This window comes from Schistocerca cancellata, chromosome 4 (assembly GCF_023864275.1).
Source record: "Schistocerca cancellata isolate TAMUIC-IGC-003103 chromosome 4, iqSchCanc2.1, whole genome shotgun sequence".
Classification (NCBI taxonomy): domain Eukaryota; kingdom Metazoa; phylum Arthropoda; class Insecta; order Orthoptera; family Acrididae; genus Schistocerca; species Schistocerca cancellata.
Window position 1 is genome coordinate 587,402,846 of NC_064629.1, and position 60,948 is coordinate 587,463,793.

General features: G+C 40.4%; 1 protein-coding gene across 1 annotated transcript; it reads left to right on the forward strand.

Annotated features, from left to right (window-relative positions):
• Positions 1 to 25,361: 25,361 nt before the first annotated feature.
• On the forward strand, positions 25,362 to 51,357 carry LOC126183284 (tubulin alpha-1 chain-like). Its single transcript, XM_049925114.1, has 4 exons — positions 25,362 to 25,517; positions 40,209 to 40,428; positions 45,562 to 45,863; positions 50,392 to 51,357. Exons 1-4 carry the CDS (start codon positions 25,515 to 25,517, stop codon positions 51,211 to 51,213), a joined length of 1,347 nt encoding a protein of 448 aa, XP_049781071.1. The 5' UTR covers positions 25,362 to 25,514; the 3' UTR covers positions 51,214 to 51,357.
• The last annotated feature ends 9,591 nt before the right edge of the window (positions 51,358 to 60,948 follow it).

Genomic DNA, 60,948 nt, shown 5'->3' on the forward strand with positions numbered 1-60,948 from the left:
GAAGCTTTCGAAATGTGATGCTACAGAAGAATGCTGAAGATTAGATGGGTAGATCACATAACTAATGAGGAGGTATTGAATAGAATTGGGGAGAAGAGGAGCTTGTGCCACAACTTGACTAGAAGAAGAGATCGGTTGGTAGGACATGTTCTGAGACATCGAGGGATCACCAATTTAGTATTGGAGGGCAGCGTGGAGGGTAAAAATCTAAGAGGGAGATCAAGAAATGAATACACTAAGCAGATTCAGAAGGATGTAGGCTGCAGTAGGTACTGGGAGATGAAGAAGCTTGCACAGGATAGAGAAGCATGGAGAACTGCATCAAACCAGTCTCAGGACTGAAGACAACAACAACAACAACAGTTGTAATAGGAAAATGTGCTACTAGTACATATTATGTAGGTATGTGCGAATAATATTTTATATTGCCTATGAAAGGAGATTAAAATAGATTGGCCCAAGAGCTAAAAAAGAAGAAAAACTGAACGATTTCATCCCAGAATTTTTAGGACACTTTCAGCTTTAAACACTGGTGTCCAAAACTAAAGCAAGAAACGGATATTTCCCCATCCTATGTCTTACTCACAATATAGTCAAACAAACTGTCAACGATCGTTTTCTGCATGCAAGACGGCATTCCGGTTAACGGGCAACCACGCCAACGATGACGTCAAGGAACCTATTAAACGGGTTAGAGTTTCGGATATCTCCTGTACGTGTACCTCTGGCATGTCTTCACAGAAGGGAACGTCTAGAATGGAGTCGTCAAAATGCCACCTGGATGGTCGAACAGTGGCCAACGTTCTTTTCACGGATGCGTCCCAAATTGATCTGGAGAGTGATTCACAGCAGATTCGCATCTGGAAGGAACGTGTACACGATTTCGGGACCCAAACATTGTGGAGAGAGACCAATATCGAGGAGGATCCCTAATGATGTTGGCAGGGATTATGTTAGCCACTCGGAAAACTTGTATGGGTGACTCGGCATAGTGTAACTGCTGTCACGTATCAAAAAAATGTTCAAATGTGTGTCAAACTTTATGGGACTTAACTGCTAAGGTCATCAGTCCCTAAGCTTACACACTACTTAACCTAAACTATCCTAAGGACAAACACACACACCCATGCCCGAGGTAGACTCGAACCTCCACCGGGACCAGCCGCATAGTTCATGAATGCAGCGCCAGAGACCGCTCGGTTAATCCCACGCGGCGTGTCACGTATCGTGACGATATCTTGGGGTCTCATGTGCCGTTGTTGCGAGGTGCTGTTGGCCCAGACTTTGTATTGATGAATCTCATAGAGCACAGGTGGCTGATGTTTTTTTTGGGAACGGACGTTATTACATGAATAGCGTGGTCTGCTCGCTCTCCCGATTTGAATCCCATAATCCACGTCTGGGATGCACTAGGGAGATGGGCTGCATCGCGTCATCTACCAACTACTCTGCTAGACTTGCGAACAGCTCTGCGGGAATAATGGGTGTTGTCGCCTCGACGTAAGATTGATGACATCATCCAGAGCAAGCCCCATCGTTGTCAGAATGTTTTATGGCAAAATATACGCAACCTAGCAAAATATCCATCTGTTGCTTTAATTTTGGACACCACTGTATAATCCAGAGGAGATGATTCGCATCGTCGTATACTCTATGTGAACAAAAGTTTCCAGAAACCCCTATGTAATGCAGAATTGACCACTAGATGTTACAAGAGGCGAACCCGCCAGTATAAAAAGAGGAAGAGGGTATTATGTTGCCAGTAGAGAAGCAGTAAGAGCAGAATGGATAGTTCAGGGTGTTGTGTCCTGCTTACTCGTCGAATATGGGATGCCTTTCTCGGATCGCTAGACAACAATTCAAGCAAATTGAATTAATAGATTTTTATTACAAAAGAAAATGATTACAATATTTAACTTTGGGGAAAACAGATGTGTCGCAAGCAATGGTCGACAGACAAATAATAAGTCTCTTCAGTATATATAATTCGTAATACTGTGAAATTATACAGTTCCTAAGTGGCCCCTGTACAGCTCGTAGAACGGCTAGTCTAGTGGCCGCTTCTGTCTCGTTGTCGTCCTGGTGAGGCGCATGTCAGCGTGCTATTGGCTGACTATTCTTCACAGCCCTTTCTGCTGTACCGTTCTTGGCCGGCGTGCCGGCGCTTGACGTTACACCGGAACACAGGGGTGCTCAGTGACGTCAGTGCTAGGTGACGCTATATGTGCTGTAAAGATTGACGCCACTGGAGAGTGGATGGTTGGAAACTAACGATTTGGAATGGTGGGTCACGCTATGCTCTGTGGCAATCTGATGCAGAACGTGCATAATATGTACACTACGTGATCAAATGTATCTGGACACCCCAAAAATCACACGATTTTTATATTGCGTGCATTGTGCTGCCACCTACTGACAGGTACTCCATATCAGCGACATCAGTAGTCATTAGACATCGTGAGAGAGCAGAATGATGCGCTCTGCGGAACTCACGGACTTCGAACGTAGTCAGGTGATTGGGTACCACTTGTGTCATACGTATGTGCGCGAGATTTACACATTCCCAAACATCCATAGGTCCAATGTTTCCCGTGTGATAGTGAAGTGGAAACGTGAAGGGACACGTACAGCACAAAAGCGTACAGGCCGACCTCGTCTGTTGACTGACAGAGACTGCCGACCGTTGAACAATGTAGTAATGTGTAATAGGCAGACGTCTATCCAGACCATCACACAGGAATAGGAATTCCAAACTGCTTCAGGATCCATTGGAAGTGCTATGACAGTTACGAGGGAGGTGAGAAAACTTGGATTTCATGGTCGAGCGGCTGCTCATAAGCCACACATCACGCCGGTAAATGCCAAACGACGCCCCGCTTGGTGTAAGGAGCGTAAACATTGGAAGTTTGAACAATGGGAAAACGTTGGGAGGAGTGACGAATCACGGTACACAATTTAGCTATCCGATGGCAGGTTGTGGGTATGGCGAATGCCCAGTGAACGTCATTTGCCAGCGTGTGTAGGGCCAACAGTAAAATTCGGAGGCGGTGGTGTTATGGTGTGGTCGTGTTTTTCATGGAGGGGGCTTGCACCCCTTGTTATTTTGCATGGCACTATCACAACACAGGCCTACATTGACGTTGTAAGCACCTTCTCGCTTCTAACGGTTGAAGAGCGATTCAGGGGTGGCGATTGCATCTTTCAACACGATCGAGCACCTGTTCATAATGCACGGCCTGTGGCGAAGTGGTTACACGACAATAACATCCCTGAAATGGACTGGCCTGCGCAGAGTCCTGACCTGAATCCTACAGAACATCTATGGGATGTTTTGGAACGCCGACTTCGTGTCAGGCTTCACCGACCGACATCGATACCTCTCCTCAGTGCAGCGCTCCATGAAGAATGGGCTGCCATTCCCCAAGAAACCTTCCAGCACCTGACTGAACGTATGCCTGCGAGAATGGAAGCTGTCATCAAGGCTAAGGGTGGGCCAACACCATATTGAATTCCAGCATTACCGATGGAGGGCGCCACGAATTTTGTAAGTCATTTTCAGCCAGGTGCCCGGATACTATTAATCACATAGTGTAGTTCCAACAGTGATGTATCTAGGAGGTGGTGTTACAGTATGGGGATGTTTTCCGTGGTCGGGGCTGATTGTGCTTAAGGAAGGGCTAAATGCCAAAAGACATGAACACGTTTCACAGCACTGTGTACTGTGTACAACTGAGGAACAATTCAGCGGCATGACTATTTGTATAAACGTGATAACACACCCCAGCAGTACATGTGAGGCAATTGTTTGCGGTTAATAACATTCCTGTAATAGAGTGGCCTGTCCAGAGTTCCAACCAGACCCCCCACTGAACACCTTTGGGATGAGTTACAATACGGACTTCGCTCCAGGCCCAAGAATTTGACATCACTACCTTCTCTGGTTTCAGAACTTGAGGATTAATGGGCTGCCATTTTCCACAGACCTTGAGAAACCTCATTGGAAGCATCACCATCAGAGTTGAAGCTGTCATAAAGACAAAGGGTGGTCACACATCATATTAATATCCACTTTTAGATGTCCATATAGTTTTGATCAGGCAGTGTACAGATCTTATCTGCAGGTGAAAATTGCTCCAAATGTCAATACATTCAACTGATTGACTCTCTAATTTATCTGCAAATATATGCTCACGCAACCAAATATTTTAGTCGTATGATATTAACCCTTTGTCTCGATATTTGTCAACACAGAAAGCTCCTTTTACTACACTCGTGTGCAAAACTGAAAGATGGTGTGTCACTGCCAAGTAATATAGCTGGGTGAAACTTCCACCATGCATAGAAAGAACTGCTACACTGTAGTACTGGCACTGCTCTAAAAAAGTCAAGCTGAAGCTACCTCTGTACTGGAAAATGTGTTTAAACCTGTGGTTCAACCACTACAGAGATTACAACAGGTATTGCGAAAGATGATAGACCAAGACAAGGAAGATGAAACCAAAGAAAACACTGTATTTATGAAAGCAGCCAGATAGAGATACTGGAAGAGACGGAGAAGACGAAGAAGAAAAAGAAGAGGAAGAAGCATAAAATTAAGAATATGACAAGGAAAATGATGATATAAACGAAGACGAGATACGAAAGACAATTATAGCAGAGATTAAATTTTTGTTAAACTAAAAGACAAAACGTGTTATTTTGTATAAGACATCAAATAGGAGGCAAAAGCAAGAGTGTGAATGATTGGTGATTCACCGACAGATAGACGGAGATGACTGAATAATTCGCAATGGAAGATACCAGGAGTGACATAAAGATATCCTTTGTTTAAAATATAAACTACGAATAAAAGTTACACAACATAAAACTTAAAAATTATAGTAAAATTCTCAGTGCTTCCAATGCTCTCCCCTACAGACAAGTAAATTTTGAGTGATACTGTAAATATACACATATCTTTAAGTCTGCATTACATAAAATTAGTGGATCATTACTGAGAGATGATGACATACGTATCAACATGGGAGAGAACACAATTTCAGATCTGTATTCAGCTGTACCTAATGTTGGATCCAGAAAAATCAGGCCAAGTATAGTCAGAAGAGAACTTGCAATCCTAGAAGCACGCATTTCAACTTACCAACACATCTGATCAAATCAGATTTATTCAGGGTGGACCAATTCTGAACGGAGAAGAAACAGTTGAAGAAGAAGGAGAAGAGTACAGACCCATATGAAGGAGAGGAAAAAGCCGAAGTCAAAGAAAACAATGTATTTATGAATTCAGAAGTTGGAGACATTACAGAAGAAAAAGAAGAGAATGATTACAGTGAAGAATAAGAAGAAGAAGAGCAGACGAGTACACTGAGTAAAATGACGTTCATAATTGGAAGATGGTCTCCAACAAATCGCCAGCATGTGTCGGTTTTGTTCACTGGAATGATCGAACAGTTAGTTTTCTTGCTAGCTTTGAATGCGGTAGGCAATAATTCAAATGATAACGAAATATTATCTACTATAAGAGGAACTTCGAGATGTATCGATTACTAATTGAAGTTTACAGCGACTGTCAAAAAGAGCAAATTGAATGTCTCACGGGATGAGAAGTTGCACATTAGACCATTCTGTCAGTAGAGAAACATCCACAAAAGAAGCGTATTTCAAACTGGAAAAATTTAGAATTATTGCCTGTAATTATTGTATGGTATTTCACATACCGACAAGCACACTTCGGATGTTGCGAACAGATGGCGAGAAATCGTATTCAGTTTGAAAGAAAAAAATAATATATAGCAGAATTATAGTGATAGTATTACAAGGTTGTCGTCACAGATAGTGATAATATGGAAAAATATGAAATGTAAAAATCATTAAATGTAAAAACATTGCACAATTTCCTCTTTGTAGCTAGAGGATATCTAACAGACTTTGCATGACGATGTTTGTATATGTCTTAGGTTGGGGTTTGCTTGTACTGAGTGCAGTCATGCAAATGTTCATCTAACTTTCTTTTGAATATAATCTTTTTTATATCTAGAGTATTTTTGTGTTGCGTATCTGAGTGTGAAAATATGTGAATAAAGTAAAACAGTAAACTTAAAAATATTGTACAGTTTAAGCTCTGAATATCCCTTGTTGCAATTAGAGTATGATTAGAGTATGCACCTAACATTTCTTTGGTATGTAATCTGTTTCTGATAAAATTTTATAGATAGGATATTTTTGCTTGGCACAAAATTGGCGCGAGCGCGCGCGCGCGCGCGTGTGTCTGGGTGTGCTTAAGTCATTTGAATAAATAATCGAATGCTTTTGAAGATGCCTCAAAAGTGAAATTCAGGTATGTACTTCTGGATCAACAGACGTTGATGACGACTGACAGCTGTCCGAAGTTAATTCAAGATGAATTCGCTGAATGTGAATATCTAGGCAACAGCCGTGCTAGGTATAGAATACTACCTATTAGTAAAATAAAAAATTTGTGCCGGACTCGGACTCGATCCAGCCGAAATGCTTAAGGAGATCGTTTGCAATAAGCGGGAAATGCTGGTTCAAGTCCTGGGCCTACAAAAACAGCGGCAGCTGCTGTGTAAGATCACATGAGCATGCGAACACCCAAACTTTTGACACCTTGCGGAATTATTGGTTATTTTTCTTTGAATGCTGTTAAATGTAATACAGATGCAGTAATCTGAAACACATGGCACTTAAATCTGCCGCACTATGCCGTGTTGCAATGCCTCTAGACTCCATGAAACTTGGCATCAGGGGCGCGAGCACACAGTTAGTTGTGCATGTTTTAAGGAGCTTCTGCCTAGGCGCGACTGGTATGAAGTAATTGCCTTATGGGTCAAATACATGCGGATCAGATAAACAATGTGCACGGGTTGTGACGTGCACGACTAGGCCATACCAGTCAACCACACGTCTATGTCAATTCCACTAGATGGTAGCACACTCCATTCGCTTGGCAGTTAGCGTAAATCACGTTAGGTGTTCGCACACTCTTCAGATATGCCGATTCACTTGACATATAGTAAAATTAAATCGGGCTCAGTATATGTTATAGTTACACCGACAGAAAAATATGTTTTGTGGGCTACTGAATTAGTTGTAGTATATTAAGTTTTGAATTTTATCATCAGGACAAGTTAGCCGCAAAGGAACTAGCCCCCCCCCCCCCCAGAACAGATTTGTTGACTGAGTGTGTTACAAAATCAAATAAACGTGACTATAAACGAACATTTAACAAAGAAGTGTATTGTATCCATAACAGGAGAGTGCACCAGTTTAGTTGGTTTCATTGACTTGTAGTCAGGTGACTATGTTGGCAGAAATTAAGGCGTTACTGCCTGAATTTAATCATTTCCATACATGGCAGTTTTGTTGTAGTTGTTTGGGCACTGTGTGGGTGAAAGTACGGCCAGGAAACAGTGAATCGACTTTCGTGTGCAGTGTCAAAATGAACTCGATTTTAAGAGCTAACAGAAAACTAAATTACCAGGACAAGTTAGCCGCAAAGGAACTAGCCCCCCCCCCCCCCAGAACAGATTTGTTGACTGAGTGTGTTACAAAATCAAATAAACGTGACTATAAACGAACATTTAACAAAGAAGTGTACAATAATCATAAGTGGTTGTGTGTGTGCAACATAAGACAGGCACTCTGTTGTTTCCCATATCTGATTTTCACCCGGAAATTAATTCGTGTACTAGCAATGGTGTTAATACCCGAACTCTCAATTCCTAGCAAAGCGAAAATCAGTACTCAGCTTGACAGCGTATATAGAGTCTTTCAGGAATTATAACGAGCAAGTGGACAGGAATAACATTTCCTCTCCAGGTTAATAGACTGTATAGAATTTTATGGGGCATTTGATTTAGCTTTACGTGGAGACGATGAAAGGGAAGATTCAGAAAACGAAGGAGTGTTTCGTGGACTTGTAAATTTAGTAAGTTCAAAATGTTCAAATGTGTGTGAAATCTTATGGGACTTAACTGCTATGGTCATCAGTCCCGAAGCTTACACACTACTTAACCTAAATTATCCTAAGGACAAACACACACTCCCATGCCCGATGGAGGACTCGGACCTCCGCCGGGACCAACCGCACAGTCCATGACTGCATTTAGTAAGTGCTATTGACGTTTCAATGTAGGAACACTTAGAAACTGCAACTGTGTTTAAAGGTACATCCAAAACAGCTGAAAATAAACTTCTGGATTGTATGCTAAGTATACGCAGAGAAATAATGACACAATAAATTTTAAGTGCGCATTATTTAGCTATAATGGCGGACGAAACAACAGATATGTCTGCCATGCAACAATTGGTGATTGCGTATAGATACGAACTTCATGGCTCTGTTGTGAAGAGATCTTGAGGCTTCATTAATCCTGACGCACAGGGTACTAGACGACAGTTAAGGCGAGAAATTCTTCATTGCAAACGCATGCAGATGAACAGAAGGAAACGGTGATTGCACAAATGTTATGATGGTGCTGCTGCTATGAGTTGAGACATTAACGGTGATCAGGCAAGTATTAAGCAAGTATATCCTAGGGCTTGTCATGTTCACAGCTATGCTCGTCAATTTAATTTAGTCCTGCAAAAGCTGCATCTGTAAAGAAATCTAGTTGAATATTTAGATCTAATATCTCCGGCTTTTCAACTTTTTTCTCCTGGTCGTCACACAGAACAAGTGTGCTGGACAGAAGTGCGCAGACTGGAGTACCACGGATAGCAGCTACAAGATGGGTGTTTAACATTTGGACAGTTAACACAGTTAAGGAGAACAAGAAAAATCTGATTGCGAGTTTAGAAGAAATTATCGTCTCTGATCGTGCAGATGACAAAACCGGACGAGAAAACTACCGCCTCCTCTCCAATATGAAAGACCCTGAGTTCTTATTTTGGCAAGAATTTTTTCATGCCACACGCAGACATACTCTTCACGTAATTGCAGGAATATGAAATACTGCCATTGAAGAACTTTCGTCATCTTGTGAAGAACAAAGTCGGAAGAAAAGAAAATCAGAAAATAAAGTAGCTGATGGAAGTTTGTGACGCCATTATAAGTCGTGGCGCTGCTGCAATGGTGCAGCTTCTATTAGACAACAGCTTAGATCTAGACACAATTCCGCAATTATGTGAACGAATGAGGATAATTATAACAAGTCCTCTTACAACAGTTGAACATGAATGTTGTTTCTCAACAATGAGAAGGATGAAAACCTATCTTCTAAACACAATGTCAGAGAACAGACTTGTGGCGTTGGTAATGCTTGCAATTGAGAAAAAGTTTGTGAATCATACTAAAGACTTCAATCATATAGTGAAAGAGACATTTGCGAGATTGAAAAAGAAAAAATTGGTTCAAATGGTTCTGAGCACTATGGGACCTAACATCTTAGGTCATCAGTCCCCTAGAACTTATAACTACTTAAATCTAACTAACCTAAGGACATCACACACATCCATGCCCGAGACAGAATTCGAAGCTGCGACCGTAGCAGTCCCGCGGTTCCGGACTGCAGCGCCTAGAACCGCACGGCCACCGCGGCCGGCGACAATAGGCAATGTCAGTCTATTTAGTTTTCTCTATTTTAAGTGTACCTATAGTGCAGAGTATCAATATTAAATTCTGTGTGGACTATTCGGAGGAACAGGCGATTTCAGAAGAAGAGATTATGCCTTTTTCCTGCTACAGAAACAGAGACTTGGTGAGTGATAAAACTTCAGTGATATTAATATTTGGCTGACGAGAAAGAGAGTAGTGAAAGCTTATACATTATTTAGTTAAACTCCACTTAATTATGCAGAAAACAACAAAGACAGAATGACTTGGTGCAGTGGGTAGCAAAATGGTTCAAATGGCTCTGAGCACTATGGTACTTAACATCTGAGGTCATCAGGCCCCTAGAACTTAGAACTACTTAAACCTAACTAACCTAAGGACATCACACACATCCATGCCCGAGGCAGGATTCGAAACTGCGACCGTAACGGCCGCGCGATTCCAGACTGAAGTGCCTAGAACCGCTCGGCCACAACTGCCGGCAGTGGGTAGCACATTGATCTCGCATTCGGGAGGACGACGGTTCAATCCCGCGTCCGGCTATCCTGATTTAGGCTTTCCGTGATTTCCCCCGCTAATGCCGGGACAGTTCCTTTGAAAGGTCACGGCCGACTTCCTACCCCGTCCTTCCCTAATCCGATGAGGCCGATGACCTCGCAGTTTGGTCTCCTCCCTCAAAAACAACCCAACCCAACAACAAAGTTTCACAAAGGCGAGTCTTTCTTTCGTCAGACAATTTATGCATATTATTATTATTGACATTGAATGCAGTTGTACAAATTGGTTTATAATCACAACTGTAATACAGCACATGCTGTTTCACACATACAGGTTGATCTGAGTCTAAAAGTTTGTGAACACCCAAAATGTATGCTCACGAGCCGCCACTGGCCACAAATTTGCATATGTCACTAATAGGCAGTGCATCTATACCTAAAACAGCCTATAGCTAGATATTCGCACTCAGCTAACTCATTTCGAGCTAAAATTCAGGTACCTTTCTCATGGTGGGGCTATACACTGTGATTACTAAAATATACTGTGCTATTACTGGCTGTTTCCCTTTAATGAATGCCATAACTTTTTTCTCTGACACCGCCATCTTGCGTTTTGAAGCATCTTAATTGTCTGTTTCAATTTTAATGGATGCTAAAAAATTTCCCCTCTTACATTTTTTGAAGTGCTATGAGTGGCTGAATAATTTAAAAACTTCTCACCAGCGCCATCTTGATATTTTTAAATTTCTCACCAACGTGACGTCATCGAAAGAGAGGTCTGATTTGTGACGTAATTCTGATGGCGTCATAGATAATGAGGTGCGGCTTTTGACGTCACAAATGTGAACAAATTAAAACTTTTAGCTTGTGAAGAAAGTGGTCTGGAAGCTCCGCAACTATACTACCGCCACTCAGATTCACCATGCCCCTTGGTGGTTGGATCTTCGTCTTTTTCGGTGGTTTCAGGAGCACGGTTCAAATCCGCATCCGGCCAGCGTGATTTACGTTTCCCCTGATTTCCGTTGATCACTCCAGGAAAATTCCACGATGGTTCCTTTGAAAAGGGCACGACAGATTTCCTTCTTCATCCTTTCATAATACGAGCATGTGCTCCATCTCTAATGACCTCGCTGTCGATGGGACGTTAAACTCTAATCTTCCATCTTTTTTTCGGTGGTGATGACTCCACGTGTTTCCACTGCTTGCTTTGCTCCTTCGATACGGGATCGTACTGATATACCCAGCACTAGCCCAGTGGTGATTAGGAAGCTAAATAAGTCATCTGGATTGGCCTGACACACTGCAACATTTTCGCTGATGCCTCAGTTCGGAGGGCTCTCTTTGAATGAGTGTGAGGAATCGTGGTATCCAACCAGTGACGACGTTTTTCAAGTTCAAAATGTCGTACACGATATTGACAACTGATCCAAAACTATTTTCACTTCTTATACTATCTCCTCGATTACGATGCGCCTATTTCGAGAGCAAGGGCTTCAGCTTCTCTTGCGATTTCCCGTTATTTCCAGAGATTTGACCTGTCACTTTGTTCTTCATCATTCAGGCTTGTCCGAGCACAATGGAAGCGTATGCGACACAAACAACGGTGTCATATCATGACGCATTGCTACCATACGCTTTCACCAACTCACCATGTATTGTTGCACTGTTTTCCCCTATCTGATTTAGAAAACGAATTGTTACGCGATACTCCACTTTACGCTTGTCTGCACCACTTTGTTTTGCTTCCTTTAGCGGTGTACTACGGTACTGTGGCATGGTAATTTCAATGTGCACCTGGAGTACAGACATAGACCTACGAACAAATAGACGAAATTAATTGCATAACTTTACCTTTTCGAAAAGACAAGTGAAACTTAATGCCTATCCTCGTATTAGGCGCTATAATATGAACTTTTTGAACCATGATTAAAGTGCATAGTAATGGGAAGGGAAAGAAGTCACACATTGCAACATAGGAAGATTTGGACGATTAAGCGTCCCCTCACTGTTGAGGTCACTAACGACGGAGCCCAAGTTCGGACTGGACGAGGATAGCGAAGGAAATTCAAATGGAACATGCAGACATTTGCCTGAGGAGATTTATGAAAAGTCTCGAAAACCTAAATCGGGATGACTGGAAAGGGATTTGAACTTCGTTCCTCCTGCATACTATGCCAGTGCGTTAACAATAGTATCTCCTCGCCAGGAAATTATCGTGAAGGAAGTAACAGCGGTGACTAAGCGACGCGTGGCCTTGGCATAACTACTCTCTAACCAGAAGCGAAGCGTTAATTTACATCTGAAACAGGAAACACATGTTAGTTCTCCGCTGTTATTAAGGGAAGGCAGCAGCTGTTGCCTGCAGTGGAAAATCATTTACTGCTCTGACGAAATCCTTCTCCTGTTCTCGTTACCAATATTTACATTCCTTACGCTCCTAAAGACAAAGAAATTTCTCGTTGTATACCAGGAGTAAAGTGAAGAAAAATCAGTTTTTTCAGTAATTGTTAGTGGTAGAGAAAAATAAACGAAAAGCATGCGATGTAATAATCGTTGACTGACAGACTGACAGTTTAAATTGCCCCCCCCCCCCCCCCAATTGAAAACCTTATATGTAACATATTCCTGTGGAATAGAGTGCAGAAGATTCTTAAAATCATTTAAGAGGATTCTCCAGTCGTAGAATTTGTTTCTGCTATTATGCTTGTATTTAAAGGCACCGTTAAACTGGTTTTGTATCTTTGCTCAATCAACTATTCGTAAATACACTGCGTAACACAACATCCTTTTCGAAACCCCGTATTTTCTCCCACTGCGACGCAGAAGATTGAAATTCTATTGAAAGCTGCTCATAATCTTCTTCTGTTATGGCGCAAGAGAACGGCGCCCCGCGATGTTACCCACGGGCTCGAAGACGCTTCAAATTGGAAGCTGTCGACACAAGCAAAGAACTGCCAGAGCTGAAGAAGTTCATTTAAGGTGTAAGATTGGTTAATGACATCAGTTGCCAGAGTGGCACCAAAATTTACCACAATTTTACCCAACGCTACCGTGGACGCGTCAGACGATGGGAAGGTCGTTATACCCGTTCTTACCCACATTTCACTCCTTTTTTCGACGACTCTGTGATGGAGGTCAGAGCGGCGACGCCCAGCATAGAAATCACGCGGTTTTCTTATGTGTGGCCGAGGACAACATTTCAGACACACCACGTCTCTGTACCAACACGAAAAGGCATCAGGGTGTGGCATAAAAGGCGCCAGTTAAAGCACAAAACGTGTAATACGGTAGAGCAGGACTCAAAATTCCCATTAAGCAATCCAGATTAAGGCTTTCTGTGGTTTCTCTAACGTGATTACGGCAAGTGCCAAGAGGGATTTCTCGAAGGGGACATGGTCAATTTCGTTTTCCATCTTTGACCTATCCGAACTGCACTCTGTCTCTGACGACTCCGCCGTCGACGGCATGTTAAGTATTGATCTTTCTGTCTTTGGTTTTCAAACATAAAGGAGCGTCAATGAAAAGAAGACAGATGAAAATGATTAAATAAACTGTTTATTACTTCAAAAGTAATAGCCATAACTGTTAATACATTTATCCCACTGTGGGACAAGAAGATCAATGTCTTATGGAAAAATGTTTGCTGTTACCTACGGAACTATGATTGTATCCCTAAGTGCACTTCTTCGTTCGAAGCAAATCGGTGGCCTCGAATGTCTCTCTTCAGGGCTCCAAAAATGTGGAAATCACATGGGGAGAAATCTGGACTGTATGGAAGATGTGTAAGGGCTTACCAGCGAAACTTCTGCAGTGTACTGGAAACAACGTTGGCAATATGTGGGTGGTCCTACATGTTGCAGAAGTTTCGGTGGAAAACCCTTGCACATTCTCCATACAGTCCCGATCTCTGCCCATGCGATTTCCGCTTTTTCTTGGAGACCGGAAGAAAGACACTCGTATTCGTCGATTTGCTTCGGATGTCGAGGTGCACGCCTAGGTACAGCTATGGTTCCGTAGGCTAGTAGTATGCTACACAGATTCAAGTGAGCGTTGTTGAACGTACATCTGGACGAGTTTGTTTCAGACACTGTTAGATCTATCGGTTGCATCTAGATTGCAAAGGGTCCTTAGAGTGCAAATCGTTGGTCGCATCCAGCTGAGCAGTGTCCACTCTTGAACTGCGTGAGATGTTCTCTCTTCAAAGAAAGAAAGTGTCTGAAGGCTTGTACTTGCGATAACTCGAGTAAGAGCGCAGGTAGTGTTAGTACTTGCTAGCCGTTACATTCATTTAGTCTCATAAACGGGCACTAGGTTCTGGAACTGTACAGTAATATCACCATGAGCGTATAAGTTCTGGAGATATCTTAGGGAAAACGCCAGTTTGTACACTCCTGGAAATTGAAATAAGAACACCGTGAATTCATTGTCCCAGGAAGGGGAAACTTTATTGACACATTCCTGGGGTCAGATACATCACATGATCACACTGACAGAACCACAGGCACATAGACACAGGCAACAGAGCATGCACAATGTCGGCACTAGTACAGTGTATATCCACCTTTCGCAGCAATGCAGGCTGCTATTCTCCCATGGAGACGATCGTAGAGATGCTGGATGTAGTCCTGTGGAACGGCTTGCCATGCCATTTCCACCTGGCGCCTCAGTTGGACCAGCGTTCGTGCTGGACGTGCAGACTGCGTGAGACGACGCTTCATCCAGTCCCAAACATGCTCAATGGGGGACAGATCCGGAGATCTTGCTGGCCAGGGTAGTTGACTTACACCTTCTAGAACACGTTGGGTGGCACGGGATACATGCGGACGTGCATTTGTCCTGTTGGAACAGCAGGTTCCCTTGCCGGTCTAGGAATGGTAGAACGATGGGTTCGATGACGGTTTGGATGTACCGTGCACTATTCAGTGTCCCCTCGACGATCACCAGTGGTGTACGGCCAGTGTAGGAGATCGCTCCCCACACCATGATGCCGGGTGTTGGCCCTGTGTGCCTCGGTCGTATGCAATCCTGATTGTGGCGCTCACCTGCACGGCGCCAAACACGCATACGACCATCATTGGCACCAAGGCAGAAGCGACTCTCATCGCTGAAGACGAAACGTCTCCATTCGGCCCTCCATTCACGCCTGTCGCGACACCACTGGAGGCGGGCTGCACGATGTTGGGGCGTGAGCGGAAGACGGCCTAACGGTGTGCGGGACCGTAGCCCAGCTTCATGGAGACGGTTGCGAATGGTCCTCGCCGATACCCCAGGAGCAACAGTGTCCCTAATTTGCTGGGAAGTGGCGGTGCGGTCCCCTACGGCACTGCGTAGGATCCTATGGTCTTGGCGTGCATCCGTGCGTCGCTGCGGTCGGGTCCCAGGTCGACGGGCACGTGCACCTTCCGCCGGCCACTGGCGACAACATCGATGTACTGTGGAGACCTCACGCCCCACGTGTTGAGCAATTCGGCGGTACGTCCACCCGGCCTCCCGCATGCCCACTATACGCCCTCGCTCAAAGTCCGTCAACTGCACATACGGTTCACGTCCACTCTGTCGCGGCATGCTACCAGTGTTAAAGACTTCGATGGAGCTCCGTGTGCCACGGCAAACTGGCTGACACTGACGGCGGCGGTGCACAAATGCTGCGCAGCTAGCGCCATTCGACGGCCAACACCGCGGTTCCTGGTGTGTCCGCTGTGCCGTGCGTGTGATCATTGCTTGTACAGCCCTCTCGCAGTGTCCGGAGCAAGTATGGTGGGTCTGACACACCGGTGTCAATGTGTTTTTTTTTCCATTTCCAGGAGTGTATATTTAACGTAGCTGGATCAGCTTTTGACTCTTCAGATAGTGCAAATGACGTTTGGTTCGATAGGTTTACTGTCGCTGTTTTGATCTTTTCCTTCCAGGTCTGTCTTTTTCCCATTTTTTTGTGTTTGTGTGTGGAGCAGGAGGAGAGTAGTTTTTTGCTTTGTATGTTGTATTATATTCTTATGTTTAGCTTCCTCAGCCTACCGATAAGAATTAATGAGCTTTATTCTGCTATTTTCTGATGATTTATTTTCTTATATGGAAGAGAAAAGTAAACTTTCCAGCATGTCTACAGCAGCTACAGTACTACGAGGCAAGCACCGGTGTTTTTGGCGATAGTAACCACTGATACATCCACTCGCACCATTACGACAGCCGTTTATCCAACATCAACTATGAAACGCATACTGTAGAATCTATATACACTCCTGGAAATTGAAATAAGAACACCGTGAATTCATTGTCCCAGGAAGGGGAAACTTTATTGACACATTCCTGGGGTCAGATACATCACATGATCACACTCACAGAACCACAGGCACATAGACACAGGCAACAGAGCATGCACAATGTCGGCACTAGTACAGTGTATATCCACCTTTCGCAGCAGTGCAGGCTGCTATTCTCCCATGGAGACGATCGTAGAGATGCTGGATGTAGTCCTGTGGAACGGCTTGCCATGCCATTTCCACCTGGCGCCTCAGTTGGACCAGCGTTCGTGCTGGACGTGCAGACCGCGTGAGACGACGCTACATCCAGTCCCAAACATGCTCAATGGGGGACAGATCCGGAGATCTTGCTGGCCAGGGTAGTTGACTTACACCTTCTAGAGCACGTTGGGTGGCACGGGATACATGCGGACGTGCATTGTCCTGTTGGAACAGCAAGTTCCCTTGCCGGTCTAGGAATGGTAGAACGATGGGTTCGATGACGGTTTGGATGTACCGTGCACTATTCAGTGTCCCCTCGACGATCACCAGTGGTGTACGGCCAGTGTAGGAGATCGCTCCCCACACCATGATGCCGGGTGTTGGCCCTGTGTGCCTCGGTCGTATGCAGTCCTGATTGTGGCGTTCACCTGCACGGCGCCAAACACTCATACGACCATCATTGGCACCAAGGCAGAAGCGACTCTCATCGCTGAAGACGACACGTCTCCATTCGTCCCTCCATTCACGCCTGTCGCGACACCACTGGAGGCGGGCAGCACGATGTTGGGGCGTGAGCGGAAGACGGCCTAACGGTGTGCGGGACCGTAGCCCAGCTTCATGGAGACGGTTGCGAATGGTCCTCGCCGATACCCCAGGAGCAACAGTGTCCCTAATTTGCTGGGAAGTGGCGGTGCGGTCCCCTACGGCACTGCGTAGGATCCTACGGTCTTGGCGTGCATCCGTGCGTCGCTGCGGTCCGGTCCCAGGTCGACGGGCACGTGCACCTTCCGCCGACCACTGGCGACAACATCGATGTACTGTGGAGACCTCACGCCCCACGTGTTGAGCAATTCGGCGGTACGTCCACCCGGCCTCCCGCATGCCCACTATACGCCCTCGCTCTAAGTCCGTCAGCTGCACATACGGTTCACGTCCACGCTGTCGCGGCATGCTACCAGTGTTAAAGACTGCGATGGAGCTCCGTATGCCACGGCAAACTGGCTGACACTGACGGCGGCGGTGCACAAATGCTGCGCAGCTAGCGCCATTCGACGGCCAACACCGCGGTTCCTGGTGTGTCCGCTGTGCCGTGCGTGTGATCATTGCTTGTACAGCCCTCTCGCAGTGTCCGGAGCAAGTATGGTGGGTCTGACACACCGGTGTCAATGTGTTCTTTTTTCCATTTCCAGGAGTGTACATCGGCGTGCAAAATTTAAGGGCGAAAGTAACTGCCAAGTAACATGGCTCGATGGAACTTGGACCATGCGTAGAACGAACTGTCACGGTAGAGTACAGAAGGTATCTGAAGAAATACGCAGTGAGACGAGCAGAATAGACACTTTTATTCACTTGTTTATTGAGCTTAAGCCACCGCGATTCATGATGGTCCCCTGGACATTCCAAAGGGCGGGGCATGGATCTTATGAGGGGCGTTTGAAAAGTCCGTGCAAAGTCCGAGAGATGGCACCACCGGCGCGTATCGAGGTCATTTTAAGTTAGTAGCATCTTTGGAAAGAACACACACCAAGTTTCAGCCATATTGGTGTCTTTCTTTGTGTTTGGCATTCGTGTAAATCAAGGAAGTCGAATGATTGTCAAAAAATGGACGAAAAAGAATTTCGTGTGGTGATTAAACATTACTTTATGAAAGGCAAAACGCCTTAGGAGACTAAAGAGGAGCTTGATAAACATTACGGTGACTCTGCACCTTCGATTAGAACAGTTTATATGTAGTTTCAAAATTTATGGAGTGGTCATATGGTCACAAGGCTTGCTGAACGTTTTGGACGCCATGTGGATGTTAAGACTCCAGAAATCACTGATAAAATCCATGATATGGTGATGGATAACAGAAGAGTTGAGGTGCGTGAGATTGCTCCTCTGCCTGTGCTGCTGATGCCGCTGCGCATGATGATTCATAAAAAATGAAGTAGGGGCCGAATACACCCCTGAAAACACGCAGGTGGGGAAGAAGTGCTGTGTCACAATAACGTTGACCAGTGAGTGTACCGCCTTCAAAGATCTGAACGCCAATGAGCCCACGCAACATTATGCTTTCCCACACCACAACACCTCGACCACCAAAACGATCATGTTCGACAATGCTCAATGCACCTTCATATGGCAAGAGGTGGGCGCACTAATGTACCCAGCAACATTGTCGAGCATCATCGTTTTGGTGGTACAGGTGTTACGGCATGGGGAGGTACAATGTTTCGCAAAGTGCTTCACTTTTGAGTGCAACTGTGCTGTACCCAGTGCACAGGTGTTTGAACAGCGTCGCTGTTAGGTGTAGTAATTTGTATCTGAAGCCGTTGCATGTTAAGATAAATGCTGTCTTTTTGTCCAGTGTACCACTTTTCTCCTTCATATTTTGCATAAACATTTGAAAATGAGAAAGCAAGATGGGTTCCACGATTGCTCAAACTTGACCAAAAACGGAATCGTGTGAAGTGCTGCAAGGATGGTTTGCAGCTGTTCAGGAAGAATCCGCAGGACGTTAAGCGTCGCTACGTCACTGTGGATGAAACATGGATACATTACTATACTCCTGAGACCAAAGAACAATCTAAACAATGGGTTACCGAGGGAGAATCTGCACCAAAAAAGGCGAAGACCATTTCTTCACCGAGCGAGGTGGCGCAGTGGTTAGCACACTGGACTCGCATTCGGGAGGACGACGGTTCAATCCCGCGTCCGGCCATCCTGATTTAGGTTTTCCGTGATTTCCCTAAAGCGCTCCAGACAAATGCCGGGATGGTTCCTTTGAAAGGGCACTGCCGGCTTCCTTCCCCGTCCTTCCTTAATCCGATGACCTCGCAGTTTGGTCTCTTCCCCCAAACAACCCAACCCCAACCATTTCTTCGGCCGGAAAGGTTATGGCGACTGTCTTTAGGGATTCGCTAGGCATAATCATCATCGACTATCTGAAAACGGGTAAAACTATTGCAGGTGCATATTATTCATCGTTATTGGACCGTTTGTACACCGAGCTGCAAGAAAAACGCAGCAAAAAAGTCATTTTCCGTCACGACAATGCACCAGCACACACCTCAGCAGTTGTGGTCGCAAAATTAATGGAAATAGTGATGTGTTGGCAAATTTGCCAACACCTTGTAGATAGAGGAGGCCTAAATGCACGCTATAATCTAACGCAGATGGGCGTGAAGTCTGGAACAGGATACGTAATTAATGCTATAAGAAAAGTACGTAGCTGATGTGATATTTAACTTTTATTTCCATCATTGTGGTACATCGCTCTTGACTATACAAATGAGACTCTCTCCAGATATGGTTAATGGCGCCTTGCTAGGTCGTAGTCATGGACTTAGCTGAAGGCTATTCTAACTGTCTCTCGACAAATGAGAGAAAGGCTTCGTCAGTGTAGTCGCTAGCAAAGTCGTCGTACAACTGGGGCGAGTGCTAGTCCGTCTCTCTAGACCTGCCATGTGGTGGCGCTAGGTCTGCGATTACTGACAGTGGCGACACGCGGGTCCAACATGTACTAATGGACCGCGGCCGATTTAAAGCTACCACCTAGCAAGTGTGGTGTCTGGCGGTGACACCACAAATAGGATTCCAACTCGTTTCACATCCCCCCTATTCTCCAGACCTGGCTCCCTCGGACTACTGTTTGTTCCCGAATTTGAAGAAATGGCTGGCAGGACAAAGATTTTATTCAAACGAGGAGGGGATTGCAGCAACTAATAGCTATTTTGCCGACTTGGACAATTCCTATTATTCAGAAGGGATCAACAAATTAGAACAGTGTTGGACGAAGTGTGTAAGTCTAAAAGGAGACTGTGTCGAAAAATGAAAAAGGTTTACTCCAAACACGTAAGTAGTTTTTATTTTTGCACGGACTTTTCAAACGCCCCTCGTAATACGCTGTGTTATCACCACGGACGGCAGTGCATTCTCTGAAACGTGCTTCCATGCTGGCCGCAAGGTCGGTAACAAGTTAATGTGGTGGTGCGTTCTATTCCTCCACCAGCGCGATTCGCAACCGCTGGATGGTCGTTGGTGCCTGTGGAAGTGCTGCAATACGTATGTTCAACACATCCCACACGTGCTCTATGGGGAGCAGAGAGGCCAGTCCATTCGCCGAATATGCTCTCGTTGCAAGAGCTCCTCTGCCTGTGCTGTTGATGCCGCTGCGCATGGTGATTCATAAAAAATGAAGTAGGGGCCGAATACACCCCTGAAAACACGCAGGTGGGGAAGAAGTGCTGTGTCACAATAACGTTGACCAGTGAGTGTACCGCCTTCAAAGATTTGAACGCCAATGCGCCCACACGACATTATGCTTTCCCACACCATAACACCTCGACCACCAAAACGATCGTGTTCGACAATGCTCAATGCACCTTCATATGACAAGAGGTGGGCGCACTAATGCACCCAGCAACATTGTCGAGCATCATCGTTTTGGGGGTACAGGTGTTACGGCATGGGGAGGTACAATGTTTCGCAAAGTGCTTCACTTCTGAGTGCAACTGTGCTGTACCCAGTGCACAGGCGTTTGAAAAGCGTCGCTGTTAGTTGTAGTAATTTGTATCTGAAGCCGTTGCATGTTAAGATAAATGCTGTCTTTTTGTCCAGTGTACCGCTTTTCTCCTTCATAATAACAACGTCTGTGACCACTCTTCCTGCAATTGCACGTTTATGTTCACGATGTTGCGGCACATCATAGTATCATTACAAAATCTGAGTATGTTACGAAGTTCTCGATTATTAAGGTAGTTATCCAATTTTTTTATTCCTACCGCTTTTCCTCCCTGTTGTACTGTGGCAGTGACCACCAGATTGCTGCCAATACGTGCCATTTGCACAGTTTTCAAGATACCTATTAATCCAGCTAATACTTTCTTGGTGCAAAAAAGGGAAATATCATAATTCCTTCTCATTTCCTAACAATGACGAACTGATTTTGATTCATTGGTACTTACGTACTGTGCTTTGGTTTCATCTTATTTGAGAGTTGATCAGGAAAACTCCCCTTCCAAAACACTCTCTAATTCTGTTTCGTGTTAACACTCTCCGGTGGTCCATCCAAACCGCTAGGATTATTAAAGCGTTGGTCGTTCTGTTCCATTAATTTATTTTCACCAGCAGCTAAGGATGTGCGTTTCGCCACAGGCAGATCCCAGTATACACAATAAAGCCAAATACAACCAGTCGCCGCAAAGGCTGCTGGCTAGCAACTGTTTCACATCAGCTGCCCAGTCCATGGACTCGCAGCTAAAGTTGAGCATGAGATGGTTTTTGTTCTAGAGTTTACACCTTCCTTGCTGTCTGAGTGTTAACGACAACTTCCCTGTTCTCTCTGACATAATACTCCACTGTCTTGACAATATGTGGTTGCTTAAGAGTTCCCAGAGCTTATGGCTAAGGGGATTGGAGGCACTAAACAGTCTCCAGTTGGGGCATCACAGGTTCGGCAAACCCGAACTCAGTCGTAGATGACAGCGATCCCTGAGCTGTCAGCTATTTGGCAGGATTCTGGAAGCACATGTAGCGTGAGCACGGTGAGAATTCTGTTTGATGAGCTTTTGAAGATATTGGTGTCACTTGAAACGTCCCCTTAGAAAAATTAGTGAATTACTGTGCAGTTAAACCCCTTACGTTATCTGATTTTCAAACAGCTGAGCAAAACTGAACGTACTCAGACATTTCTCTCTTTATTTATTCTGATCAACACTAAACTGGCACACAAAATTTTTAGCGCAGCGCAATCTGACTTTCTATAATTCCTACAAAAGAATGGCCCTGACTAACAATAACCAATACCTTTCATGAATCACTTACCTCACAAAAATCTTCGTCACTCGAACTACTGCAGTACAGCGAGCGCCAATACTGCCAGCTAAATAAAAGATTGTAACTACTGAAGGCACTAACTACTGATAGGCTTAGTTAGCAGATGAAAAATTTTGATAGAGAACAAACAATGTATTTACCTTAATAATATTCAATAGTCATCATATGTATATCAGTTCATGATATCCAATATTAAAAATTTACTCTTTCGATGGACATATGTCCAGATCGTCCGCTCTCAAAATTCTGCCACCTCTCTCCCCACATCTACCACAGCTGGCGGCTCACCTCCAACTGCGCAACGCTACGCGCTGTTCGCATCCAACTGCCCAACAATACAATAGCGAATATTCCAACAATGCCAACCAGTCACAGACTGCACACAACACAGCCAGTGATTTTCATACGGAGCGCTACGTGACGTTGCCAACATGAAAACCTAAACAGCCTACTTAGAAACTGTCTCTGAGAAGCGATAGTCGTCGACAGACTTCGTTATTTTCGTGTGTCGTGTGATCCCAAAGCGATACCTTGAAAATAGCAGAGAAAACGTCATATTCGCAATAATAAATTATCGCTTTACTCCAGTTGTCACCGTACACGTACCATCTGCTTACAATTTTATTTGCGATCTATTTTTAGTCTATATAGCAAATTACCCGCTTGCTCACAGAAAGGGGGCGGAGCGTGTATTCGTAAGAAGTAAAAATGGTGAAAACGTGTGGTTATGGCGCATATATCAGCATGATATGTAGTACCAAATCAATTTGTGAAATATTTCATACGAAACGGTCGACAAATCAGTTGTCTTTGATAAAGCGGATATGCTATCTATAATTTTCCGGTAATGAACAAACGTTATTGAACTAAGATTTTCAGCCTTTCTTGCGCATTTAATCTAGTTCAGTGTTTCGTCGCTACACATTCTTTACAATTCAAATCATCAGAACGTTCTTTTCAAGCGAGAGAATACGTATTTAGTGAAGAAAAATCCAATTTTTTGTTTATTTATGAGCTTCTCTATAATTAAATGGGTGTTATCTTTTGAATATTTTGTATTTCAGTTAAAGAACAATCATTGTATTTTGTGGGCATATGTATTTATAACCACTCTTATTCATTTACAGAAAGAAACTAAAGTCAAAGTAGCTATGTGTCCGAATAATTTTTCACACTGACCGTAACACGTTACTGACTCTATCTGTATTTTCCAAAAGAGCGTTTTGTCGGCCCTACATAAGCCTTGCACATGTATTTAAAAATGATATCTAACCACGATCACTATCTACTGTGATTTGCATTTTCTGTGACTTTCAAGTTTATTCTGTGGAGCTGGAGCGTTTACAAATATTCCACAAGTAATCAATCCTTTCACATCTTTTATCTCAACATGTGTCAGAGGAATAGTGATAGTTCGGATTGTTGTAAGGAAGTAGGGACAGGTCAAGTTTTCTTCGTAAAGTTTGTGTAAATCCGAAGCTTCCCATCATCTAAAAAATTGCGCAGGTGATGAGAAAAATGGGACTGCACATGGCAGAAATTCCAAATGAGAAGATCGGGCACGAATATCTGGAGGCAGTCTCAAGTCTCTCTCTAAGTTTCAGAGTTTAAAGCACTAGACTGGAAATACAAAGAGTATTTGTATTTCTGTGCTGATTAATGACGTAATTCATTTCCCTTCAAAAGATACAATATCTTCGACTGTCTCTTCGGTTTGGTCGGAACCAGGTGGTCCTCTCTTCAATACAGCATTAACGCTCTGACCATTAAGATTTAGAATTTCTATTGTATTTCTAGATCACTGAGGTAAATACCCCGTAGATCCTGCACACGCCAAGACCCATTTCCTCTCCTATCCTTGAAGAATCTCTAATACATCGAAGTCCGACAGACAGCTGTACCTTCCTCCCTTCTTCGACGTGTATAGAATTCTCGTGAACGACCAAAACCTATTACAACACTCATTCTTCATTCTCAGCTGAATTTATTAGATGATTTTTAAATTCAAGAAATATATGTAATGAACAGTTGAAATGTAATGACAAATATCCTTAGAAGCATCATTCGATCATGGGGAAATAATGAAATCGTTTTTCACCCTGCTAAAGACCTGTTTAGAATAAGAATGAGTATTTAGTGATCAAACTTTGCTTCTAAGTGCTCTGTAAATTCGGTTTTATGGTACAGGCATTTTAAATCCATTCTGAGAACTAACAGAGATTGGTGATTTGAAATATATGTAAATTAAAAAGAAAAGGTCTCTTACCTGATAAAAATATTTACTATCGATTTTTTTAGCTTAGCGTGACAACTCATTAGGTAAAACACAATACATTAAATGTCCAGCCGTTTAAGCAAATAAAAAAAGAAACTGGATGATCACAGGATCCAATGAGAAAGTAAGTTTCACACGAAAACCACAAATTCAAAAGCTGAGGCGACGTCAAACTGCGCTAGTATCATCTTGACACTCAAATGATAAAATTAATCTCAATATAAAAAAAAAGTGTGCTTCACTGGTTAAAACCTAAAGAAAACAAACAGAAATATTTCAATTGCTGTAAACAGTATTTTGGACTGCGTGCAGTATAAAAGCTAACAAAGAAGTGTGGAAATTGTCCTGACGTACGCAAGTTCTTAGGGAAACTTCCAACCGTAAGACAAGCTCATCTTATGTTTGTGAGACCTGTAGTAATTTGTATCCTGCTCAAAATTGTTCGTTCGTTAATACATTTGTGTGTGACAGGTTTGTAAGTGTACTGCAGATACTTCTGCCGGTGAAGTATCCCACAGTAACACTCCAAGAAAAGAACTGTAATTTCAGGAAAGAAGTCTGTTTGTGTGACTCTCCAGTACCTCCGTGACCTCTTTGCGAGAGTGCAGGGCAGTTTTCTGAATCGGCAGCCGTGTCCGCTGCAGTTGCCTCGACTTATACTTGTTCCATCTCTCCCCGACACAGAACTGAAATCCCGGTCCTCTCATTCTCCCGAAACGAGCCGCGTGTTGTCACAGTGTAGGAAGCTCCACCCTGAGGGCCATTTCTTGCGTGGCGCCCCAAAAATAAACCTTCTCCGGCCGTCTGCCAGCAGAGTCTTTAGTAGCGAAGACGCGAGTGTCTCGAATACCTGTTGCAGCGAGAGATCTTACGGAAATTGGACAAAAATGGTTGGTTTATGTACCTCATTCATTTCTTTTGAACGTAGTTGTAGTTTTACGTATGTTTTATCTCTCCTCATATTCGAAAGCTGTTGTTGTAAGTTAAAAGTTAAGAATGTGTGTGACCACGTGCATGAAACCTGTGGGGGCATGTATCTATACTCTCCTGAATGAAGTGTGAAAAGGCCATCTGATAGCAGTTATTTCAGAATATTATCTTAACACTTAAAAACTAAGCTGTGTAAAGGAACGAAGGAAACTGCACTATTACATTACGCCTGAGTGAGCTGGATAAATTCTGATTTAATAAGTAGACGTGATCATATAATTTATTAGTATTCATTTCCTTCTCCTTGTGTCGTCGAAGACTGTGAGTGCTTGTTAATACAAATTCATGAGATGATGTAATCTGCAACATGTGCACACTTGCCAATACGTTACAACTCTTTGGCATCTTCATAGAAAGTGACAATGATCCTATATTTACTGACTAATAAAGCCGCGCAACGAGCGTCAGATTCTTGAAGCTTTGAAAATGATGTCCAAATGAAAATTCATGAAATCTTAGAATATGGATGCCAACTTTTGCAAGCGCCTTTGTTTCGTTAATTGCGTTAATAGTGGTACCATTCCATAAGTACATACAATGATATTAAAGGTGTGCATTAGAAATAAATTTTGCTTCTTCTTCCGGTCAAGGAATATATTTACAAAATAATGCCTCTTTGAATGTTCTTGTGCTTTTTAGTACACCAAGATTGTTAGGCAGATCCTAAGAGAGGATCAACTCATAAAAATGACAGACTATTTTGATGATCAGTTCCATGTATCAATATCAATAGTGTCAAGGTTGCTCAGTAGAAAATTCATTGCAAGAGGATTTGTTTTATAGTAGATTAGCGACACATTTGCCAGAGTAGAAATATATAACATTCACAGAAACTGTATCGAAATCAGTTGTTTGGATTCGAGCCATGGTGTGACCCACAATGTTAACCTATCTCAGATACTGATAAGAATGGTAGCTATAAGTAAGCAGTGATAATGTAAAAATTAGGTAAACTGTTGATACGGGAAATAAAATCAAAGGAAACCTACATTTTAAGCTCAGATTTCATCTAATGAGAGGTAAGAGGCAGCATCCGTACATAAGTCAATCATCTGACCATAATATACACTTTCAGTTCAGTGAACTTTCATGCTGTTCGCCTGTTTAGCTGAGTGATAACATGCTTGCGTCCCATGTACTGGGACTGGGTTCGATACCGGGCTGGGTTGGAGATTTTTCTCCGCTTGGGGACTGGGTGTTGTGTTATCCTCATATTTCATCCTTATCATCGGCCGCAAGTCGTCCAAAGTGGCGCCGACTGAAATAAGACTTGCACTTTGCGGCCGCACCCAAATGGGACCTCCCGGCCAGCAGTGCTATACGACCATTTCATTTCCATCTGTCATGCTCTGTTAATTTTCATTAGGTCCCAGGTTTACAATTCAGTTTTTTCTGTCTTGTTTGACAATAGTCAGGAAGGCTGCAAATAGCGAATATAAGCGTAATGTGTTTATATACATAGTAAAATAACGTAAAACTTAAATATTGCAAATACTTGTCTGCGAACGTGCTCCAATATGAAAAAAAAAGTCACGAAACACTGTTTTACTTTTGCTATACGAGAAGTATGTCTTTCTCCTTCGAAATATTTAACTGAGTTACCTCCTACATACAACAATACTTACAGTAATTTAAATTTTTGTATCTTCACAGAAAGTGACAATGACGCTATATTTACTGGCTAATAAATTCGCACTACTCGCGTCGCGTTCTTGAAGCTCTGAAGAAGAAGATGTTCAACTGCAAATTCATGGAATCTCAGAATATGAACTGAATTCATAAAACCGTATCCTAATATTACTCTCCAGTTCTATTATTTATCCAGTTATCAGGGCGCAAATGGAAGACAGGGCCATTGTGTAAAAGATTCTGCAGTTTGTAGAGTAAGCAGCCAGTTATGTATCAATATCAAGGTCCAAATGATATACCTCGTCATTGTGACCACACTGTTCTGCTAAGAGCTATTGAGTTCTTGACTTAGCGGATTTGGATGCTCACCTTTCTGTATATATTCGCAATATGCTGACTCCAAAATGTTTCAAGTTTAGTTATTGTGTTCAGTTTTGGAGCTTATGAAATATATTTTTCTGTTGTTGACAGTTTTCACCATGTTCCTTAATAGGGTTTCCATAATTTGTGTGTAACTAACCTGGAAATTTCTCTTAAACTGACTAAAAATGGACGCAGTTTCGTAAGCAGAAACCAGGAGAAACGAGGACACATCTCTTAAGCTTATAAAATGACTTAATTAATAAAAATATTTTATCGGCTTTGTGATTACAACTGTCTGTAGCTGTACCACAATAACTAGCCTTTGAAAGATCATCGCTTTTTTTTTTTTAGGGTATCGCATGATAACACTGATTTCACAATTGCTGTTGATTTTATTCCGCCCAAAGTCACATTTTTTACTATTCGCAATCATTAAAACCCTTGGAGCTTAGCCTAGAAGTACAGTCCACTAATTTCAAAGACATATGATGTTTAATAGTATGATAGCACATTGCTGATTCCTCTGCTGTTACTAATTTGCCTTGTTTAAATGAATTTGGAAAAGATAACAGTCCATTTTTTGTTCTTGCAGAGTACATGTTTGATTTACGTTTTACTGCAGTTAAATGATCCTTAATATCTACTCTACCTGCATGTGCAATGGAAACGCAACACTTACAAATTATAAATTCTACTTCATAGTGACTTGTCCCTCATTTTATGAAAAACCTCTTGGAATGAACACTTCCCCTTTGGCACTGTGAGTTCACTTGAAAGAATCAAATACTTTAATAACAAATTAACTTCGATGCGACTTAGAGCAACAGAGAAGCACGTTGGTGGAAAGCTTAACCTGAATTAAGATAAGGGGCAATAATGGAAACTTAGCAGCGTTACCACACAGTGAGATTCCTCGAGGGACTCAGTCAGCTGCGATTATAAAAACTTTCGTTATTTAGATAACAGCTGGAGTTGAAATACAGATTAAGGCAAGAATTTGGAGAAAAAGTAGATAGTGTTATAACATTCCTCTGAAAGCCGAAATCTGGATCAAACTGCCGTCCGGAAAACCGGGACATTTGGCAACTCTAAGTCCTTTCTTCGTTTATCATTATTTTCTCTTCGTTTGTATTCAGTTCAACGTATTAAAGGCATTTCTGTTCATATTCATGTTCCTTCCTTCTTCTTTCTTCCAAGACATTTGGCTTAAACATGTTCCAAAGAGGGCCGTTCCAAGTGCATGACGAGATAGGTCCACGTCAAGGGTGTAGGCACAGAGAGGGCGCAAAATCTGATCAGTTAAAAAAAATGTGGTTTACAAATTAACCCGAGGAAGTACGTGAATTCTCCTACCCCTCGTATTCCTACCTTCCGCCTATGGGAAGAAGCATTTCCCCCGGCCGGTGACTGTAAATGCACGCTGTGACCTTTCTAGTGTCATTTCGTCCATGCAGTATGATGAAGACACTACTACGACCAGACAGACGTCTATCGCTAACATGGTTTACGTGGTAACAGTGCGCTTGGTTCACAAAGTTTGTCGTGTACACAACTTGCTCCTGCTCAACAATGGAGCTCTTTCTACAGCTTTGCTACGGTATTGTACGACCTCGGAGGTCGGTAAACGGTTGCTGAACGAATATGGTATTTTACTGAGGACGTCCGATTTTTGCCGTATAAGGACTGGAGCGACACTGTCTGAACAAGAGTGCTTTAAAGTATTTAACAGAATCATAAGTGCACTAGATAACAGATCTCACAAGTACCAAAACATTTCATCTAATTAACTTCCTGTCAATAAACGCCTTAAACGAAAGCTCTGCGCCTTATATTGAAAAGTGTGCAGCTGATTTTGTTGCCAAATATAGCAGAGATATTGATACAGCGTATCTATTTAAACTAATAGCTGCTTTGAAATTCCAGGTTTTCAGAACAGATCAAAAGCATTGAAATGGATTTCCATTTGGAAGGTTGCGCAAAGCACTGGTGTGAGTAAGTGATGCTTATCCAAACGTAGAAATAGATTTGCAAGCGACTGCAGTATCTTGAGTGAAATCAGGCTGTTAACTCTAAAATAGTGTCCATAGGATGTGACACCGCTATTAAACTTGACTTCAGTGAGGATATCAGTGAGTTTTTTTCGCAAAAAAAAAACTCAATTTAAAATTATAATATAAACATAATTATTGAAAGGAATATTTTCTCAGCTCTTAATTGTAACCCTTTTTCTTCTATTTCTGATTAGTAACCTATTCACAATTGACAATTTATAAAGAACAAATAAAACCTGTTCTTTGATATTGTTGTTATTATTTACGCATGTATCCTGTTGGATCACGCAGTAGTTTCAGATTAGTTTTCCCGATCTTCCACATGGCTCTTATTCTCTCTGCGTAGGCCATTTTTCTGTCTTCAGTTCAATTGGTTCCTTTTTCTTTTTAATCTTTCGACTGAATAGATTCCTGTCTATCACTTCCATAGCTTTTCTCGACGTCCTTTTTAACTTGTTTGGTCCATGGCATATTTTTTAATTGTACAATGTATCCCATAATCTTGTGTCTAAGCCTCGTTGTTGGGAGTCTTTGAACATGTCCATAAAATTTATTTCCTCGTTTTCTAATATCTGCTGCCAGGTTTGACAGTTTCTCTGTTGCTTTACGGGATTTCAGTCTCGGGTCTTCCGTTTTGTCTGGGCCAAGAATTTTCCTCACATTTATTTGTGCTTTCCCCCGTACGTTTTCCAGATATCCTTTTCTGTTGAGAATTAAATCTTCCGCTCACGTACAGAGCTTCAGGTCTGATAACCGTGTTTTAATGTCTAACTTTTGTATGTGTGGATAATCACTTTTGGTTGTAAATGCCATGAGTTCTCCTGCACACTGTGTAGAGTTTTTGTAATCGAAGTCTCAGTGCTTCCTTTACTGGTCTCCTTTGTTCTATGACCGCACCCATATTGTTAAAGTGTACTTCGTGTCTAATTTCTGAACGTTAAATTTAGTGTAAATCAAATCAGTCAAAAAATAATAAAATAAAATAATATAAACGGGGATTAGCTGGCCAGCTTTTTCATCGCATTCTTCATTGCTGTAACTTCACTGTCCGCTGATATCGCTAAATCTACGAAAGTTAAGCAAGACTTGCTAAAGTTATCTTTGTTCTTTCAACCAGAATAAATTTCCAGAGATTTCGATTTTTTAAATTCTTTTTCCCATTTGATTTTTTAATTATTTTTCTCCTTTCCTAATGAATTCATCTAAAATGAGGTTGAAGTTGAATAGTGATAGTCCATCTGCTTCGCGAAATCTTGCTTTAGGTTCAAAGGTTTCCCATCTTTCTCACTCAAATTTTACTTTGGACGTTGTGTCTCAGTGTTTCATTAATGGCACTTGCTGTTTTTCGGTCTATTCCCTGCCCTTATAGGATATGACACAGATAATGTCGGTCAACCAAGTCATTCTTGTTGAAGTCGACAAAAGGGTAGATAATAGAGCTGGTTCGAGTTGTCATATATTTTAAGGTTCTTTTTAGATTGAAGCTCTCTTCTACGCATCATCACCACGGTAGAAAGATCGCTTGGTATTCGCCGATCTTAAGTTCACGTTGTACTTGTGTTCCTTTGAAGTAAACATACTGAGAATATCTTCTATGTAACGCGAAGGAGAGGCGTCCTCCTGCAGTTAGTGACGCCTGTCCTGTCACCCTTTTTGAGGGATGTATTGATGAGTGCGTACTTCAAATCTTCTGGCAGTTTTTGTGCGTGCCAAATATCCGTGGTGATTTATGTAAGTTCTGAAAGTGAGTTTTTCCCTGTGTGCTTCAATAACTCTGTGATTATTCCTTTTTCCCCAGTTGTGATGCTGCGTTTTAGCCTAGGAGTATGTTTGTAGATTTCTTCTCTGGTGGATGATTGTGATTCTCTCTCTCTCTCTCTCTCTCTCTCTCTCTCTCTCTCTCTCTGTGTGTGTGTGTGTGTTTAATAGTAATAGTAGTAGTAGTAGTCTCCGTGGGAAATCTTATAGGTGGTTCTGGACAGTTGCGTAGCTCAGAGAAGGATCGAAATTGCTCCCTGCAGTTGTGAATTATCAGAGCGAGTTTACCGTCCTGCTTTCTAAAGCACCCTTCCGCGTTGTGTATCCACTGACCCCTCCACTGAACGACCTGCAAAAGTCACGCTTGTTGTATTTCCTAAAGCTAATTTTAAAAAATTTAATATTGTTATTGATGTGTCTCCTCTATCTCTGCCTGATTAATATTGCCACCTGCTTTTTAATCTCGAAAAAGTGTTGTTCAGTTCACGGTGATTTTTTACTGTCATATTTCTGTAAGGCTCTCTTTCGTTCTTCTAAAGTGTGTTACCATGCTTAGTCCCAGTAAGATTGTTTCTAGTAGGTTCGCTCTATGGCTTTCTATATGGTCTTGGTTTGGAACTCTTCCCAATGTCTGCCCTTTGTTTCTCCCATTCCTCTTTTATATTACAGTAGTTTTTTGGATCCTTTTTGTGTCAATTTTCTGAAGGTCTATACTGTTGCAATGTGCTTTTTTGGGGCAAATTTAACTTTGGTGCGAACAAGATCGATCCGAGTCGACGTCTGAAGCTCTGCGGATTTATACATCGTGAACAAAACCGTTTTACTTTTATACTACTTGCGATTTTTTTACTGCAATGATGCATTTAGTTCGTTGCGTGCGATGTTTTATATAAATATAGTTCAGTTAAGCAATATTTTCAATAATGCTTAATTTTTCTTAAACCTACTCAAAAATCATAAGACTAGGTGAAACTACGTAGAAAAAAATGCAGAAATGTAGTTTTACGATTCGAGGAGGAAGGACCGGGAGCAGAATTAACAGTTCTGCAAAGGGTACGGGATCACTTCGGTACCGCACCGGTTCGTAATAAAGTTACTGTGTCGAAGTAAGAGAACGTATAAACGTAAAATAATTTGAAATGTTTTCAGCTCTTGGTGAACTACAGCTTGCAGATCGTGTTTCACACCTCCGTCGACTGCTATGAAAATCTTTATAACTGCTACTAGGTTTGACTGTTACCACTCAACAGGCACAACAAAATTTTCAAATACGGTATCTGTGTGGATACATACATGACAATACATCTTACTTTACACGAAGTCGAAAGCATGAACTGGACAAGAGAACTCAATTTCAAATGGCTCTGAGCACTATGGGACTTAACATCTGAGGTCATCAGTCCCCTAGAACTTAGAACTACTTAAACGTAACTAACCTAAGGACATCACATACATCCATGCGAGAGGCAGGATTCGAACCTGCGAGCGTAGCAGTTGCGCGGTTCCGGACAGCAGCGCCTAGAACCGCTCGACCACAGCGGCCGGCGGTGAGAACTGCGCCGGCTGCTGTGCTGTGGGCTTTTGTGATTTGGTGTTGTTTCTGTCAGATTCTGGGAGTTGCTGCCCTCTAGAGACGTCCAAAGCATTTAAATGTGTAACGCTATTACTACTTTGTGGGTCCCGCACGAGTTGTTATGTAATAAAATACCACGTATGCGTTCAGTTACCAGTAACTAAGAATACACGTCCACAGTATCATCTGAAACTGCAGCACTTTTGATAGCGAAAGCCACATGACTGCAGCATACTTGTTTTAATGTTGCATCAGGCACTTCAGCTTCAGTCACTGATGTTCTTATGTGATATCAGAATTCAGACGGAGATTTATCACCAGTAACTCTACTTTTCAGAAATTGTTGAACGCGTAGGTTTCTTGATTTGCCAACGTAGCAGAGCATATCGTCTGTAAGCTGTTCATACTTGTAAGGGAGGTTGTGTTATAAGCGATGTTTGACAAAAACAAAAGATTTTGAGTGTCTAAAGCACTGACAGTCGGGATGAAGTATAGACTGTCATCACATACACTATAGGCCACAAACGAAAGTTCCAATTGTTTGTACCGTAGGTCCAGGTGTTGTGGCATGTACAGCGGAACAACGATTTTGTTTTGTGGCACGGAAGACGTGATGCAGTTAATCATAATTTTTTTATGGGCTAAATATCATGAAAATGGTTAGGCAATTCTCCATCATTTGGGAGCACTGGAAGGGCAAGGATTACTGTTATTTTTTTCCGAATTCCACGGTAACTGTTCTGACGAGAAGGCATCTGTTACAGCCAGAGTAGTATCCCCCCACTTAATGTGTTTCTCACGAGCCTTGGGTTTCTTTGGAATCAACTCTTCTGAGGACATCGACCCACAGGAAATACAATAAGTATTCGATGATGATGAAACCGCACACTTTATTAAAACTCAATGAGAAAATACTACAACAGCGATCACTCGAAAAAAACTTGCCATCCAAAAGATGGGAAGACAGAGTATCTAAAAACAAGGGTATTTTACACCTCTTTGGTTCAGAGAGAGTTTTAGACTAAATGCGTGTCCCTAATATTACGGGTAATATAATATATTAGTCGATTTAGCCGTTTCATAAGTTTGTATAGCGCTCTTCAGTCTACAATGAAACCTTTCAATTTTTCCATTAACTTGTTGGTGGTATCACTAATCATATCTATTTACTTTGCTAAGATTCGGGATATGCTAGACTGAAACTGTATTCTTTGATATGGTATTATCTGTTGTAGTGTACCAAATCTGATAAACCATGAATCAAAAGAATGTTGTTGCTACTGTAACTGGTTAAATGTTTCGAAGGAGTACAACTTCTGTCCAGCTGGTAAATCTATATATGCAGTGCTTAATTTGCAAAGAAAAATAAAGTTCCAGAACTGTGACCTTCCGGGTGTGTAAGGTGTTTTTTTTTGTTTTTTGAAAATTAGATGCATTAAAACATTTTAGCACAGTTTTTTCGTCAGAGAGATCAAGCAATATATATGATAAACAGTACGCTAACATTTCGGAGTGTGTTAGAGGACCCACTACATCAATATGTACCCCTGAAAATACACTCCTGGCCATTAGAATTGCTTCACCAAGAAGAAATGCAGATGATAAATGGATATTCATTGGACAAAAATATTATGCTAGAACTGAAATGTGATTACATTTTCACGCAATTTGTGTGCATAGATCCTGAGAAATCAGTACCCAGAACAACCATCTCTGGCTGTAATAACGGCGTTGATACGCCTGGGCATTGGGTCAAACAGAGCTAGGATGGCGTGTATAGGTACAGCTGCCCATGCAGCTTCAACACGATACCACAGTCCATCACGAGTAGTGACTGGCGTATTGTGACGAGCCAGTAGCTCGGCCACCATTGACCAGTCGTTTTCAATTGGTGAGAGATCTGGAGAATGTGCTGGCCATGGCAGTAGACGAACATTTTCTGTATCCATAAAGGCCCGTACAGGACCTGCAACATGCGGTCGTGCATTATTCTGCTGAAATGTAGGGTTTCGCAGGGATCGAATGAAGGGTAGAGCCACGGGTCGTAACACATCTGAAATTTAACGTCCACTGTTCAAAGTGCCGTCAATGCGAACAAGAGGTGACCGAGACGTGTACCCAATGGCACCCCATACATCACGCCGGGTGATACGCCAGTATGGCGATGACGAATACACACTTCCAATATGCGTTCACCGCGATGTCGCCAAAAACGGATGCGATCATGATGATGCTGTAAACAGAACCTGAATTCATCCGACAAAATGACGTTTTGCCATTCATGCACCCAGGTTCGTCGTTGAGTACACCATCGCAAGCGCTCCTGTCTGTGATGCAGCGTCAAGGATAACCGCAGCCATGGTCTCCTAGCTGATAGTCCATGCTGCTGCAAACGTCGTCGAACTGTTCGTGCAGATGGTTGTTGCCTTGCAAACGTCCCCATCTGTTGACTCGGGGATCGAGACGCGGCTGCACGATCCGTTACAGCCATGCGGATAAGATGCCTGTCATCTCGACTGCTAGTGATACGAGGCCGTTGGGATCCAGCACGGCGTTCCGTATTACCCTCCTGAACCCACCGATTCCATATTCTGCTAACAGTCATTGGATCTCGAGCAACGCGAGCAGCAATGTCGCGATACGATAAACCACAATCGCGATAGGCTACAATCCGACCTTTATCAAAGTAGGAAACGTGATGGTACGCATTTCTCCTCCTTACCCGAGGTATCACAACAACGTTTCACCAGGCAACGCCAGTCAATTGCTGTTTGTGTATGAGAAATCGGTTCGAAACTTTCCACATGTCAGCACGTTGTAGGTGTCGCCACCGGCGCCAACATTGTGTGAATGCTCTGAAAAGCTAATGATTAGCATATCACAGCATCTTCTTCCTGTCGGTTAAATTTCGCGTCTGTAGCACGTCATCTTCGTGGTGTAGCAATTTTAATGGCCAGTAGTGTATTCATCAACAGTGTGGAATAGGCGATGTATGGGTTATAATTTTACTCTCCTCGCAGGCTTTGAATGCCTTAGTCAGTTGTCACTCATCCTTTAAGTTTGGCCAGACAGATTTGTATGTTATGAGCTTGACTGGAGATCTTTGTTTTGGATGAGCCGCGTTGTGGTAATCCTTAAAACTGTGATCCTAAATTGTTTGGGAATATATAGACAAACGGTTTCAACAGATATATCACACTACAGTCTTAATCCATTAGGAGTAGTAAACCGCTTAGATTTCAGTAGAGTGCTGCAACTTGACTTAAGATCTTGAGCTTCATCTTTCTGTTTTGAGATAGCTATTTCATCGTAGTCCATCATCTGTAATTCTTCCAGCCTAGGCAGATGATCAGCCATTTCATTTTCTGTGCCAGACACAGAACACAAATCAGTTGTAAACTAAGAACTATAGTGGAAGTAAAGGAGTTGTAATGGTGAAGCCTTTGTATTCTTCTATTTGAATCATTAGTTCCATTTTCTACACACATAAATGATCTGGCAAACAGGGTGGGCAGAAATCTGTGGTTGTTCGCTAATGATGCTATGGTATACAGGAAGAATTTGAAGATAAGTTACTGTAGGTTGATACAATATGATTTAGACAAAATTTATAGTTGGTGTGATGAATGGCAGCTGGCTCTTAATGTACAAAAGTGTAAGTCAACGCGGATGAGTAGGAAAAACAAACCCTTAATGTTCAGAAATAGCATTAGTAGTGTCCTTCTTGACACAGTCCTGTTTTTTAAATATCTGGGCATAACGTTGCGAAGCGATATCAAATCGAACGAGCATGTGAGGGTTGTGGTAAGGAAGGCAAATAGTCGAATTCAATTTATTGGGAGAATCTTAGGAAAGTGTGGTTCATCTGTAAAGGAGACTGTATACAGGGCGCTAGCGCGGCCTATTCTTGAGTTCTGCTGGAGTGTTTGGAATCCACACTGGGTCAGATTGAAAGACGACATCGAAGCAATTCAGAGGCGAGTTGCTAGATTTGTTACTGATAGGTTCGATCAGCAAGCAAGTGTTACGGATGTGCTTCAGAAGCATAAGTGGGAATCCCTGCAGGCAAGAACACATTCATTTCGAAGAACACTACTGCGAAAGTTTGGAGGACTGGCGTTTGAAGCCGACTGCAGAAATATCCTATTGCCGAAAACACACATTTCGTATTGGGACCACAAAGATAAAATACGAGAAATTAGGGCCCTATGGAATTTGGTATAGTAGCTTTGGAGATTAGCGTGTTCAAACAGACAAACATACATGCCAATTTTACAGTTTTATTATCAGTACCATATAGATATACACTATGTGATCAAAAGTAACCAGACACCTGGCTCAAAATGACTTACAACTTCGTAGTGCCCTCCATCGGTAATGCTGGAATTCAATATGGTGTTGGCCCGCCCTTAGCCTTGATGACAGCTCCCACTCTCGCAGGAATACGTTCAGTCAGGTGCTGGAAAGTTTCTTGGGGAATGGCAGCCCATTCTCCACGGAGTGCTGTACTGAGGAGAGGTATCGATGTCAGCTGGTGAGGCCTGGCACGAAGTCGGCGTTCCAAACATCCCAACGGCGTTCTATAGAATTCAGGTCAGGATTCCGTGCAAGCCAGTGCATTACATGGATGTTATTGTCGTATAACCACTCCGCCACATGCCATGCAGTATGAACAGGTGCTCGATCGTGTTGAAAGATGCTGTCGCCATCCCCGAATTACTCTTCAACAGTGGGAAGCAAGAAGGTGCTTAAAACATCAATGTAGGCCTGTGCTGTGATATTGCCACGCAAACTACGAAGCGTGCAAGCCTCCTCCATGAAAAACACGACCACACGATAACATCACCCCCTCCAAATTTTGCTTTGGCACTGCATACCCTGGCAGATGACGTTCACTGGGCTTTCGCCATACCCACACCCTGCCATTGTATCGCGACACTGTGTACCATGATTCGTCACTCCACACAACGTTTTTCCACTGTTCAATCGTCCAATGTTTACGCTCCTTACACCAAGCGAGGCGTCATTTGGCATTTACCAGCATGACGTGTGTCTTATGAGCAGCCGCTCGACCATGAAATCCAAGTTTTCTCGCCTCCCGCATAACTATCATAATACTTGCAGTGGATCCTGATGCAGTTTGGAATTCCTGTCTGATGGTCTGGATAGATGTCTGCCTATTACACAATACGACTCTCTTCAACTGTCCGTGGTCTCTGTCAGTCAACAGACAAGGTTGGACAGTATGCTTTTGTCCTGTATGTGACCCTTCACATTTCCACTTCAGTATCGCATAGGAAACACTGGACCTAGGGATGTTTAGGAGTGTAGAAATCTCGTGTACAGATGTATGACACAGTGACACCCAATCACCTGACCACGTTAGAAGTCTGCGAGTTCTACAGAGTGCCCCATTCTGCTCTCCATGATGTCTAATGACAAGTGAGGTCACCGATATGGAGTACCTGATGGTAGGTGGCACTGCAATGCACCTAATATAAAGAACGTGTGGTTTTGAGGGTGTCCGGATACTTTTGATCACATAGTGTAGATCATGCATCAGAGTCAAGAGCAGAACACTATTTTCTCCTGGTTGGTAGTGTTGTTTGGGATGCATATCGGTTATATGGTGTTTGTAAAACATAGTGGTGAACCTTAAAGGTTGTGAAGTATATATGAAATCGAGAGAAGTCAAGTGTTATGAGCAGTTGTCTCAAGTGATATATCATATATAATGATCACATAATATCACAACTAAGCATTTTTATGTAAACTGCTCTCCTTATAATAGTTTTTTTGTATAAAGTCCATAGCCATTATAAATTTCTTGAATGGCATTCTTCTAAGTTAACTTTCCCTTAATAAAATTGAAATCAACACTTGTCATTAACACTTCACTAATTACTTCCACTAGGGCAGTATTAAGCTACATACATATATGTATTAGGCACTATTTTTGAATGCCATTAATTTGACAGTTGACATTCTGCACAAAGTTTTCTATTACCAGAATAAAAAATGTTATTAATGAGTTAGTCTCCATGTGCATCTTTATCGTATCTGCAGATTTATGCACCAAAAGTATAAATATCAAAATGCGTTATGCTCAGTCAAATTTTACATAGGTAGTAACAAAATAAAAAAACTAATCATAAGGTGTTTCACTGGTAAATTGTCAATTATTAGTTATGTGTTATAGTTTCGGAACTGCAAATGATTGTATTGATGGATGACATATTTTCAAGAGAGAAGCCACACTTATATCATTGTTTTCTAAATATTTATTGCAAGGGTCTTAGTTGCCATTAGTCATGATTGATGGCTAACTCAGATTACATTTAATTATAAATCTTCAGATCTGACTAATCACTTCTCACATGATTAATCAGACATGAAGATGGTCATTAAATATGAGTGAATCTAATTATCAAGAGTGACTAATTGCATCTGAGACTGTTGTAAGAAATATTTTGAAAATAGCAAATGACTGTTCAAAAAGTTGTACTTCATTAAGGTTCCAATAAATGGTAGACTTTACATGTGACATCTACTGTACATCAATAAATATTGTGACTATTTGGTGATACAATTCACTCTCAACTTACCATTAATTTAAAGTTATATTAATAAACATTTAAAGTTCTTTAAAGCTACTGTTATAGTATAAGAAAAACTTAAAGCTACAGTTCTACATTAAGTTAATACCTCTGAGACTAAAAATTTTCTTAGCTAATGAAGCAATGCAGCTTTATCTTCCTTTCTACAAATTTAAACTATTAATTTTAACATTTTAAATTTATGCATTGCGGCATCTTTCAGCCAGTGAGCTCAAATGCGGCACTGTTTTTTTTGTTGTATCATACATCACTGCAAGATTATGTTGGTTCATTCTTTTCTATTATGTATGTTACGTTTTCATCAGTTTCAGTTTATAAAGAAAAACAAATAGAAACCTAAGAGATTTAAGGATATATTGTTTTTATGAGCTACAGATTTACGTTATGAAAGTTTGAAATTTACCAAACAATAATCTGTTCTTCCTATTTTATCTATATCTTTACAGTATCTGATTGTATAATATGCCTTAGAAGACTGTGTAAGTTGGGATAGTTGTTGAAACACTTTATTTTTTCTTTTGTGTTAATTCTGAAACACAGAGTTGAATGCTGTGTAATGTGTAATTGTAAATAAAATTCATATTATGTTATTATTTTCAGCGTGAATGCATCTCAATACATGTTGGTCAAGCTGGTGTTCAAATTGGTAACTCTTGTTGGGAACTTTATTGCCTTGAACATGGCATCAGTCCTGATGGGCACATGCCATCAGATAAAGTGCAGGGAGGTGATGACAGCTTCAACACATTCTTCAGTGAAACAGGTGCTGGGAAGCATGTTCCAAGAGCTGTCTTTGTTGATTTAGAACCAACTGTAATAGGTAAATATTGTAGACATGCATTTTACATTACACATCTATACAAAGTTCTAAATTACTGTATTTTAATATACCAGTATCAGATAAATTTTCTAGGTCATTAAGAACACAATTGTGACTGATGGCTGAATCTATGAGAGAAATAATACAACACCATCAATACATACCTTTTTCTTCTCCTGCATTCAGGATCTAAATTTGAAAAATAGTCAGCTTTTAGATATGTACAACTCTCTGAATTACAAGATTTTCTGGTATAAAACTGCTTTATCAATGTGGAAAGATGTAAAGAGTATACAGACAAAAGAACTGTCCAATCCTAGGATTTAGGTCTGAATAAGTACTGTGCTGTTTGGATACTGTGGCATATTAGTGGGTTAAGTAACACAAAAAATAGCAGTCCTGTGTTTAAGCTGCCAGTGGAGAACGTTTTATTCTTCATCAGACAGCTGGAGAGAATATTAATAAGAATTTGCAGAAGTAATTGTCTTACTGGTACAGTACCCCTGTACACTGAAATCTTAATATTGATTTTATGTCATTAAGTAATGATTACACGAACTCCAAATAGCTGATGTATCATTTTGACTTATTTCCTACAGTAATATTTTCAGCAAAGATAGAAGACTGTATTCCATTGCCAGTTAGTTTATAACTTCAATGGTCTTTCATGAAACAGATGTGAAATCCCCTGTAAGTAATTTGAATGCCCATGGGGTCCAGTATTATCAACAAAAATAAAACAAAACTAGAAGTTATGTATACAGTATGCAATACATCCTTTGAGTGCTTGTTTATTCATGTCTTCCTTTTTTTCCCAAATTGTGTGCATGTATGCAAAACACCACACTACTTTCCTTAAGTTAAATGCTTAAAAAAATTACACAACAGATATTGGATAATGTGAGAAGCCCAAGATTGGGAATCTTGATGTATGGATAATCTATATTTCTACAAACTTAATGAAAAATTGCTCATCTGACCAAAATACTTGTGCGAAATTCAACCAGCTCCCTTTCACCCTTAAGAATCATATACAGATTAAAAGTGATGACTGGTACTAGTAACTTGAAAGAAAGGTGGTATGTTTAATGAATTTAATTTATTTTCTGAACGAACGAAAAAAAGAGCACACTGAACACGTTTCAGTGACATTGCTGATTGAGTGTTGAATATAAGCAACAGTTGTTAAAAATGAACTTAATTAGTTGATAAATGTTTTTAAAGCAAGGGGAAAGGAATAGAATGATGTAACAGTTTGCCTACTACTCATTCACAAAAGAATATGCCCTTCCTGATCAACAATGAATGTGAATTATAAAAGTAAAGTTGGCATGCAAGTCTGAAGATCAGCTAAATCATGACCAGAGCTGAGCAAAGAGGCAACATCAAGATTCCCTAAACTGCCTGAGCTGAGCTGTACTTTACCATTTGTGCATAAGTGATACATTTTCATTGTTGTGAAAGGTGGTGTGTTAGCACAGCTTAAGTGCTACATGACAGATCTATTTGTACAAACACCTTCTCCTGGTTAGTGTCCAAAATCCTGCCTACTCTGAAATAAATACTGAAAAAGCCCTGTTCAAATTTTTGTTAATGAGGATGATGGTAGGCATCCATTCCAATGTACAGCCTATCTTTAAACTTTCAAACAACAAAATTGCAAAGTTATTGAATAGTCGCTTTGTATGAACAAAGTCAGAAGGACCCAGCTCAATAAAATAAATTATGCTCATATTGCACCTGCACTTAGAGTGAAGCTCTCCTACTTGGATCAGAAAATGCTAAGCACTCTACTCTTTCAGAAATGTGAACCAGGCATCCATAAAATTTCATATCTATTGACAAATTTTAATCAGACAAAGCCAGACGCTAAACATGAATCTCTCTACTTGGCTGAATGCTAAGGCAGAAGGTCATTCCAAAATTGCATAGCACCACATGCCAAGGCAAAAGTTTTCCTGCAGTCACATACGGTCAATAAAGTGTCTGATCTGTGAAGTCTGCAAACAATGTGGCCAGACCCATCTGGTGTCAGAGTATCAAGAGTGTCCGGAGTAGAGAAAAAGAGAGATGCATGTCTCCTGGTGGGAATAATGAAAACTTGTACCACCATTATATTTCTATCTTTTCCAATCACAGGCCTGAGCTACATGAAAGTCTCTTTCTACCAAAAGAAAAAAGAGACTTAACCAACTGAGCACTTAGTTTCAGTCTTCTAGAACAGATGAGTACGTCAGTTGCCCCAGTGATGTCACAATGTCTTTGCCAATAGGAATTGTGCTCTCTAAATGCTACAGTATTACCACACAACAGCTTGGAGTTAAAAAAGGAAAACATTTTAGAATTGGGTTGTGGCTTTGCATCCTCTGTCCACATTTTTGAAGTCCCAATCCGCTGACAGAGTTGTCTTCCCAGAATGGAGAGAGAGAGAGGGAGTGAGAGAGAGAGAGAGAGAGAGAGAGAGAGAGAGAGAGAGAGAGAGAGAGAGAGAGAGAGAGTACATGTATAGACACACTCATGAGTAAATAATAAATAAACAAGGGAGAATGACTAACATATGTACTTAAAGTACTATGGACATCTTGATCCATACTGTGCAAACCACTGTGCACTGCATAGCATTGTACCACTTATTACGGCTTCTTCCTGTTCCATTCATGTATGGAGTGCAGGAAGAAGACTGTTTCATAGCCTCATTAATTTAATCTTCTCCTCAATGGTCCCTATTGGAGTTATTTGTAGGACACTGTAGTGAGTCCCTGGATTCATCTTTTAAAACTGGTTCTTGAAACTTTGTATGTAGGTTTCTCAGGGTAGTTTGCATCTATCTTCATGTGTCTGCTAGGCCAGCTTCTTCAGCATCTTCAGGACCCCTCTTCCATGGGTCAAACAAATTTGTGACCATTTATGCTGCCCTTCTCTGTGTATGTTCATTATAACCTCTTAATCCCGTTTACACAATTGAGCAGTATTCTACGATTGTGTACATGAGTGTTTTGTAGCAAGTCTCCTTTGTAGACTGATTGCACTATAAATAACTTGGTTATGTAGCTTATTATAAATGCTATATTAGTTTTTAGCATGAATATGATGAACACCACTCAGAGCTTATTCACTAGTGAAAAATCTTGGTTTCAGATAAAGCACATTTTGAACAGAGTTTCAAAGACTTTTTGTTAGGCAACTCCTTTCACTCCATAGATGAATATCTTACCAGGGACTGTTAGACCAGCTTAAGGAAAAATGTCTGTTAGATTTCAGTTCCAACAGCACTCGGTCACAATAGTCAAGATCAGGATTTTTTTGTATATGATAAGATTATTGAAAGTGCATAACCATGTTTCATTCTGACAGTATATTAATTCTGTAAATATTACCAATTCCATTTTACTGTAATGTATTCACATATCTTGACAATCTCCTGGCAAATTATCAGGGATGTGAGTATTATATTCAAATGTTCTATTTTTTTATCTAATACATTCTGACATATTCCACACCCATAAGAATCATATAATTTGTATGTCTATGAGACAAAAACTGAAACTAATCTGAATCTAATCTAATCCAAACAAATAACTGAAAGTTGTGGCACCACTTCCCCATCAGTACTCCAAAACCAGGATAGTCCATAGCTTTTCAGCATGAAAAATTGACCTGTGTAATGCTTTCCTTTTTTTATATTTTGTAAATGAAGTAATTGTATCCAATCACTGTTAAGAAGCACCAACCAAACTGATAAAACTGGAACAGAAGCACTTGAATTTAATATACGCCAGTAGTAAGAATGTGTCAGTCTTTAATTTTGTGACACTTCAGTCATTGGAAGTACAGAATGCCAGTAGCATAACTGTAAATTTAAAAGAGGTTCAGCTGTCAATACATACTAAATATCTATATGCTGGATGCCACATACACATGTAATTCTAAAGAATATGTTGATCAGAAGACTTTGGAAAGCTGTTTATTCAGATCAGAAGATATGCAGTAATTGTGTTCTGACTCAAAACATGACATAACATTAATAACATCTAAAGCTCCTCCAACTACAGTGATGTGATGCAGACATCATCCTTCATGGCTTAAAACTCAGATACTTTTGTTTTATGGATATAACTGACAAATGAAACAGCAGTTCTTATATTTGTAAGCTAGACACATATACATGAATTACAATCACACAAACCACCAAACTAGCATGATATGAAAAGGCTGCACAATGCTACTTTACAATTTACAAACAGGAGGTCTTCTGTTTGTACTTTGGAGGACTCTGTTGTCAAAGGAAATGTTATTTCTGTAAATAGAAAAAATATTTAAATAATGAAACCTATATATCTGAGATGAATTCAATGGCAGCAAATCCCACAGAAAACTTATTATGATTCTAATTTTTATGAATGAAACTGTCAAGTGATAAATGATGTTATTATTTAAGGAGGAAAGATTTAGGAATCTGCACCTGCAATTTTTTCAAATGTCTGTGAAGTTCATGTGTATAGATCAGTCCTCCTGTAAAATAAAATGTAAAAATAAATGTAATAATGTTAGTTATTTCTTCATGCGCAAGTAAAATTTTCAAGAAGTGCTGAGTAAACATTTCATATCTCTAGCCTATCTGAGTTTCTTATTTTAACAATTCATAATGTAATAATTTAATTTTACACATTTGGGAAATAAATATACCACCTGTCCACAAATGATCCTTGTGTTCACCAGCACTGGATTTACAAACACTTGAAAATAATTGTGGAAAGTATAACATACATTACTGTTCCATATCATAGATTTTTTCAGAGATTACTTGTGATATGATTGAGATTATTGGTATATTAACTCTATAACAGTTTTGATGTACAAAATTGTAGCCCCGTAATCCTCCAGATGAAAATTGGAACTTCTGTAGTTTTCAGTAATTGCCTAATAATAATAAATAACTTAGTAAGGTGAAGAGTTTCTCTTGTTTAATACAATTCATTAGCTTACTGAATGTATTTATGTTTATAATCATTGAAATTAAATTTTGTTGCATTGCTGTATACTCAGTTTCTTTGGGTGACAGGAATCATGAATATGAATTGTGTGACTGCTGGAAAATGTATAAATTCTAAAATGAAAATAACTTGTTTGCAGATGAGGTTCGTGCAGGTCCATATCGACAACTATTTCATCCAGAACAGCTTATTACTGGAAAGGAAGATGCAGCAAACAACTATGCAAGGGGGCATTATACAATTGGAAAGGAATTTGTTGATATTGTTTTAGACCGTGTGAGGAAACTTGCTGATCAGTGCACAGGTCTTCAGGGATTTCTCATTTTTCATTCATTTGGTGGAGGCACAGGATCTGGTTTTACATCACTTTTAATGGAAAGACTGTCTGTTGATTATGGGAAGAAGAGTAAACTGGAGTTTGCTATTTACCCTGCCCCTCAGGTATGACATTCACAATTTTATGTGTGTATGTACGTTCCACATCTCCTCCTAAACTATTGAATCGATTTCAACCAAGTTTGGTAAACATATTACTTATTGTCTAGAAAGAAGTTCTATGGGGTAAAAACCATCTAGCTCCCATAGGTATGGGCTAAGAGTTAAAAGATTTAGTTATGCTTGATATCTAGGCTACCCTACACAACTGGCGTGTTGTGCAGATAGTATTACAATGTGTTTCAGAGTGTGTGCATGCAAATGGGCATGGTTAAGCAGAGAGAGGGGGGAGGAGGAGGTGGATAGTGGGCAGGTGGCAGGATGAGATGGACAGATAGAAATGCGAGCAGGAGATGGACAGAGGGTGAGAGGAGCAGTGAGTGGACAAAGAGACAGAGAGGGGGAGGTAGAGTAGACAGGCATAGAGAGGGGGAGAAGTAGATGGACAGAGAGAACTGGGAATTGGGGAAGGTGAAGAAGACACGTGGGAGATGGACAGGGGTAGCTTTCAGGTGGAAACAGAAGAAGGTGTGAGGAGGCATGTAGAAGGGGGATAGGGTGTGAGGTGGAAGAGTGAGAGTTAGTGTGGAGGCTGGTGGAAGAGGGACAGGTTGTGAGATGGCAGGGGGAACAGGTATATATTGTGAGGGAGCAGTTTCAAGAGGGGAGAGAAAAGTAGTTCATCTTCTTTTCCTTTCTAATAGAAGACTCTTTGATTCATAAAGTGTCTTTGAGACTGAGTCAGTATTATTATGAACACAAAAGCTACTGCTCTAAGATAATGTGACTTTCATTATCACATCACAACAATAGTACTGAACACATAACATTCAACATACTACTGTACATCTTGGATGTTAATGTCTGCATACTAATAGAAGATACACATGAACACAAACTCTTTTATTCAGTTTCTAATTAACACATCATTTTATGTAAATGTCAACAAAGAAGCTACAGAGAGATGAAAAAAATGAAAGACTATAATAATGGTACTAAGTTGCTGTTATAATTTTTTCTGTGTACTTCAGTTACTAATTATCAGTAATGACAGAAAAGAATTACAGGTCAGTTTTGTTAAATGGGGACAAACAAATTATCCCTGGGAGAAAAGGAGCAAAAAAGTCATATGGAATATACCCAAAAACATGAGCCAAGGGAGATACACCCACTTGAAGGAAAAATAAAAGATTTTAGGCAGTGTAGCTTGTAGTGATTAAAAGCACACTTGAGGACAGACCAGGAAAATGGGAAAAGTCTGTCTGTACAAGCGATTTAGCTGCACACTCAAAAGGACAGTGAGATGGAGCATAACAATGTCATAGTCACATTACCCTTCATACCACCAAAGGCATATCTTCCAGCCAGGGAGACAGGGTCACCCACAGGATGTGCAGAGATATCTCACCTGAGAGAAATTGTAGAAGGGCAAGTGGTCCCTCAAGGCAGTCACCAATAATCCCTTATACTCATTAAGGCTGAACTGGTGCTATAGTTCTCTGCCACCACAGCTAGGGAATTCTCTGTAGCCTATAGGCACATGTTGTGAAAGTTAATGATACTGTGCTCATGAAGGTAGCTTTGTATATGGTTAGAATGGATGACAGAAATCTCAGCACCATGTTGGCTTGTGGGATAAGCCAGTGATGGAACCCTTGCTGTGAATTCAAGCCCAGCATGTTTTGTAAGTGATACTGACAGCTGCAGCTGTTATACAGAACATTCCACATGGTCATCTGGCTTACCTCATGCTGATGGGCCACCTGCCTGGTGCTGATACCAGGCTACTGTCAAAGAACTTTTACATCCACCTTCAAGTGGGTGTACTTCCCTTGCAACACATATTCTTCTGTATGTCCATATGGCTCATTATCAGGGATCATTTCCTGTAATTGGTCCCCATTTAGCAAAAGTGTGCTGTATAATGTTAATCACATGAACCTGTTTCAACAGATGTAAGCTTAAAATGACTGCAGGTGAAAACGTAGCCTGAGCTACAGAAATGCCATCTCTTACAACAAATAAATATTTAGCAAATAAGTTGTGGATCCACAATATCCCAATGAAATACACATGTTTCCATTTGTGTCACAAGTCACTGGTCATGGACAGTTAGTTACCTGTGTGTTCCAGGGCTCATTATTGCTACCTGTTGCTGTGATACAAAAAGAGTCAGTTTTAATAACAGTACATCTTCTCAACAAAAAATATGGCAGCTTGCCATTATGCCATTTACACGATTCCTTTTTTTGTGTGCATGCAGTGGCTTATGATTAAGTATGTTCATTTTCATTGCCATTGTCTTACACACACACACACACACACACACACACACACACAAAAATCATACTACTACACATTCAGAAATTCTTCTATGGAGTAGGAGGAGCTGTGAAGAGATGTGTTTTCAAAGTTTGTGTTTGAAGATACTTCCTTTATGCACTAAATTCTTATATCACTGAGTAGGTGGTCAAAGATTTTTATGACTGAATACCTCACTGTTCTCTGTAAGCCTGGCCTTGGCAGCCAGAGACAGCAGTCATGTGTGAATTATATATATATATATATATATATATATATATATATATATATATATATATATATATATATATATATATATATATATATATATATATATATATATATATAAGAAAGATGATGAGACTTACCTGGCCTGGCAGGTCGATAGACACACAAACAAACACACACATACACACAAAATTCAAGCTTTCGCAACAAACGGTTGCTTCGTCAGGAAAGAGGGAAGGAGAGGGAAAGACGAAAGGATGTGGGTTTTAAGGGAGAGGGTAAGGAGTCATTCCAATCCCGGGAGTGGAAAGACTTACCTTAGGGGGAAAAAAGGACAGGTATACACTCGCACACACACACAAGGCCGTCCGCATATACACAGACACAAGCAGACATTTGTAAAGGCCTTTACAAATGTCTGCTTGTGTCTGTGTATATGCGGATGGATATGTGTGTGTGTGTGCGAGTGTATACCTGTCCTTTTTTCCCCCTAAGGTAAGTCTTTCCACTCCCGGGATTGGAATGACTCCTTACCCTCTCCCTTAAAACCCACATCCTTTCGTCTTTCCCTCTCCTTCCCTCTTTCCTGACGAAGCAACCGTTTGTTGTGAAAGCTTGAATTTTGTGTGTATGTGTGTGTTTGTTTGTGTGTCTATCGACCTGCCAGCGCTTTTGTTTGGTAAGTCTCATCATCTTTCTTTATATATATAATTCACACATGACCGCTGTCTCTGGCTGCTAAGGCCAGGCTTACAGAGAACAGTGAGGTATTCAGTCATATATATATATATATATATATATATATATATATATATATATATATATATATATATATATATATATATATATATATATATATAATGTGTGTGTGTGTTGTCTAACTTAGAAGAAGGCGTTTTGGCTGAAAGCTTACTTGTTTAGCTGTCCTATTAGTGTGCCTTCTGTGACTCATCATCTCCATTAGATGGTGACTAGCAGTCTATTCTTTTCATAATATTATGATTATTCCATCCTGGATTTTCCATTGTTTCATTTCACTGCTTTCTGTGCCATGACAATGCTGTGTTATGGATAGTGTATATCCTTCCTCCTCTAGTATTATACATATGAATGTTACAATTGACAACAGACTGAACACCACACATTATCCTTAAAATATGCTTCTATGCAACACAAAAAGTTTTCCTCATTGATGAGCTATAGTAAAATATGATGCCACAAGACATCACTGAATGAAAACAGGAAAAGTAAGTAACCTTTTATACATTTTCATGCCCAGAATCAGATGTTATATGTAATGAAAAAGTTGCAGAGCTAAGACATTTAAGATCTATACCATAACATGTGACTTCCAGTTCAGGTTATTACAAATATAAACACAAAATAATTTAGAATATTCTGTTTCATTTATTGATTTACCCTCATGAATTACTTATAATGACATGGTTAGGCCTTATGCAGTACTGAATTGTATGACTTGGGTTTTATTTAAATTCAGTGAGAGACCATTTGCAGAGAAGTTGTAAGTTTACACACACACAGCTAGACAGTTTATTCTGTAATAAACTAAGTCTTCATGCTGTTAAATTTTTCTGTTGAGGAGTTTTGTATTATGCCATATTATTGTTGAAAATAACACTTATAACTATTTTTATTTGTTTTCCCCCCATATGTATTCAGGATCAAGCATGTTATGGGAATTTCCTCATTGTGGACATTATGTTTACATTTTTTCCTGTTTGTCTTCATGTTCATCATTTCCCCTTATGGATGGCTGGAGAGGACTTCCATCATGCATCATGTAAAATCTAGTCTTTGTGTTTTAAAATCTTAACTGTTCATGTGTTGTCTATCTGAAACTGCAATGTGGTTAAAAGCCAGAATGCACTAGAAATGCAGAGAATCATTGGCACAAAAATGAAATAAATGCAGGTTATAAACCTTTTATATTTGAGTTTATAATAAAGTATTGCAGCTTTATAATGAAAAATGATTTTTGTTTCAGGTTTCAACAGCTGTTGTGGAGCCATATAACTCTATTCTTACAACACACACAACTTTAGAACATTCTGATTGTGCATTTATGTGTGACAATGAAGCCATTTTTGATATTTGCCGACGGAATTTGGACATAGAGCGACCTACATACACAAATCTGAATCGGCTTATTGGTCAAATTGTATCATCAATTACAGCCTCTCTAAGGTTTGATGGTGCCTTGAATGTGGATCTGACTGAATTCCAGACAAATTTAGTTCCATATCCTCGAATCCACTTCCCTTTGGTGACATATGCTCCAGTAGTATCAGCAGAGAAAGCTTATCATGAACAATTGTCTGTTGCAGAAATAACAAATTCATGTTTTGAGCCTGCAAATCAGATGGTTAAGTGTGATCCACGTAATGGAAAGTACATGGCTTGCTGTATGCTCTATAGAGGTGATGTTGTTCCGAAAGATGTTAATGCTGCTATTGCAACTATAAAAACAAAACGTTCCATTCAATTTGTTGACTGGTGTCCAACAGGATTTAAAGTTGGAATCAATTATCAGCCACCAACTGTAGTCCCAGGTGGAGATCTTGCTAAAGTCCAGCGTGCTGTCTGCATGCTGTCAAACACAACAGCAATAGCTGAAGCATGGGCACGTCTAGATCACAAGTTTGATTTGATGTATGCTAAGAGAGCTTTTGTACATTGGTATGTAGGAGAGGGTATGGAGGAAGGTGAATTTGCTGAAGCACGAGAGGATTTAGCTGCTCTGGAGAAGGACTATGAGGAAGTAGGATTGGATTCAGTTGAAGTTGAAGAAGGCCTTGAAGAGTACTGATGTTATTCCATAATCATGTGAATTTTCTTAAAACATACTCTCTACTTAAATAGGTACCAGTAAAATGCTATTTATGAACCATTCTGTAACTTATTGTTTCATGCAGTATTACATTTACATTGAAATAAATTTTTTTGCACTCCATTTCCTGATGTTGTTTTATTCAATTTTTAAATTGGAGATAATAACTTATTAATATCAAACACTATTTTTACTAATATCTATAATCTGCCACCCTACAATACATCATACAAAAAATGAATATAATGCAAGTTACAAAACTTTTCAGAGAGAATTTTTCATAACATCCATACAACTGGAGTCACACATTAGATATTATACTTATGTATTCATTGTAAAACATACATCATTTATGTAAGTTATATTTTGAAGAGTACAAATAAAGTTACAAACTATATAATCCACTTATAACAGGGAGTTTAGCAGGATTAGCTGTTTAGTTCCAAATGCCTTTGGAAGCAATTAGATGGAACAATGAACCATGGTAAAGGATCTCCAGAACCCAAGCCATATTAAATATATTGTGCTGAATCAGAGCATAAGAATTTCAATACAGGATGGACAAATTAGAGCAGAAGTAAATAATATAATACAGGGTGGTTCTAATTAACTTTTGCTACCTGAGCCAGAATAGATGGAAAATTATTTACCATATGGGTGCCCACCTTTATAGGAATGATGTACAGACTGTGTACTGCAGGATTTGCGTTGTCAGTAGTGTCAGTCACATTACTTGTCATTAAGCACCAGCACTGGTATGATGATGTAAGTTTGAAACACAACTGTCAATCTGGATACAGTCACAGACAGTCAATGTGGGTCTGGACAAGATGAGAAGGGCTTTATGCACAAAGCTCTTTTATGAAAACAACAGCAATAGTGCTGCTACTTTTCATGAGTATCGATGCATTAAAGGAATATGGAGAGATCTTCTTTCCGCACTGATACTGAAGAACATTATATGGAAGTTCAAATTAACTGACAATTTGGGAATTGACCATTGGAGAGGCCAATGGCCAGTTGTGCCACAATTTGTTGAAGAAATTCATGTTGTTATGGCTGAGAATGCTTGATGTAGTATGTGGCCTTCAAGCTGTGCTCAAGCTATGTCACAACAGCTGAACATTCCATGGGCCACCATTCAAAAAGTGCTGTGAATAACTACAAGCAATCTATTGGATGGTTCCAGGCTGTTGTGGATGCAGATTGTCATCACATTGAGCAATGTTTATAATGTGTAATGTTAATACAGTATGCAATTAACCAAATGTTACCCCATCAAACAGAAATTAAAATGTGTTTCTATAAATGGTTTGTTCATTATTTCTCTTCTTCATGTTCTTCCAAATGTTCTCTGATTACTTGTTTTTCATGGGGCCCTCTTGAGTGGTGAAACACTAATTCTAAACACACTGTATTCACTGGAAAGAATGGAATTAGAACACATATAAAATTGTTTTTATAAGGTGGTTGGATGGTTTTAGTCAACTGCTAAGTTACTGAAAGTCAAAATGTCCATATTTGGAAAATGAAACATGCTTAGCTGCAGCCAGGTGCTTTATAGACTTATACCAAATTATGTTATGTAGTAGTTAATTTTACCTGTATTGTACTTCAATTTTACTTCTTGAATTGGAATCTTGAATGCTCGGTCCTATATGTTGATGGAAGATGCCACAGCTATTATTAAACTTCTCTCAAAGAGAAATAGTAAAAAGAAAATTAAAGTGCCCACCAAGAAAGGATAACATTTACTGACATTAGAATGCAGTAAATAACACAAAACTGACTGATAAAACAGAAAAAAATCAAATTGGCATTAATATTTTGAAAAAAAAATTGTTCACTGTAAACTACAAAGACAGATAAATAAATAATCATCTCTAACTCACACCTAAATCTGAATTTTTCAGTTGATCTGTTAGAGCAAATACACTCCTGGAAATGGAAAAAAGAACACATTGACACCGGTGTGTCAGACCCACCATACCTGCTCCGGACACTACGAGAGGGCTGTACAAGCAATGATCACACGCACGGCACAGCGGACACACCAGGAACCGCAGTGTTGGCTGTCGAATGGCGCTAGCTGCGCAGCATTTGTTTACCACCACCGTCAGTGTCAGCCAGTTTGCCGTGGCATACAGAGCTCCATCGCAGTCTTTAACACTGGTAGCATGCCACGACAGCGTGGACGTGAACCGTATGTGCAGTTGACGGACTTTGAGCGAGGACGTATAGTGGGCATGCGGGAGGCCGGGTGGACGTACCGCCGAATTGCTCAACACGTGGGGCGTGAGGTCTCCACAGTACATCGATGTTGTCGCCAGTGGTCGGCGGAAGGTGCACGTGCCCGTCGACCTGGGACCGGACCGCAGCGACGCACGGATGCACGCCAAGACCGTAGGATCCTACGCAGTGCCGTAGGGGACCGCACCGCCACTTCCCAGCAAATTAGGGACACTGTTGCTCCTGGGGTATCGGCGAGGACCATTCGCAACCGTCTCCATGAAGCTGGGCTATGGTACCGCACACCGTTAGGCCGTCTTCCGCTCACGCACCAACATCGTGCAGCCCGCCTCCAGTGGTGTCGCGACAGGCGTGAATGGAGGGACGAATGGAGACGTGTCGTCTTCAGCGATTAGAGTCACTTCTGCCTTGGTGCCAATGATGGTCGTATGCGTGTTTGGCGCCGTGCAGGTGAGTGCCACAATCAGGACTGCATACGACCGAGGCACACAGGGCCAACACCCGGCATCATGGTGTGGGGAGCGATCTCCTACACTGGCCGTACACCACTGGTGATCGTCGAGGGGACACTGAATAGTGCACGGTACATCCAAACCGTCATCGAACCCATCGTTCTACCATTCCTAGACCGGCATGGGAACTTGCTGTTCCAACAGGACAATGCACGTCCGCATGTATCCCGTGCCACCCAACGTGCTCTAGAAGGTGTAAGTCAACTACCCTGGCCAGCAAGATCTCCGGATCTGTCCCCCATTGAGCATGTTTGGGACTGGATGAAGCGTCGTCTCACGCGGTCTGCACGTCCAGCACGAACGCTGGTCCAACTGAGGCGCCAGGTGGAAATGGCATGGCAAGCCGTTCCACAGGACTACATCCAGCATCTCTACGATCGTCTCCATGGGAGAATAGCAGCCTGCATTGCTGCGAAAGGTGGATATACACTGTACTAGTGCCGACATTGTGCATGCTCTGTTGCCTGTGTCTATGTGCCTGTGGTTCTGTCAGTGTGATCATGTGATGTATCTGACCCCAGGAATGTGTCAATAAAGTTTCACCTTCCTGGGACAATGAATTCACGGTGTTCTTATTTCAATTTCCAGGAGTGTATTTTTAATACCTGACATAAAAAATAGTCTCCATCATAATTTTATATTAAAAAAACCAGGTCTCCTACAAGTTTACTATCACTTACAACGCACAAAGATGAAAAAACTTGTTTTTAGTCAAGCAGAAACTGAGTCTTACCAGATGATAATGAAAACTAATGGTAATTTTAGAACTGTCAGATTTATGTTTTATTTTACTTTCAGTTTACTTGAAACCAGATGTGTACCAAAATAAGGTTAATTATTTGGATAACTGACTTAGAATTAAACTACAATTCCATTAAATCATAACTTTTTGACATATGTAGCAGAGCAAGTATGATGACCATTGAAAATTCCTATGAGTTTGACTTCGCGACCTGTTCCAGTACACAGATTTATACTTCTGCTTTTCACAGGCAACACATTTTCAAGTGTGGCAGCCAGAGACAGTGGTCATATATATATATATATATATATATATATATATATATATATATATATATATATGTGTGTGTGTGTGTGTGTGTGTGCGCTTAAGAAGAAGGCCTTTTGACTGAAAGCTCACTTGTTTAGCAGTCTTTTTGTTGTGCTGGTCTGAGAATGAACATCTCTACAATATTGTGAGCTGCAATCTACCTTTTCATAATATTATCATTGTCATGGATATTTTTCATTGTTTGATTTTATGTTTACAAATAGTGACATACAAGCATGCTTCTTTGCCTGATATACAAGCCCTGCTCTCTTATTCTTTCAAATCCCCTAAGAGATTTTCTGCGTACTTGATGGACTGACCTGAACAAAAAGTGCCACAACAATTTTCAGTTGACTGTAATGTAATATATTCACAGTAAAAAGCATTTGACTGTGGCTAAGACATTTCCCCCATATAATTTTAATGAGGAATGCTACTTCAGCCAGTTTAGCCAGGTATGAGAACTTCTTCATTGTATCTTTTATTCATTGTTAATTTATACCATAGGTCCTTATAGCAATGAGCTCACCCAGAATGTGTCTAGATTATTATGAAACATATTTCCCTGTACATCAGTTGAACATTATGGAATGAGCGCCCTTTGAATTGCTGTGGACCAAACATAGATTTTTATTCATAGTGAATGTCATTTTTATACATGGCATCATGAATCTGGGCATCTGTGTTACTGTCAAAGAGTTAGAGTTTTTTGTTGAGGAGGATAAGAATTCCCTTGGAAAATAATTACATAAGATACCAAAACAAGCAAAAAAGCAAAATAAGCTGCCTTTATTACTGTCTATCAAATTGGGAAAGTGCAAGAGGCATCTTTTGGTAGACTGAAAATTTGAACTGTGTACTGGTTCAGCTGGCTGAAACATTGTCCAAAAAAGACAAAAATTCTTGGTATAAGTTCTCATCTGGGAAACAGTTATAATCTCTCAGGAAATTTTGTTGCATTTTATTCTGTAACAAATGTAAGAGATAAATTATGGAAACAAACTGCTTAGTCTTAGTTAAACCATTCTGCTCCACAGCCTTTCTTCCAGAAATATTAGGTCATCAACTTATTCAGGAGAGTTTCTGCAAAGTCTGGAAGAGTAGTAAAAGGTGCTCTCAGATTGAACCTTTGAGTCAGGTTATGGGGCATTCTAAGATGACTCATTTCATATGAGTATTCCATGCAGAAGGCAAAAGTATGTATTTGAATCCCATGTGAATATACAGATATAACTTGTCACTACAGATTCATTCAGGGAAAATTATGTATTTTGTAATAATCATGAATATATAATTTTACAGACATTTCTTTAGTTAAAACATGTACAGATACATTTCCACAGAGATGAATGTGCAATAAAGTGGAAACCTAGCAAAGGTGGGGCAGTGGTTAGCACACTGGAATTGCATTTGTGAGGACAACAGTTCAATCCCGCGTCTGGCCATCCTGATTTAGGCTTTCTGTGATTTCTCTAAATTGCTTCAGGCAAATGCCAGGATGATACCTTTGAAAGGGCATGGCCAACTTCCTTCCCCATCCTTCCCTAATCCAATGAGACTGATGACATCGCTGTTTGGTCTCTTCCCCACACAACCCAACCCAACCCAATAAGATGGAAACATACTTTAATTTGCAAGCCATTCATACATGAACATACATTTTTCAAGTGGCAGTCAAGTGAAATTGAGAAAGATGGAATAAAAGTAAGTAAATTGTGTATTATTTCAAAATTAATTGCCATAGCTGTTAGTATATTCATCCCACTGTGATACAAGCTAGTTAGTGCTTCCTGAAAAAAATATTTGCAGTTGTCTATTGATGCATAAATGTACCCCGTCATGCATGTCTTTGATTAAACAAATTGATAATCACACATGTCTTTCTTCAGGTCTTCAAAAACATGGAAATAACAGGGGCAGATATCAGGACTGTATGGAGGATGGGTAAGGGCTTCCAAGTGGAACTACTGCAGGATAACCAAAACAGCAGCCTTACCCTTTTCCTCTGACTGCAAGGACCTGTTGCTCATTGACTTTCTGGAAAAGGGCAACAGAATTAAAGCACAGTGGCATGGATGTAAGCAATTTGCAAGAATTACAGGGTGCCATCAAGTTGAAATGCCCAGGAATATTGATGTAGGGCATCATTTTCCTCCATGGTAAGTAGTCACTGTAAAGAAACTTCTAAAGAAACAGAGATTACTTCACAATATGTATAAACCAATGTATAGGGCTATAGATAGAAAGATGCTGAATGAAACACATTTGGCTGTCAAGAGATCAAGGTGTTACGCCTCATTTCATCTCATTTCATTTATTTATTGGTCCATTTGATTCATTACATACTTAAACAGTACATTGAATATAGGACAAGTCAAAATTGCGAAAGGAGCAGAAACACACACACACACACACACACACACACACACACACACACACACACACACAGAGAGAGAGAGAGCATGACCAAATTGATTACAGATAACAGTCATAAATTACAAGTGACAAATATAGCAATTTGAATTTAACCATTATTACATAATCATTGTTTAAAAGGCTATTTTGTGTAATTTAAAAATTCTTTTACAGAGTAAAAACATTTTTCCACTAGAAATGACTAAAGATTATGTTTAAAAAAAATTTTATGTTGCTGCGATTTTAAATCACTGGGTAGGCTATTATATAGCTGAACTGTTATCCGTGATACACTTTTTTGGTACAGTGCTGTTCTACACTGTGACATGTGGATATTATTTGTGTTTCTTGTGTTGTGACTGTGTGTATGCTTATTTTGTTGAAGATGTCCAGTTTGGTTTAAAAGATACTCATTTGCGAACAGGATACACTCATATATGTAACGGCCCAGTAGGCTCGTTATTTTCATTCTGGATGAAATGTTTCCAGTTTCCTTAGGTTGCAGATAGCCCTGATTGCTCTTTTCTGCATCCTAAAGATCTTTATACTGGTGGATGAAATTCCCCAGAAGATTAACCGATATCGAAGTATTGCATGGAAGTATGCATAATACGCCTAAATAACTGTTGACTTGCTTGCACTTTTATTTAACACATGCAGAGCATAACAAGAATTTGAAATTTTTTTCTCAAGTTCTTTTATATGACAGTCCCATTTCAAATTATCTTGTACCCATAGGCCTAGAACCTTAGAGTCCGTAACCAAGTTCAGTAACGTATTTTCATGGTATGGTACTGTAACAAAGTTCTGCACATGTGGAGAAGAGTGGAAATAGCATTGGAAACTATTCATACTGATTTAAATGGGTCTCACTCTACTCATGGTTTGCAAGGGGAAAGATATTTTATTACTTGTATTGACAGTTATAACAAAGCAGCTAGACTCTACATTATCAAACATAAAATTCAAGATTATAATAGTTTTGTAGAATATGTTAATGAAACTGAAAATTAAACCAGTAATACTGTTGAGAAGTTGAGATGTGACAATTGGAAAGAATATTAAAATTCAGATGTCTATTAATTTATGAAACAGGATGGAATCATTTTAAATGCACGTCCTCACTATGTACATGAATTAAATGGTACTACCAAAAGATGGGATCATAAAGCAGACTTGGAAATTTTGATAGTCTACAGTGAATTTGGATACAGAGTAGCCTCCTGATTAAAAACAAAATTATCAGTGTCAGACGTGTTGATACTGTAGAAGAGAACTTCACATGTATGGAACTGAATGACTCTGAATCAGGGAGTAAACATGAAACTGCTTCTGAATATAGAGTCACTTATTGAGCAAATGGAAGAAAAGGGTATTAAGGGGGTTCCAACAATTATAAACAAGGCCAAGAACAGAAACTGAGGTAGTCAACCCGATAATGAGTGCCTGACAGATTTAATGATTATGTCATGAGAAATTTCATTTATGTAAACTTCTGTAGCACTAATAGTCCAGAAAATTTTAAGGAGGTGATGAATAGTAATGAGACAAAATTTTGGAACAGACAGTGAATAACAGTAAAGGGCTTTCAACAAAAAGGTATCATGGATGATGTTTATTCACCAGTTGCTATGATGCATATATTAAAACTTTTGCTGTCATAATGTTGTCTAAAAGGTTTAATTGTAGAACAAATGGATGTACAGACTATGTTTCTTAATGGTAAAGTTTCATCAGGAAATTAATTTATAGCAACCTCCAGGATACAAGAATTGAACAGATTGGGTTTGTAAGCTAGTTAAGGTGCTATGCGGTTTGAGAGAGAGTCCTTGAGCATGGTATTATTGTTTGGGTGAGTTTTAAAAATTCTAGATATTGAAAGAAATAAAGGTGATTATTGCCTACACATCTTGACAACTGCTGATAATGTGATTTATATAATTATGCTTGTCCATGCCTTGCTAATTTGTTGTAAAAGTAAATACTCTGTTACCAAGCAATTTCAAATGAAAGACTTAAGTAAGGTAAAGAATTATCTTTGGATTAATATTAACTATAACTGTGCCAAGAATATAATGAATCATTGTCAGGGAAGTCATATTGAAACTCTAGCTGAGAAAAGAAATATCAGAGTGAACATTTGACACTGTAAAATACATGTTAATATGAAATTTGAACCAACACAAGATGAAAATAATGATATTATGTACAGTAACTTGATGGATGCTCTCTTGTACACTAGCTCAGGAACACAGGGTGAAATAAGTTACAGTGTAAACTATATGAGTAGATTTAAAAATTTTCACTTCAAATATGCTTTGTGTGTACTGAAATACTTGTATCTAGCCAAAGGTTTGAATTTAACATATGGAAGGATCAAAAGTTTTGATCTCTTAGATTCTTTTGCGGTGCAGATTGGGCAGGTAATTATTTAAATTGTAAGCCCATGTCAGTTCATGTAGTTAGATTATTTGAAAATGTAATATTTTGAAAATCTGAGAAAAAAAGTGTTACAGAATCCAATACTTTCACTTAGGTTGTAGCATTGTAAAAAGCTGTCACTGAGATTCAAACAATTCTAGGTATTTTGATTATTCTTTAAGTGAAGCCTTACAAGCCTGTTAAAGTCACAGAGGCAATGTAGGGGCAGTCAGTATTGCCAAATATGGTAAATTTCCTAAAGTTTCAAAGTGTCTCAAACTACGCTACCTTTCTGTGACTGAATATTATATGAATTGAATTATAGACATTTGTAAAGTATGAACGTGTATATTCATATATTTGTAAAGTAGATTCGGGAAACAATTTAGCTGATAAATTTGTAAATGTCTGAGAAATGTTCAGTGTAATTGATTAAGCTTTGTTACTGCAATCTGATTATCATATAAATGTAAGGAGGCCTGTTGAAATGGAGTACTTTTATATTGAAAATATCAACAATCTTGAGAAGGCTCTTAACAAGAAATGTTCCAGAATTTTTGTGTTTGTAGTACTGCCTGTTGAGATTGCCAGTGTACATACCTCGTACAACCTCTGAAATCTCCAATGAACGCAGTTCTCGTTACTACACTTACAGACAGACAATTCCTTCTTTTTTCTGCAATGAATGTAAGCCTACTCATTTCACCCCATAATATAGGATGCCTCCTTAACCACGAGGCAATTTTCTAGGATGGCCTACAGCTGTGCATCTGAGGTATGACTTGTGAGGTTTTAACTTATTGAAGTTCTAATATGTATACCACAGAGGTCGATAACGACCATGCCTAAAATCATAACAACTATTAGCACATCTTATACCATTAGGCATAAATACATATTCTCTGTAGGTGTCCCTGAACTGTCTTAACAACTGTTCTACATTAGGATTGTAGTACCACAATTTGTCTAATACAATAACTGCAGCCGACACATTTATTTTGTTTCCATAAAAAGTCCTTGAGAGGATATCAATACATGCTTCTGTGTCAGGTACCAGGAATGCAC

Excerpts from the sequence above, each read along its gene's own strand:
- LOC126183284 (XM_049925114.1), top strand. Across the intron at positions 40,429-45,561 it reads TTTAGAACCAACTGTAATAG|ATGAGGTTCGTGCAGGTCCA; the intron begins GTAAATATTGTA and ends ACTTGTTTGCAG. Across the intron at positions 45,864-50,391 it reads CTATTTACCCTGCCCCTCAG|GTTTCAACAGCTGTTGTGGA; the intron begins GTATGACATTCA and ends TTTTTGTTTCAG.